A 53034-nucleotide genomic window follows, 5' to 3' on the forward strand; every position below is an offset into this window, starting at 1 on the left:
TGAGATCCGGTGACTGTGCTGGCCAGCTGACTGCTTCTTCCCTAAATAGTTATTGCATAGTTTGGAGCTGTGCTTTGGGTCATTGTCCTGTTGTAGGAGGAAACTGGCTCCAATTAAGTGCCGTCCACAGGGTGTGGCATGGCGTTGTAAAATGGAGTGATAGCCTTCCTTCTTCAAGATCCTTTTTACCCTGCACAAATCTCCCACTTTACCACCACCAAAGCACCCCCAGACCATCACATTGCCTCCACCATGCTTGACAGATGGCGTCAAGCACTCCTCCAGCATCTTTTCATTTTTTCTGCGTCTCACAAATGTTCTTCTTTGGGATCCGAACACCTCAAACTTAAATTTGTCTGTCCATAACACTTTTTCCGATCTTCCTTTGTCCAGTGTCTGTGTTCTTTTGCCATTCCTAATCTTTTCTTTTTATTGGCCAGTCTGAGATTTTGGCTTTTTCTTTGCAACTCTGCCTAGAAGGCCAGCATCCCCGAGTCGCCTCTTCACTGTTGACGTTGAGACTGGTGTTTTGCGGGTACTATTTAATGGAGCTGCCAGTTGAGTACTTGTGAGGTGTCTGTTTCTCAAACTAGACACTCTAATGTACTTGTCCTCTTGCTCAGTTGTGCACTGGGGCCTCCCATTCCTCTTTCTATTCTGGTTGGAGCCAGTTTGCGCTGTTCTGTGAAGGGAGTAGTACACAGCGTTGTACGAGATCTTCAGTTTACTGGCAATTTCTCAAATGGAATAGTCACAGTGAAGAGGGTACAGTGTGGACAGGAGCCAAGGGAGGCTGACACTTGCTGGCCATGTTGCAGCTCAAGGCAAGCGGAGCACACCAAGTGGGTGTCTTTGGCCGATATCTTGTTTCCACAGGTGCAGATTCGTGCCAGGAGCTTCCCCTCGTTTGGAGTGGGAGATGCATTTGTTGCCATAGCTGGGATGCTATGTTTTAGCTTTCACTCTGTGGCATTCGAATGGCCGGATATCGTTTCCAAAATGACAGATTAGAAAAGATAGCTTAGTGTAGCTATTAGAAAATGTTTTTAAGTAAAACCACAAAAGCTAGTTAGCGTGGTGGCTAGCTTGCTAACGACTAGTCACTGTTGGGATACAGCCAAACGTTGTCTTGAACGAGGTAGCCGTGTCACAGCTATATCCGTTCCTCCCGCTAAGAATTTTCCTCTATGGTGAAAGAAAAGGAAAATTGCCACCACTGCACAGTCCAGAGAATCGGGCCCGGCGAGCGAGTTCTAAGCTCACGTCTGTGAACAGTTTAGCTAACTCTGGAAAATGCAGCCGTGTAGAGGTAAGCTTTCTGATGAGAAGAGGAGTTTCAATGACTCAGAGACGCTGCGTCTGACCTTTTATAGTGTAGGAGGGACACCCTTCCCCGACGCACACGTCTCGACATCCAGCCAATCATGGCTGGTGTAGTTTAGCAAAGGCGTCTGAAGAATACGCTGGGGGCGTATCCCATAAGTGATACGCCCCCAGCAAAAAAACATACTTTGCCTTTGAATTGTTTAGTTGGGTCTGGGTATTTTCATATTTTCCCATAGATGTTGTTTGTGGAATGCACAGTTAAAATAAGATGTGTTTGTTTATTTCTGCAGAAAGAAATATATAGGATAGAAGGAGAGATATTCTCTATCTTATAGAACAGAAAACCATGTCCATTCTATGCTGTAGATCTTCATCTGCTGCTCTCTAAGCGTTGGGCCCACTAGCTGAGCCCCTGGTTCATCTCTCAAAAGATACACAGAAAGAAAACACGCATTCATGTATCGCTAATTAAAACTCACCAATTAAAACTTGACATTTGTCAGTCTTTTAATACAATAATGGTGGTGAAATGGAGAGATACAGGAGCTTTTGCATAGAGTGTAGTTCTGACACAGATGTCCAATCCTATTGGTAATTGATCAGCCATGGGGAGTGGTGGTGGCGGTGAGCTTTGTCCTCATTGGGTGAGGAGCAAAGTGACTTTATTCTTATTTGGACATTTGCAGCAGAAGAAAAATCCTTAGCGTGGAAAACGTATTGATTGGCAGAAATGATTTAAACCCTGTTGTGAAGGGTTACTGGGCATGCCATGAAGCTGCCCCTCTAAACTCAAGGGGATGTGTGGCCGAGGCTGGGGTCATTCCTAATTCTGTCAACCTGACAGAATTAGGGAGACATGGTTGACTATGCAAGCCCCAAACCTTTGGTACATTCGGTGCAAAATATATATTTACACACACCCAGAACAGGTGCAGACATACATGTACACAAGGATGAGACATACAGGACCAGCACACACCGTGTGGTTCTCTGTGTAGCCATGAACCATGACCTCTAACCTCTGACCTATCATCAAGACAGGTGATCTCATGAATGTAACAAAAACAATTCCCTTAATGTGTGTTGCCATAGTACTTCGGTAACACGAGTCATAACCCGTCATATAAACAAACATAATGCTTATAACATTTCACAAGTGTGAAGCCATAAACAATGTGGCACAAAACCTAAATATTTATTTGACCGCGTCCACCTCATCACGGACACATTTATAACGCATGATAGCAGCATACCCTACAGTTCTTATCTGGCTCCTCCCGCCCTTTTCTCAACATCGATAGCGATATCCTCATGCAAAAGCTATTAAGGTCAGACTTGTGTTGCACTATTTCGGCATGCAAATATCGAGATATAACACAACACCATCTAGGGGTCCCGGACTCAGTGCAGCTCACAGAGTTGCTTAGATGGACCTTGCATGCAGTTTCAAGCCAGGCTGAGATATGAAGGCTTCCTCCACAATGCATCACAGTGGGGCTTCCAGCCCGGGTTGTCTGTCTAGCTCGCACAGACCTCTGTACAGTAGTTGTAATCATGCGTACACACATAAAAAGGGTGTGTGTCTGTGTACACGTGTGTGTGTGTGTGTCTGAATGAGTCCGTTGGGTAGGGGTTATGCACTGAGAAGACCAAAACCAGGATGAACACGTGCTTTCAAAAGATCATAAGCATCGGTGTAGGTGTGTAGTGTCTGTCCCGAGCTTATAGATGCTTCTATAGCTGTGTGTACGGTACTGAAGTAATAAGTACCATATCATGTGCTGCCCTCGTGTTTATATCCTGGAACTATTTTAGAATACAATTAAGAGTTGTAGCTCTGTTTTTGTTGTGTGTAACACACCTAAAGCCATTTGAATGTTCTTTTGACCGACCAAATAAACATTACAAAGTCTCTCGTTACAACTTTTCGGCTGTGACCCAAGAGGAAGAAATGGGTGCGCCCCACTATCGGGTCCCCAACCAACCCTCCTCAAAACACTGAGTGAAAGTGTCTCTCATAACAAGGCACGTGTCCGGTGCCACTTTCAGTCTTGGCTTCCATATTCCACAAATTTTAGGTGATAAACTTCCTGGTGCGGCTCCGGTGTTTATTTTTCTTTGGCCGCAAAGGCTCCTCAGTCCTCCTGCTACTGCAAGCCAGAGGTGCTGAAGTTTCATACATTCAGTCTTTTATGTGATACATTCATCAGTTCAGTGGATGGGAGGCAATATCATTAGTGAGAAATAGAGCCGTGTTAGGCAATGTCTCAGTGTGTGTGTGTGTGGAGCTACATATGTGTATGAGAAAGTGCATCTCATTTATTTTGAAAAAGAGTGACCCTACAATTGTATTCGTTATCGTGAGTTAGTGTGTGCCAGTTTTAGAGCCTTGCTCATGTAGTCTAGCATAAGAAGAGAAGTACAATGTGTTTTGGAGTGAGTCAATGCCTTTGGTGCACCTTAGGAGCTGTGACATACAATTTAATCCCCTCAGAAAAGAATCATGAGAGTCATCTTGAAAGTGTGTGAGAGTGAATGAGTGTGTGTTTGAAGACAAGGAATTAGTCCATGATGTATTATAGTGTACATAGTCTCCAGTCCCAGAGTAGAAAGATACAGTTCCGAGGTCCAGAGCAGGGGGTCAATCCAGGAGGAAGCATAGGGTATTAGGAAGAGGTGTCTCTGGACTTGAAGGGCAGGCTGAGCCCCTGTAGGAAAAAGGAGATACAGTAACCAAGGCCAATAAACAGATAAGAGATACAGCACAAGTGTGGTTGTTGTACACAGGAATCAAATGGAGGGCATCAGTGCAGGTAATGGAACAGTAACGTGATTCCAGGAAGTGTGGGATCATGGAGGCGGGAGGTATAGCCAAGCCGGGGGGGGGGGCAAATTGGGATTGTCTTGGTGGTGAAATTGTCCCCAAAAGTTTTGTTGCTTCTCTAAAATGATCACTTCTGGTAGATGTCTATTCAGTTTCCATTGTGTACTGTGAGTACTGTCTCGCCTCAAGCTAAGGTGACAGGATTTCCTCTCCACCATTGTTCTTTCCCAATTCGACCCCTGGCTGTGGCAGCCATTTTGGAGAGTTTACTCCAGGCCAAAGGTGCTGGTTTCCTCCACGGCTGTCAGCATCTTCTCATAGAGCATGGAGAACGAAGGGTACGGCGGGAGGTCCAGACGGTTAAAGCATGTGTGAGCCCTGTAGAGAGGCAGACCGATAATGAGAGGAGCGCACTGACAGAAGCGCATAATATACAGTCGTGGCCAAAAGTTGAGAATGTTAATATTAATTTTCACAAAGCTTGCTGCTTCAGTGTCTTTAGATATTTTTTTCAGATGTTACTATGTAATATTGAAGAATAATTACAAGCATTTCATAAGTGTCAAAGGCTTTTATTGACAATTACATGAAGTTGATGCAAAGAGTCAATATTTGCAGTGTTGACCCTTCTTTTTCAAGACCTCTGCAATCCGCCCTGGCATGCTGTCAATTAACTTCTGAGCCACATCCTGACTGATGGCAGCCCATTCTTGCATAATCAATGCTTGGAGTTTGTCAGAATTTGTGGGTTTTTGTTTGTCCACCCGCCTCTTGAGGAATGACCACAAGTTCAATGGGATTAAGGTCTGAGGAGTTTCCTGGCCATGGACCCAAAATATCGATATTTTGTTCCCCCGAGCCACTTAGTTATCACTTGCTCCATCATGCTGGAAAAAACATTGTTCATCACCAAACTGTTCCTGGATGGTTGGGAGAAGTTGCTCTCGGAGGATGTGTTGGTACAATTCTTTATTCATGGCTGAGTTCTTAGGCAAAATTGTAAGTGAGCCCACTCCCTTGTCTGAGAAGCAACCCCACACATGAATGGTCTCAGGATGCATTACTGTTGACATGACACAAGACTGATGGTAGCGCTCACCTCGTCTTCTCCGGACAAGCTTTTTCCACCGGATGCCCCAAACAATCGGAAAGGGGATTCAGAGAAAATGACTTTACCCCAGTCCTCAGCAGTCCAATCCCTGTACCTTTTGCAGAATATCAGTCTGTTCCTGATGTTTTTCTTGGAGAGAAGTGGCTTCTTTGCTGCCCTTCTTGACACCAGGCCATCCTCCAAAAGTCTTTGCCTCACTGTGCATGCAAATGCACTCACACCTGCGTGCTGCCATTCCTGAGCAAGCTCTGTACTGGTGGTGCCCCGATCCCGCAGCTGAATCAACTTTAGGAGACGGTCCTGGCGCTTGCTGGACTTTCTTGGGCGCCCTGAAGCCTTCTTCACAACAATTGAACTGCTCTCCTTGAAGTTCTTGAAGATCCGACAAATGGTTGATTTAGTTGCAATCTTACTGGCAGCAATATCTTTGCCTGTGAAGCCCTTTTTGTGCAAAGCAATGATGACGGCACGTGGTTCCTTGAAGGTAACCATGATTGACAGAGGAAGAACAATGATTCCAAGCACCACCCTCTTTTTGAAGCTTCCAGTCTGTTATTCAAACTCAATCAGCATGACAGTGATCTCCAGCCTTGTCCTTCTCAATACTCACACCTGTGTTAACAAGACTGGGCTGGACCGGGCTGAAATGCAGTGGAAATGTTTTTTGGGGATTCAGTTCATTTGCATAGCAAAGACGGACTTTGCAATTAATTGCAATTCATCTGATCACTCTACATAACATTCTGGAGTATATGCAAATTGCCATCATACAAACTGAGGCAGCAGACTTTGTGAAAATTTATATTTGTGTCATTCTCAAAACTTTTGGCCACGACTGTACACGAACTGCATACACACTAATTTATGTGCACACACACACACACACAAATAGCTCATATAGACAGGTAGGCAAACATGGACAGACAGAGGGGTGTACTATACCTGGGTAAGGAGGTGATTTTGCCCCACTTCTCCACACAGAACCTTCGTGGTCCATTGCTACCTCTGAGGGAGGCAAAGCCCTCATAGGGAATACTGGAGGTGCCTGTCACAAACTAAGGAGACATATACAATCCCCGTTTAGGTAACATTTTATTTTACAGTGCCTCATGACCAGGTATTCGCTGAGAAATTACATGTTAACAGGGCAATTATGTCAATATTACTCAGAATTATTTATCGGTCACTAGGGGATTCATTGTACCAGGAAGTTCCAAATGTTACCAAATAATATCACCTTCAATACCAGATAAATACCAGTGGTAACAGGGCTGAAAAATAAAGAGTTAGCAAAGTTAAGACTGGGGAGCTCAGCCTTTCGTCAGTATCAAAGTCTATTGGAGTGTCCCTTGAAAAGTAGTACCTGCAGCAGTCGGAGTCTCTGCTCATTGTTGAACCTCTCCACTGCTGCCCAGAACCAGCGGATGACTATGTGGTTGTCATGGTAACCTGGGGAGAAAGATGAAAGGTGTACCGATCAGCCGTAGCCCAAAATAAGCCTGCTGTTCTTAGAAGCACAATCTGTAACAAAAGTGTTACCCATGAGTTGTGCGGAGCCAAGCAGTAACACCTGATCCCATCAAAGTCATGATCTAAATCTTTAAAGACTAACATTAGATGATTAATATAAATCAGGGGTGTTACTACTTGGCTGGAAAAAATGTGCCCCCACACCGTCTGACTCTCCGAGGCTAAGACTGCCCCCCACTGCTCCCCTGTCTCTACCTCCTCTGTACTCTGTGTTGTTCCTCCAGTCGGCCAGGTCGATCTCTGCAGTGCCAGCAATCACCAGCTCCAGCTCTCTGGCATCAAACACAGACACCAGCCTCACGTCCACCACCTGACCAACACATGTCACAATTCTGATACATTTTCTATTACAGAGACATTACCACCTGGCCAATACATATCACAATACTAATATACTTCTAATACATTAGGAGTAACCACATTAATTGTTATTGGCATGCATGATTATCTATTTCAGATAAATTACCACTTGCTGCATCATTGCATCATTATCTATTACACAATACCTGACGTAGCGCTGCATCATTATGCAGATACAATGCCACTTGACCAATACATATGACAATGATGGACCATTATCAATGATGTGTGTGATGTCATAGGGCCCTGTGTTATGTGCAACTATGTCACAACCTGGATTTGAACCTTTATTTAAAGCTTTTTCATCAAACTTCTTTTTATGTCAGATGTTCCAGCACCACCCTCAGACAATTGCTTAGATTTTGCTGTAATTCTCATTTCTGGCTAAGGCTTAAAATACAGGATAAAATCTTGCTATGTCACATGATTGCGCAAAACACAGGGCCCTACCTCATAGAAGCCTCGCACCAGGCTCTCAGTCTGCTGAGCCACACCCCTTTCGATGCGCCACTTAACCATACGCTCGATGTACTCCTTCTTATTCTTCTCTGACACTGGAATACCTGCACCGCCTGGCTTCAGCTCTCTCTCTGTGATCTATAGGGCCGTAAAGATAGAAACACAATATAGGGTGAATCCTACCTTACCATTGACATCAATGAATGACTAAGTAAAGTCAGGATTCACCCCCAAATACAACACATTGCAACAAGCAATTACATATCAAATGCAGGGTAGTGTATGTAGTCTAAAATGATTGAAGATACATATAATACATGAATTATTCTAAACACAAGCATACACACACACCTGCCCAAAGACCTCCTCGTTGACGGTGAAGGTGAGGTCCAGCATGTCCTCGATGTCGTTGTCCTTCATCCACTGTAAACTCTGGTGGAACTCCTCGTCCAGGAACTCCAGGTCACTCAGGTCACACGGGCTGTAGGGGTCAAAGGTCAACAGAGGTGAAAAATGTATCTCATAACTAAGTCTTATATTAAGAGATATTAGCATGATGTTTTCCAGAGTATATATCAACCACATAATGAAAGCATGGTAACTGAATAACTAAAAAGTCAAATCAATCTAACCAAATCCTATCTGTTCAGCTTCTTCCAGTTCAGTAGTTACTACCTAAAAAATAGTGAGGTGTGTATTTGTCATATAATTTATTTCATGCTAAAGCATACCTGGCAATTTTCCAGGGTGGTTGCATTGTCAAACCTATAAAAATGTGGTGTTCATGGTGATAGGATCCATATCCATTTGCTAGCTAAGTGGACCTGATTGAGACACTTACATACGCAGCAGGCCCTTGTAGAACGGGCGGGTAAAGAAGGCATCCAACAGATACTGGTGGATCAGAGCCAGGCCCAGGATACGCCCACTGAAACGAAACCTGGAAGAGAGCAACATTGCTAGGTGCAATACAGTACAGTATGTACAGTATACAATGACAAGTCAGATGTTATTATAGGTCGATCTGCGTCTTTGTTCCTTATTTTATCTACAGCATGTCTGTCTTCCTACATCCGACCACCCGCATGTCCATCCATCATGGTAGTGTAAACTTGTCACTCACCACTCGTGATGGTTGTCCACGAAGGCAGACATGGGGCTGATCTGCACAGTGTAGGTGTCGTTGGCGGAGTACTCAAACAGACCGTAGTAAGGGTTAAACAACTCCCTTGACACCAAGAAGAAGAACTCCCTCGAAGGTCCGCTGTAGTCCAGCCTATAACACACACACGTTTCATAAATCAAGTATTGAGATTATGGAAAATAAACTATGTACACAGAGACAACATAACAACCGATGCAAATGAGCAAACTTAAGGTAATGTGTAGAACATATTAAAAGACCTAAACCACAAAGGCAACACTCACCCTTCCTCTCCCACAAAGCTGACATACAGCTTACTCCTCTGCAGGTCTTTGCGGGAGTAGCACATGATCTGATTGAAGGCATCCTCCAACAGGTGATCTCTGCGAACGATCAATCTGGAACAAGGAAAAACAGCCAGACAGTCATGAACGAACGCACAGCACACGCGCACACAGTTTAGGAATGAACAAATCTAATTTTATTGGTCACATACACATATTTAACAGATGTCATTGCGGGTGTAGCAAAATGCTTGTGTTCCTGGCTCCAACAATGCAGTAGTTCCTAACAATTCACAACAATACACACAAATATAAAAGTAAAATGGAATTAAGAAATAAATCAATATTAGGATGAGCAATGTCAGAGTGGCACTGACTAAAATACAGTAGAATAGAACAGTATATACATATGAAATGAGTAAAGCAGTATGTAAACACTATTAAAGTGACTAGTGTTCCATTATTAAAGTGACCAGTGATTCCATGTCAGAATACTGCTGAAATTTAGCGGTTCTCTCAACCTGTTGAATGACGTCATCAAGTACTCACTTGACTTTCCCAGGTCCCTGGCCATAGCCCTTTGTCTGCAGCTTGCGATAGAAGTTTCTCAGTTTGGCCTCAAAGTCACGTTTGTACGGGGCAGGGGCACGTGCATTAGCTCTCTGAGTACCTGAGAGAGGGGCGGGAGGAGGAGGAAGAGGAGAATGAAAAATAGACAAAACAATACACAAGTTCCTCAGAATATCGTAATTGTATCTCACTATTACAACTTTTATTAGCATAGAATTGGTTCAGAAAAAACCCACTAAACTTCACTAATTGAGAGCGCTAAGCAACTTTTACGGCTCAAGGCTTTTTCTCATTATCTTGCCCTTCCTTGGATGGATAGTTTCGATTAGAAGCAAGACTAAGGGAAGAAGGGCATGAGGAGAAAATATATGTGTGTGTGTGTGGTCTCACCAGGGGAGCTTTGAGGGGAGGAGCAGTAGCTAGGGTGCAGTAAGGCAGCAGGTGGCACATAGGACATGACCTCCTCATCAAACAGGCTAAGGGAGAGAGCAGTACTTAAATTCTCACTCTCACACAGACAGACATACACGCAATACCTTCTCGTACACACAAACATACACCAAACACCAATCACAAACAGACATGAGCACATAAAGACACACAGAAAGGTCCTACCTGAGCAAAATGACTAGGTCAGCATCGCTAGAGAGACGAGCAAGCCCAGAAACACCCTCGCTGCGAATGAACTGTAACCTTTCCCTGCAGACAAACACGTTAACATTCGTGATACTGCTGTTTGGCATAATCTTAATACATTTAGGAGGTTAAGCTTAAGGGTTAAATATCTGATTAAAGGGTTCCCATGGTGATTGGGGTGACCTACTTGAGTGAGTGGTTCCTGACGAGTTCTGGTTGCCTCTCCTGCAGGATCTCAATGATGTTGGGTTGCCGTAGAAATGCCACAATCTTGTCATTGTAGGCTGGGGAGAGACCCGTGTAAATATCAACATTACTGTGTCTATTAGTGCATAAGTTAGCCCTGTATATAGCACGTGTGTGTGTGTGTACTAAGTTTAAATAGAGGGTGCTTATATTCTTCCTGTTTCACTGCATGTACAAGTGGGTAACCTGTAGGAGTTTGAGGCGTGAAACGGACATGTTTTTTGCATATCCCAACTCCCCTTGAGACACCCTCAGAGTGGGGTCGTGGCCAGGGACCCTTGGAGCAATTAGGGTTAAAGATGCACTATGCAGAAATCGCTCCGCCATTTCCGGGTTGCTAAAATTCTAATAAATAGCCTAATTTCAGTTTTGTGACAAAACAAGCAGTCATTGTGTGGTGAATCATTGTACCATCTAAACCGCTGTGAAATAGATTTTCCATAATCAAAATATTGTATATTCAGCTGTTTTGAAGCTGGTGTACAAAACCGAAAGTACAGCAAAAGACAAAAGAAACTACTTCAGAACGGGAAGCATAGAAATAGCACACATAGATCTACCACTTCTTGACTTGCTTTCAATGGGAATGGAAGACTATAACTCATGTTTCTATGTGAATTTGGTCATATACCAAATTCTAGTTTTAAGTGGAGCAATTAGGGTTAAGTGCCTTGCTCAAGGGCAGAATTTTCACCTTGTCTGCACAGGGATTTAAACTAGCAATCTTTTGGTTACTGGCCCAACACTAACTGCTAGGCTACCTGCCGTGCATGCGTGTGTACTCACCCACAGGCACCAGGTCCTGGTATTGATTGCGAGTGGACCCACTGAAGGTGCTGGAGGGGCGGGGCATGACAGGTGGGTTGGAGTTTCGCGTGTCATCTACCACCTGCAAGGGGACACTCCGAGTCAGGACGGATCCCTCTGCTGCTACCAATTGACACAATCAGGGAACTCCCAGCCATAAACTCAGCATTGTCATTGTTTCTATTGAAAACCATACCACTTACACCCATTTTAGGAACCATTTTAATCTTTTTGATACATTATGAATTTTTGTCCATTCTATTAACCTAGTATTAGTCTTGCTATAAGTATTATGATTGATATCGGTCTCGTTAAACCAGCTAAAGTCTTAGTGATGATCACAGGCCAGTATTCCAGTGTGTCAGTGGTGCAGTGGGTGTAATATACTAGATTTAGAGCTGATCTCAAACCTGTATTAGTGGTGCAGTAGTACAGCAGTTTGCTGCATTCACATAGTCGACTTATTACGGCAAGATGAAACCAGATGTAACATTTTCAGCAAGACAATGGCAAATTCTGATGAGACCGATGGACAATATCATCCACTGTAGCGGTATTTTCTTTTTTGGATGTTAGTTGGCATGTTCTTCAAACCAGCTATATGAATTCAAACACGCCAGGCAAACTGCCAAGCCACATGTAGGTTAGTCCACTAGTTAGCATGCCGTCATGCAGTCCGGTCAGACTTTTTTTAAGCGGCCTAAGTGAATGCAGCAGTAGTCTCTCACCTCGCCTGCACTGTGGCTGCGTTGGCGGCTGAGGTGCTGGCGGTGGGTCAACAAGCCAGTGGAGCGTGCACTCTGAAGGGGGAACCGCGGGTCGATGAAGGTTGTGGAACGACGATTGTGATCCACAAAGAAGGGCTGTGAAGACACACAGCCAGCCACGTACAGTAAGATAGATAAAGAAACTACAGTATATGCATGCAGGTGTACATACAGTACCAGTCAAAGGTTTAGCCAAACCTACTCATTCAAGTGTATTCAAGTTTATTTTTACTATTTTCTATATTGTAGAATAATAGTGAAGACATCACAACTAGGAAATAACACATATGGAATCATGTAGTAACCCAAAAAAGGGTTGATCAAAATATACTTTATATTAGAGATTCTTCAAAGTAGCCACCCTTTGCCTTGATGACAGCTTTGCACACCCTTGGCATTCTCTCAACCAGCTTCACCTGGAATGCTTTTCAAACAGTCTTTTCAACAGTCCCACATGCTGAGCACTTGTTCCTTCACTCTGCGGTCCAGCTCATCCCAAACCATCTCAATTGAGTTGAGGTTGGGTGATTGTGGAGGCCAGGTCATCTGATGCAGCACTGCAACACTCTCCTTCTTTGTCAAATAGCCCTTACACAGCCTGGAGGTGTGTTGGGTCATTGTCCTGTTGAAAAACAAATGATAGTCCCACTAAGCGCAAACCAGATGGGATGGTGTATCGCTGCAAAATACTGTGGTTACCATGCTGGTTAAATGTGCCTTGAATTCTAAATAAATCACAGACAGTGTCACCAGCAAAGCACCCCCACACCACCTCCTCCTCCATGCTTCACGGTGGGAACCACAAATGCAGAGATCATCCGTTCACCTACCCTGCGTCTCAGGAAGACAAGGCGGTTGGAACCAAACATTTCAAAATTTGGAAACATCAGACCAAAAGGACAGATTTCCACCGGTCTAATGTCCATTGCTCGTGTTTCTTGGCCCAAACAAGTCTCTTCTTATTATTGGTGTCCTGTAGTAGTGGTTTCTTTGCAGCAATTCAACCATGAAGGCCTGATTCACAGTCTCCTCTGAACAGTTGATGTTGAGATGTGTCTTACTTGAACTCTGTGAAGCAATTATTTGGGCTGCTTTCATGTGGCGGTCCTCATGAGAGTCAGTTTCATCATAGCGCTTGATGGTTTTTGCGACTGCACTTGAAGAAACTTTCAAAGTTCTTCATGTCTTAAAGTAATGATTGACTGTAATTTCTCTATGCTTATTTGAGCTGTTCTTGCCATAATATGAACTTGGTCTTTTACCAAATAGAGCCATCTTCCGTATACCACCCCTACCTTGTCACGTCACAACACAACTGATTGGCTCAAAGGCATTGAGAAGGAAAGAAATTGAAGCTGGTTGAGAGCATTGCAAGAGTGTGCAAAACTGCCATCAAGGCAAATTGTGACTACTTTGAAGAATCTCAAATATATTTAGATTTGTTTACCACATGATTCCATATGTGTTATTTCCTAGTTTTGACATCTTTACTATTATCCTACAATGTAGAACATAGTAAAAAATAAAGAAAAACCCTGAAAATGAGTATGCCCAAACTTTTGACTGGTACTGTATATATTATACAGTGCATTCGTTAAGTATTCAGACACCTTGACTTTTTCCATATTTCATTACGTTACAGCCGTATTCTAAAATTGATTAAATACACCTTTTTCCTCATCAACCTACACACAGTACCCCATAATGACAAAGCAATAACCGTTTTTTAGGAATGTTTGCTCATTTCTAAAAAAATAAATGAAATATCACATTTACATAACTATTCAGACTCTTTACTCTATACTTTCTTGAAGCACCTTTGGCAGCGATTACAGCCTCGAGTTTTCTTGGGTATGATGCTACAAGCTTGGCACACCTGTATTCGGGGAGTTTCTCCCATTCTTCTCTGCAGATCCTCAAGCTCTGTCAGGTTGGATGGGGAGAGTCGCTGAACAGGTATTTCCAGGTCTCTCCAGAGATGTTCGATCAGGTTTAAGTCCGGGCTCTGGCTGGGCCACTTAAGAAAATTCAGAGACTTGTTCCCGAAGCCACTCCTGCGTTGTCTTGGCTGTGTGCTTAGGGTCGTTGTCCTGTTGAAGGTGAACCTTAGCCCCAGTCTGAGGTCCTAAGCACTCTAGGGCCGGTTTTCATCAAGGATCTCTCTGTACTTTGCTCTGTTCATCTGTGCCTCAATCCTGACTAGTATTCCAGTCCCTGCTGCTGAATTCCATCCCCCACAGATTGATAATGCCACCACAATGCTTCACCGTAGCAATGGTGCCAGGTTTCCTCCAGACGTAACACTTGGCATTCAGGCCAAAGAGTTCAATCTTGGTTTCATCAGACCAGAGAATCTGGTTTCTCATGGTCTGAGATTCTTTAGGTGCCTTTTGGCAAACTCCAAGCAGGCTGACATGTGCCTTTTACTGAGGAGTGGCTTCCATCTGGCCACTACCATAAAGGCTTGCTTGGTGGAGTGCTGCAGAGATTTTTTGTCCTTCTGGAAGGTTCTCCCATCTCCACAGAGGAACTCTGGAGCTCTGTCAGAGTGACCATTGGGTTCTTGATCACCTCCCTGACCAAGGCCCTCCTTCCTCGAATGCTCAGTTTGGCCAGGCGGCCAGCTTTAGGAAGAGTCTTGGTGGTTCCAAACTTCTTCCATTTACTATGGACAATTGCTTCGACCTGGCTTGGTTTTTGCTCTGACCTGCACTGTCAAATGTGGGACCAGGTGTGTGCCTTTCCAAACCATGTCCAATCAATTGAATTTTCCACAGGTTGACTCCAATCAAGTTGTAGAAACATCTCAAGGAGGATCAACGGAAACATAGCAATCTCAAAGCAAACGGTCTGAATACTTATTTAAATAAGGTATATGTTTTTTTTTTTTATACATTTGTAAAAAAATTCTTATAACCTGTTTTTGCTTTGTCATCATGGGGTATTGTGTGTAAATCGATGAGGACATTTTTTTATGTAATCCATTTTAGAATAAGGTTGTAACGTAACAAAATGTGGAAAAAGTCAAGGGGTCTGAATACTTTCCAAATGCACTGTATATTCACGTCATTGCACAAACTAAAACATTCACACACACACACACACACACACACACACACACACACACACACACACACACACACACACACACACACACACACACACACACACACACACACACACACACACACACACACACACACACACACACACACAGTTTTCCAGACCTTGCCGGATTGGTCGTGCTTCATCTCCCAGCCCCTGGGTAGCTCCAGTTGTTTGTTAGTGAACATGTTGAGAAAGGCCACCAGGTCCCTGTTGTGCTGGTAGCGCTCATAGTGATGGGCGTCCCGACGCACCTTACTGATCATGTGCTTCAGGCAAGTGTTGCTCGTAAACATGCGGTAGGCACTCTGAGGAGGGAGGGAGGGAACAGATTGATGAGGTCATCAAAGAGGGACATGTGAAATTCCGGGCTCTTCTGTAAATGGGGTTGTCATTGCTTTGATAAAACACAGATTAAGGGAAGAATGATGACTCATAATGGGAAATGAAATCCCAGGTAGCATACCTCATTGTTCTACTTCAATTAACCTGATCAACGCAACATTTCAATCCAAAAAGCTGTTCCCTTACCACACACTTTTGCAAATTGTTAACTACTGAGAGATATGACGTGATAAGTGAGAGCTGGGGGTGATCCATAAGAATGTGAAAGGTGAGGGTTGAGGGCCTGTGCAGCCAGACTCACAGGGGTAGAATGCAGCATGGTGAAGAAGTCTGGGCTGCACAGGAACTTCGCGCTGGGGGACTGGAGCAGCAGAGAGAGACGCGACCGGGAGCTGGAGTGACCCACCGCACTCTCTCTCCTGTACTCTACAACAGACAAAACACACATTGTATGAGTAGAATAAACTCAGCAAAAAAACTAATGTCCCTTTTTCAGGACCCTGTCTTTCAAAGATAATTAGTAAAAATCCAAATAACTTCACAGATCTTCATTGTAAAGTGTTGAAACACTGTTTCCCATGCCTTTCGATGAACCATAAACAATTAATGAACATGCACCTGTGGAACGGTCGTTAAGACACTAACAGCTTACAGATGGTAGGCAATTAAGGTCAAAGTTATGAAAACTTCGGACACTAAAGAGGCCTTTCTACTGACTCTGAAAAACACCAAAAGAAAGATGCCCAGGGTCCCTGCTCATCTGCATGAACGTGCCTTAGGCATGCTGCAAGGAGGCATGAGGACTGCAGATGTGACCATGGCAATACATGGCAATGTCCGTACTGTGAGACGCCTAAGACAGCGCTACAGGGAGACAGGACGGACAGCTGATCATCCTTGCTGTGGCAGACCACATGTAACAACACCTGCCCAGGATCAGTACATCCAAACATCACACCTGCGGGACAGGTACAGGATGGCAACAACTGTTATGCAGATGAATGAGGACCCAAAGGCGACTTAACAAAAACAGAGTCTTTATTCCAAACTTAAACAAAACGGTACCCCTGGATATATCTTAGATGACACCTGCTCACACGCAGCATCTGATGAAGGCAAAAACACGACAGGGCGGAACCAGGACGCCTGCTCACACGCAGCATCTGATGAAGGCAAAAACACGACAGGGCGGAACCAGGACACGGAACAGCAAACATCAAACAAAGATCCGACAAGGACAGAAGCGGAAAACAGAGGGAGAAATAGGAACTCTAATCAGAGGGCAAAATAGGGGACAGGTGTGAAAGATTAAATGAGGTAGTTAGGAGAATGAGGAACAGCTGGGAGCAGGAACGGAACGATAGAGAGAGAGCGAGAGAGGAAGAGAGGGAGGGGAAGAGAGAGGGAAAGAACCTACTAAGACCAGCAGAGGGAGACAAATGGAAGGGAAGCACAGGGACAAGACATGATAATCAAAAGACAAAACATGACAGTACCCCCCCACTCACCGAGCGCCTCCTGGCGCACTCGAGGAGGAACCCTGGCGGCAACGAAGGAAATCATTAATCAACGAACGGTCCAGCACGTCCCGAGATGGAACCCAACTCCTCTCCTCAGGACCGTAACCCTCCCAATCCACTAAGTACTGGTGACCACGTCCCCGAGAACGCATGTCCATGATCTTCCGTACCCTGTAAATAGGAGCGCCCTCGACAAGGACGGGGGGGGGGGAGGGAAGACGAATGGGGGCGCGAAGAAAAGGCTTGACACAAGAGACATGGAAGACAGGGTGGACGCGACGAAGATGTCGCGGAAGAAGCAGTCGCACAGCGACAGGATTGACGACCTGAGAGACACGGAACGGACCAATGAACCGCGGAGTCAACTTGCGAGAAGCTGTCGTAAGGGGAAGGTTACGAGTGGAAAGCCACACTCTCTGACCGCGACAATACCTAGGACTCTTAATCCTACGTTTATTGGCGGCTCTCACAGTCTGCGCCCTGTAACGGCAAAGTGCAGACCTGACCCTCCTCCAAGTGCGCTCACAACGTTGGACAAAAGCCTGAGCGGAGGGAACGCTGGACTCGGCGAGCTGGGACGAGAACAGAGGAGGCTGGTAACCAAGACTACTCTGAAACGGAGATAGCCCTGTAGCAGACGAAGGAAGCGAGTTGTGAGCGTACTCAGCCCAGGGGAGCTGTTCTGCCCAAGACGCAGGGTTTCGAAACGAAAGGCTGCGTAAAATGCGACCAATCGACTGATTGGCCCTTTCTGCTTGACCGTTAGACTGGGGATGAAACCCGGAAGAGAGACTGACGGAAGCACCGATCAAACGACAGAACTCCCTCCAAAACTGTGACGTGAATTGCGGACCTCTGTCTGAAACGGCGTCTAACGGGAGGCCATGAATTCTGAACACATTCTCAATGATGATTTGTGCCGTCTCCTTAGCGGAAGGAAGCTTAGCGAGGGGAATGAAATGTGCCGCCTTAGAGAACCTATCGATAACCGTAAGAATCACAGTCTTCCCCGCAGACGAAGGCAGACCGGTAATAAAGTCTAAGGCGATGTGAGACCATGGTCGAGAAGGAATGGGAAGCGGTCTGAGACGACCGGCAGGAGGAGAGTTACCTGACTTAGTCTGCGCGCAGTCCGAACAAGCAGCCACGAAACGGCGCGTGTCCCGCTCCTGAGTAGGCCACCAAAACCGCTGGCGAATAGAAGCAAGCGTACCCCGAACACCGGGGTGGCCAGCTAACTTGGCAGAATGAGCCCACTGAAGAACAGCCAGACGAGTAGGGACAGGAACAAACAGAAGGTTACTAGGACAAGCGCGCGGCGACGCAGTGTGAGTGAGCGCTTGCTTTACCTGTCTCTCAATTCCCCAGACAGTCAACCCGACAACACGCCCTTCAGGGAGAATCCCCTCGGGGTCGGTAGAAACCACAGAAGAACTAAAGAGACGGGATAAGGCATCAGGCTTGGTGTTCTTATTCCCCGGGCGATAGGAAATCACGAACTCGAAACGAGCGAAAAACAACGCCCAACGAGCTTGACGTGCATTAAGTCGTTTGGCAGAACGGATGTACTCAAGGTTCTTATGGTCAGTCCAAACGACAAAAGGAACGGTCGCCCCCTCCAACCACTGTCGCCATTCGCCTATGGCTAAGCGGATAGCGAGCAGTTCGCGGTTACCCACATCATAGTTGCGTTCCGATGGCGACAGGCGATGAGAAAAGTAAGCGCAAGGATGAACCTTATCGTCAGACTGGAAGCGCTGGGACAGAATGGCTCCCACGCCCACCTCTGAAGCGTCAACCTCGACAATAAATTGTTTAGTGACGTCAGGAGTAACAAGGATAGGAGCGGATGTAAAACGCTTCTTGAGGAGATCAAAAGCTCCCTGGGCGGAACCGGACCACTTAAAGCAAGTCTTGACAGAAGTCAGAGCTGTGAGAGGGGCAGCCACTTGACCGAAATTACGAATGAAACGCCGATAGAAATTAGCGAAACCGAGAAAGCGCTGCAACTCGACACGTGACTTAGGGACGGGCCAATCGCTGACAGCCTGGACCTTAGCGGGATCCATCTGAATGCCTTCAGCGGAAATAACAGAACCAAGAAAAGTGACAGAGGAGACATGAAAGGCGCACTTCTCAGCCTTCACGTAGAGACAATTCTCTAAAAGGCGCTGGAGTACACGTCGAACGTGCTGAACATGAATCTCGAGTGACGGTGAAAAAATCAGGATATCGTCAAGGTAAACGAAAACAAAGATGTTCAGCATGTCTCTCAGTACATCATTGACTAATGCCTGAAAGACCGCTGGAGCATTAGAGAGACCGAACGGCAGAACCCGGTATTCAAAATGCCCTAACGGAGTGTTAAACGCCGTTTTCCACTCGTCCCCCTCTCTGATGCGTACGAGATGGTAAGCGTTACGAAGGTCCAACTTAGTAAAGAACCTGGCTCCCTGCAGCATCTCGAAGGCTGACGACATAAGGGGAAGCGGATAACGATTCTTAACCGTTATGTCATTCAGCCCTCGATAATCCACACAGGGGCGCAGAGTACCGTCCTTCTTCTTAACAAAGAAAAACCCCGCTCCGGCGGGAGAGGAAGAAGGCACCACGGTACCGGCGTTGAGAGAAACAGACAGATAATCCTCGAGAGCCTTACGTTCGGGAGCCGACAGAGAGTAAAGTCTACCCCGAGGGGGAGTGGTCCCCGGAAGGAGATCAATACAACAATCATACGACCGGTGAGGAGGAAGGGAGCTGGCTCTGGACCGACTGAAGACCGTGCGCAGATCATGATATTCCTCCGGCACTCCTGTCAAGTCACCAGGTTCCTCCTGAGTAGAGGGGACAGAAGACACAGGAGGGATAGCAGACATTAAACACTTCACATGACAAGAAACGTTCCAGGATAGGATAGAATTACTAGACCAATTAATAGAAGGATTATGACATACTAGCCAGGGATGACCCAAAACAACAGGTGTAAAAGGTGAACGAAAAATCAAAAAGGAAATGGTCTCACTGTGGTTACCAGATACTGTGAGGGTTAAAGGTAGTGTCTCACATCTGATACTGGGGAGAAGACTACCATCTAAGGCGAACATGGGCGTGGGCTCCCCTAACTGTCTGAGAGGAATGTCATGTTTCCGAGCCCATGCTTCGTCCATAAAACAACCCTCAGCCCCAGAGTCTATCAAGGCACTGCAGGAAGCAGCCGAACCGGTCCAGCGTAGATGGACCGACAAGGTAGTACAGGATCTTGATGGAGAGACCTGAGTAGTAGCGCTCACCAGTAGCCCTCCGCTTACTGATGAGCTCTGGCCTTTTACTGGACATGACATGACAAAATGTCCAGCAGAACCGCAATAGAGACAAAGGCGGTTGGTGATTCTCCGTTCCCTCTCCTTAGTCGAGATGCGAATACCTCCCAGCTGCATGGGCTCAGTCTCTGAACTGATGGGAGAAGATGGTTGAGATGCGGAGAGGGGAAACACCGTTAACGCGAGCTCTCTTCCACGAGCTCGGTGACGAAGATCTACCCGTCGTTCTATGCGGATGGCGAGTGCAATTAAAGAGTCCACGCTGGAAGGAACCTCCCGGGAGAGAATCTCATCCTTAACCTCAGCGTGAAGTCCCTCCAGAAAACGAGCGAGCAACGCCGGCTCGTTCCAGTCACTGGATGCAGCAAGAGTGCGAAACTCTATAGAGTAATCCGTTATGGATCGATCACCTTGACATAGGGAAGCCAGGACCCTGGAAGCCTCCTTCCCAAAAACTGAACGATCAAAAACCCGTATCATCTCCTCTTTAAAGCTCTGATAATCGTTAGTACACTCAGCCCTTGCCTCCCAGATAGCTGTGCCCCACTCCCGAGCCCGACCAGTAAGGAGTGATATGACGTAGGCGATCCGAGCTCTCTCTCGTGAGTATGTGTTGGGCTGGAGAGAAAACACAATATCACACTGGGTCAGAAAGGAGCGGCACTCAGTGGGTTGCCCAGAGTAACATGGTGGGTTATTAACCCTAGGTTCCGAAGACTCGGAAGACCAGGAAGTAACAGGTGGCACGAGACGAAGACTCTGAAACTGTCCTGAGAGGTTGGAAACCTGAGCGGCCAGGGTCTCAACGGCATGACGAGCAGCAGACAATTCCTGCTCGTGTCTGCCGAGCATCGCTCCCTGGATCTCGATGGCAGTGTTGCGAGAATCCGTAGTCGCTGGGTCCATACTGGTCGGATCTTTCTGTTATGCAGATGAATGAGGACCCAAAGGCGACTTAACAAAAACAGAGTCTTTATTCCAAACTTAAACAAAACGGTACCCCTGGATATATCTTAGATGACACCTGCTCACACGCAGCATCTGATGAAGGCAAAAACACGACAGGGCGGAACCAGGACGCCTGCTCACACGCAGCATCTGATGAAGGCAAAAACACGACAGGGCGGAACCAGGACACGGAACAGCAAACATCAAACAAAGATCCGACAAGGACAGAAGCGGAAAACAGAGGGAGAAATAGGAACTCTAATCAGAGGGCAAAATAGGGGACAGGTGTGAAAGATTAAATGAGGTAGTTAGGAGAATGAGGAACAGCTGGGAGCAGGAACGGAACGATAGAGAGAGAGCGAGAGAGGAAGAGAGGGAGGGGAAGAGAGAGGGAAAGAACCTACTAAGACCAGCAGAGGGAGACAAATGGAAGGGAAGCACAGGGACAAGACATGATAATCAAAAGACAAAACATGACAACAACAACTGCCCGAGTTACACCAGGAACTCACAATCCCTCCATCAGTGCTCAGACTGTCCGCAATAGGCTGAGAGAGGCTGGACTGAGGGCTTGTAGGCCTGTTGTAAGGCAGGTCCTCACCAGAAACAACGTTGCCTACGGGTACAAACCCACCGTCACTGGACCAGACAAGACTGTCAAAAAGTGCTCTTAACTGATGAGTCGCGGTTTCGTCTCACCAGGGGTGATAGTCGGATTCGTGTTTATCGTCAAAGGAATGAGCGTTACACCGAGGCCTGTAATCTGGAGCAGGATCGATTTGGAGGTGGAGGGTCCGTCATGGTCTGGGGCGGTGTGTCACAGTATCATCGGACTGAGCTTGCTGTCATTGCAGGCAATCTCAACACTGTGCGTTACAGGGAAGACATCCTCCTCCCTCATGTGGTAATCTTTCTGCAGGCTCATCCTGACATGACCCTCCAGCATGACAATGCCACCAGCCATACTTCTCGTTCTGTGCGTGATTTCCTGCAAGACAGGAATGTCAGTGTTCTGCCATGACAGGCGAAGAGCCCGGATCTCAATCCCATTGAGCACATCTGGGACCTGTTGGATCGGAGGGTGAGGGCTAGGGCCATTCCCCCTAGAAATGTCTGGGAACTTGCAGTAACATCTCACAGCAAGAACTGGCAAATCTGGTGCAGTCCATGAGGAGGAGATGCACTGCAGTACTTAATGCAGCTGGTGGCCACATTTTGACCCCCCCTTTGTTCAGGGACACATTATTCCATTTCTGTTAGTCACATGTCTGTGGAACTTGTTCAGTTTATGTCTCAGTTGTTGAATCTTATGTTAATACAAATATTTACACGTTAAGTTTGCTGAAAATAAACGCAGTTTACAGTGAGAGGACATTTCTTTTAGATGTTGGGAAGGGTGCGTGTGTAAAATAGTAGATTACATAATTTGTTTTACCAATTGTGGGGCATTTTGTTAGTCCCCCACAAGGTCAAATGCTACTTCTAGGGAGGTTAGGGTTAAGGATAGAATTTGTGTTAGGGTTAGGCGCTAGGGGTTGTTTTAGGGTTAGGAGCTAGGATTAGGGTTAAGTTTTGGGGTTAAGATTAGTGTTAGGGAAAATAGGATTTGGAATTGGACTGAAATGTGTCCCCACAAGGTTAGTTATACGAGACTGTGTGTGTGAGTGAGTGAGTGAGTGAGAGAGTGTGCGCACGCGCTAGGGCTATAAATAAAAAGAGATATAGCCTATATGAATTCTAGCTACTTCTGAAGCACATGTTGTGGCCTAAAAATGTATATGTAACCCTGTAAATACATATGTTTATTATAAAAAGCTAAAATGTTGATACAAATACCTGTCATTGAAATTAAAAAGTCATTTGTAGAATATATGTTATTTTTACATTATGTAAATAAGCTGTTTTCCTATTGAGATGCATTACATTGGAAATTGTACACTGTCTTTTTAAAGGGATAGTTAACCCAAATTACAAAATGACACTGGTTTCCTTACCCTGTAAGCAGTCAATCGACAAGGTATGACAGCAATTTATGCTTTGGTTTAGTTTCCCTGGCACTGTTTCCACATGCTAACGTATGAGCATTTGTGGCACAAATCCCATTCAAGCCATTGGACCGATATCAGCATTTTTAGCGCATCATGTCCAAATCATCCAAAAGAATCTAAAATTAACTGTGAAGCTCAACAGTCACTAATAGATGATTTGAACATGCGTGAAAAATGCTAATATTGATCCCATGACTTGAATGAGATTTGTGCCACAAATGCTAAAACATTACCATGTAGAAACTGTGCCAACTAAACCAACGCATGTATTGCTGTCATACCTTATCCATAGACTGCTTACAGGGTAAGGAAACCAATATGTTATTTGGCTGAACTATCCTTTTTACACTATAACTGCTGAAGCTTCTCCCAACAGATGAAAGTGCCATACCCAGTTAATAATCACCCTGATAATTGTCTCGAAACTGAACCTAAACTATAAAGAAACTAATTTCACACATATAACAGGTTAAATAAATGTGATCAAGTCACAGAAGCACAAATAGCATACCCTCCAAGACATGATAACCTCTCACCGTTACTATAACAGTCAGTGAAGGTTAGCATCTTTTGGGGGGTATGATACTTGTATGTCTAACTTTCTCAGTCATCATTATTGATGATTCATTCAGGACTATCCGTAATCATAGTAGCGTCCACATGAATTCTTATTTACAATAAAAGTGACTCCAAAATGACAACACATTATTTACCATTAATTTCTATTGGACAAAAGAATTATCTGAAACACATCCAAAACAAATAGCAAATGCAGCCAACAAGTTTATAGAGTCACAAGCTGGATGTAATCAGAAATTTGATTGACTGAAGTGAATTTGTCCTAATACTTAGTCCCCTAAAATGGAGGGACTATGTACAAACAGTGCTGTAATTTCAAAACAGTTCACCCGATATGGATGACAATACCCTCACATTAAAGCTGACAGTCTGCACTACTTTAATCTCAGTCATTGTATAATTTCACATCCAAAGTGCTGGAGTACAGAGCCATAAGTAGAAACAATGCTTCACTGTCCCAGTAATTACGTAGGTGACTATAATGGCATTATTGTTTTTGTGCCGATTTTCACCCTTTATCAAGCACACTTGGCACTTATAAATGATGTTTAGGCTACTGATGTCATAATTTTACCGCGCATCTTGCTGACCATGCGTCTTGGTGGTTGGGGTAATTTATAAAAATAAGCCGTTTCATAGTTGTAACAAAGGCACTCCACAAAACACTAGAATTTTAGTTTCTTTGTTTTTACATATAGCCTACAGTATCAAACTAATGAAAATCCTATTGTGTTATTTTATTTGTTTTTCTTCATATTCTTATGTTATATAAGAAAAACACTACCAAATTATAATTTTTGCGATAGCATATATGAAATATATTAATTACACTGTTAGAATGTTGCAATCAGAATCAGTTATTTTTTTAAATCTAACACAGTGGTTGCATTAAGAACCAGTGTATCTTTCATTTGCTGTACAACATGTATTTTTTAGTAAAGTTTATGATGAGTTTTTTGGTTAGATTACGTGACTGTCCAAAATTTCTCCGGACAATTTGGTGCATTATGGTGCCGTATTCACAATGTAAAACCAGGATTTGTAGCTATAAATATGCACATTTTCGAACAAAACATAAATGTATTGTATAACATGATGTTATAAGACTGTCATCTGATGAAGTTGTTCAAAGGTTAGTGATTCATTTTATCTCTATTTGTGGGTTTTGTGAAAGCTACCTTTGCGGTGGAAAAATGGCGTTGTGTTTTTGGATATTGTGGTGAGCTAACATAAATATATGTTGTGTTTTCGCTGTAAAACACTTTTAAAAAAATCGGAAATATTGGCTGGATTCACAAGATGTTTATCTTTCATTTGCTGTACAACATGTATTTTTCATAAATGTTTTATGATGAGTATTTATGTATTTCACGTTGCTCTCTGTAATTATTCTGGCTGTTTTGGTGCTATTTGTGACGGTGGCTGCAATGTAAAACTACGATTTATACCTATAAATATGCACATTTTCGAACAAAACCTAAATGTATTGTATAACATGATGTTATAAGACTGTCATCTGATGAAGTTGTTCAAGGTTAGTGATTAATTTTATCTCTATTTGTGGGTTTTGTGAAAGCTACCTATGCGGTGGAAACATGGTGGAAACATGGCGTTGTGTGTTTGGCTATTGTGGAGAGCTAACATAAATATATATTGTGTTTTCGCTGTAAAACATTTTAAAAATCAGAAATGTTGGCTGGATTCACAAGATGTTTATCTTTCATTTGCTGTATTGGACTTGTGATTTCATGAAATTATATTATATGATATCCATGTGGCGCTAGGCTAGGCTATGCTAGTCAGCTTTTTTGATGAGGATGATCCCGGATCCGGGATGGGTAGTCCAGAAAGGTTAAAGGGGGGGTCCCTCGAGGCCCACCAGTTTTATGAGTTACGTTTTTGAAGACGACATGCAAGATATTTCCTTCATTCATTACTATGTTCATTGATGTACACATTGAAGCTATCCCTTTTCTTTCTTTCTGTGCCCCCAAATGTTTGGATACATTGGTAAAGTTACCAGGTTGTTAGCTAGCTACATGACTGAACAAGGTGTAAAATAAATGCGGACAGCAATATGTTTTAGAACTGCCAGCGACATGGTTAATGAATGTAAAATGCTCCCACCCAATCTATGACAGGAAAAAAAAGATGTCGCACAGGTAATATGGGTCAGACCTTTTGAACAGTTTCGAATAGAAACAAGCAGTGTTCGCTATAGTAATTTTGCAAACATGACGCTCCCAAATTAAAACTCCAGATTGCACAGCAAAATATTTTGTTGCATTTGGGACGAAACTGGTAGCACTTTATAGCCCTGTGTTTGTGTGTGTGTGTGTGTGTGTGTGTGTGTGTGTGTGTGTGTGTGTGTGTGTGTGTGTGTGTGTGTGTGTGTGTGTGTGTGTGTGTGTGTGTGTGTGACTATACTAGCGCACCAGGGATGGTCTGGGGTAGAAGGTCACTCTCTGTGAGCTCTGGCGGGAGGTCAACTGTGTTCTCCTCGGACCTCTCACTGGTCATCGTCCTTCTTATGCTCTGATACCTGACGGAGAAAAATACAGAGACACAGAAAGGGGTGTGAAGGGGAAATACAGAGTACTAAAGTTACAAAAGTATGTGTGCACGTGAGTGTGTGTGAGCGTATGAGAGAGAGGGTGTGTGTGTATGTACATATACTGAATGTGTGCGAGTGTGTGTATATATATATATATATATATATATATATATATATATATATATATATATATCTCTACATGACACAGACCTGCGGTTGAGCTGCTCCATCTGTTGGATGGAGTTGGAGCGGGTCAGGCCCTGGGGGGCGGGTGGTCCGGTGGGGCGCTGCCACGTGGTGGTCCGGTTCACATGATCCACAAAGAAAATACGACCGTGACTATCGATCCTCGCCTCCCAGTCTGTAAGGAGAACAAACACATTGCTTTACATTTAAGACACAGGCTACATCCCAAATGGCACCCCATTTCCTTTTTACTGCATTACTTTTAACCAGGGCCCATAGGGAATAGGGTGCTACTTGGGATGCACACACAGTCGCAGTCAAACTGAATTCACACATGGCTGACATGCACGGATGCATTCTAACATCCAACCATGGCACCTTGAAATAACAAACAAACAGTATACCATTGTGCACATACTGTAGGACTTAGTCTATGATTTGGCCCACATTTCTAAGATAGACAGCTCTAGTGCCCCAAAGCGTGTTTTAACATGGGCAGCGCCATTGAGGAATTCCACCAATTTGAAGTAGTGAGCTTGGTGGAAGTTCCTACAGTATGGGTTAAGGAAAGATCCCATAATTCCATCCGGGTCATAAGGAGAGATCAGCCAATTAACTATACTCCTGAGCAAACATTTTATAACTGTAGGTGGCAGTAAATCACAAACCCTGGCTTTATACCAGTTCAAACAACACACTTAGGTGGAAGTATGCACCCTTTCAGTTTACCGAATCATAGAAGTAGTAGAAGAAATTAACAACTTTAACTTTTAACAGTTATTGCGCATGTTGTCACAGAAGCCAGTATGGCACAGGTACAAACAAACCCTCTCTATCGAGACAAATACACATACTATATCAAGCAGCTTTCTTTCGTTCTCTTTTGTCATCTTCCTTCACCTCAAATACCTACAGAGGTAGTATGTACAGAGACACTTACTAGGAGGTAAGGGTTCGTCCACTCGTTGGTATCGGTGGATGTCATGGCGCACTGTGGGGAGCGAGTGCACGGGGTGACCGTTCACTTGAGCACCTGAGCATACGCAACATTCAGGAAAGGGAACACACATTAGCCTTATACAGTTTTATTGTAATTCACTATTCGTTTCTACTGGATGAATGAGGGAATAATATTAAATGATTGTTCCAGGTAGGGGAGTATGTGGATGTCTTAATGAATCCCAAGGAAGAAAAATAGATTATCATTTCAGAATGTCATTTAAAAGTAAATACCAGGTAAACATCAGAGTGTAAAATAATGCGTAACAATTTTTTTAATTTTTATAAAGGCGGTAAATACATACCGTCCTCTCCATCCGTCTCCGTGGCAACTACATCTGACTCCACAGATCCTGCATCCCCCGCTGGCCTTGGCTCCTCCCCCACCTCATCCTGGGACACCGCCCCAGATGCCTGCAAGCTCCGCCTAAGCTCACTTATCTCCTCTCCTGGCTCCAGCTCATTGGCTGACGGAGCATCTCCTTCAACCTCATTGGCTGGCGTCTGCCCGTCTCCCTCATCGTCTACATGCTGACTGGTGGGTGGGTTGTCGGTGATGGTATCTCCTCCTGGGTCAATGGCAGCTTCTGCCCCTGCATCCGCCTCCTACAAAGCCCAAAGACATCCAACAGCATGAAGGGCGATGAGGTCAGAGCATGCTTTCCCAAATGGTGGGTTAGGACCAGGGATGTAGTGGAGCGTTAATAAATGCTGTTAATGCACCTTATTTGCTTTGGTGAATAATATTTGCACACCTACAACACTAAACTGACATTGTTAGCATTTGTGTTAACCCGCCAGCATTATCTCAAAAGGCGTTCTGTGTTTACCCAACTTTTTTTTTTTACCAATACTACAGTCCACACCAGATGTACAGTACCTTCAGAAATAATTCATATTTCTTGACTTATTCCACATTTTGTTGTGTTAAAGTCTGAATTCAAGATGGATTACATTGCGTTTTTCTCACCCATCTACACACAATATCCCATAATGACAAAGTGAAAACATGTTTTTAGAAATACAAAAATATCTAATTTGCATACGTATTCATGACCGTGAGTCAATACATGTTAGAAACACCTTTGGCAGCGATCACAGCTGTGAGTCTTTCTGGGTAAGTATATAGGAGCTTTGTACAACTGGATTGTACAATATTTGCACATTATTCTTTTAAAAAATTATTCAATCTCTGTCAAGTTGGTTGTTGATCATTGCTAAACATCCATTTAAATCCTGCCATAGATTTTCAACTTGATTTAAGTCAAAACTGCAACTAGGACACTCAGGAACATTCAACGTCGTCTTGGTAAGCAACTACATTGTATATTTGGCCTTGTGTTTTAGGTTATTGTCCTGCTGAAAGGTGAATTTGTCTCTCAGTGTCTGTTGGAAAGCAGACTGAGCCAGGTTTCCCGCTAGGATTTTGCCTGTGCTTAGCTCTAAGCCGTTTCTTTTTACCCCCCCCCAAAAAACTCCCTAATAATTCCACTTTGACATTATGAAATACTGTGTGTATTCCAGTGACACAACATTTAATTCAGGCTATAATTCAACAAAATGTGGAAAAAGTCAAGCGGTGTGAATACTTTCTGAAGGCACTGTATTTGGACAGTGAAGCAATTTTGGATTTGAGATATATTTTCGGTTTATCTTACTGTTTAGAAGTGAAAGCACTTTATGTATCTAGTCCCCTATTTGAAAAGTCATAAGCATTTTGAAATATTCACTTAGTGTTTTAAAGTAGTCAAATGTTTAGTATTTGGTCCCATATTGCTTGCACACAATGACTACAGCATGCTTGTGACTCCACAAACTTGTTGGATGCATTTGCAGTTTATTTTTGTTGTTTTCTTTGGATTACGTTGTGCCCAATAGGAACTGAATGGTAAATAATGTTGTGTCATTTTGGAGTCACTTTTATTGTAAGTAAGAAAAGCATCCACATTCATGGACATTCCCATAGACTTGCCTGTAAAGAGAGGAGGGTGGAGCTACCACCCTGCTTTCACACCTTGTTGTAGTATATTTTAACACGTTTGTCCCCAGAACTTAATTGAGAATCTGACGCAATTACGCAAGACTTTAGTTCTGGATTTCCAAGATTATTATTTTACTTACTACTAGAGATATACTATAGGCTATTTAAGGTGGAATTATTGCAGAGAGAACTTTTAACCACAGGTTAAAAGCTCAGTGCAGTCAACATTCAGTTTTTCCTGTGTTTTGTATCATATTGTCACGCCTACTCCCGCTCGACGTCACCGGTCTACTAACCACCGGTCCTGGCAACCATCCTTACGCACACCTGGATCTCATCACCTTGATTAAGCTCCCTTTATTTAGCCCTCAGTAGCCTAAGTCATCAGGCAGTATTGGTTTTGGCCATGTTCAGTACGCTTCTGTTTTCTGCCTTATTCTTATCATTAAACTCACCTTCTGCACCTGCTTCCTGACTCCCAGCGTATATGTTACACATATTGTACAACAGCTGATGAAACTAACACTGTAAAAGTGTGAAAACATTGGATCAGTGTTATTTCCTCATAGTTGCTTCTTGAAAATACAATCTACACAGGACCTTCTAATCAGCAGGTTTGCATGAGCGGGAGTTCTGGCTTTCCATGGTGACATCACTATATGGTCAATTGGTTAATAGACCAATAACAAAGAGAGCTCCAAACCTCTCTGCCAATAACAGCTAGTTTTCAGTTTTCCCCTCCCCATTCAGACCACTCCCAGATAGTCCTATCAAAAATTTTGCTTGAGAAATAGTTTTCTGCCACACATTTTTTGGGGCCCATTTTAACAGAATACTATTACATTAAGGTATTAAATTATTATTCAGAAATTATTTGAGATTTATAGAAAAACGACTGCAATGGGCCTTTAAGATCTACTTACTGCACCACCAGTCACACTCACCTGAGCTGTGGACATCGTGATTGGGCAACTCTCTGAGGAAGAGATGAATGTCTGTGGGGCTGTTGCCATGGAGCATGTGTCAATCTCCGACGAGGGGTCGTCAGCGGGCCCCTGGCCCTCTTCTGGCCCCTCCAGGACCTCAGCCAAAAGACTCTGGGACAGCACCTCTGAGAAGAAAGGAACTTCCTCCACCTCTGAGAAAACATCAGGCTCGGAGGCGTCTTCCAAGTCGAGGGCCAGGTCTAACTCAGGGGCCACATAAGATTCACCACCAGTGGCGCATTCTTCCCCCTTTACCCCCTCCTGTTCATCACCCTCCACCCTGGGCTGCGGCTGCTCAGTGTCAGAGTCCTGTTGTAGCTCTGGGAAGAGATCTTCTTCATGGCCCCCGTTGAGCAGCAGGGGGGACCCGGGCACCGGGTAGATGTCGGTGGACCCGGAGCGCTCCTCTTCTTCGTCCGAGTCAATGTGCAGCATGGCGCTGAGACGTGTGTGAGTAGGAAAGCTAGACCGCAGCTTCGGGGAGGCAGCGCCTAGGGGCCTGTCTCCGGGACCCTTGGGGGCCTCGATGGCATCCAGGCCTTCACTTAGGGACCTCTGCAGCCGTTGAGGGCCAGAGTAGGATTCGCCCTCTGTGGTTCCGCCCTCTGTACCGCTGAAGTCCCTGTAGTCTGGGACTGGATAAGCTGTGGCCCCGCCTTCCCAGGACCTCTGTGAGCCCAGAGAGCCAGTAGGGGAGGGGCCTCCAGTGACCACCCCCGGGAGTGGGTGGGGCATATCCTCGTCATCTGACGGAGTCCCCGGGGTCCCGTTATTGGGCACACCGATGATAAAGTCTAGTGAGGCCCCTGAGCATGAAACAGAGAAAATTTTATAATTTTATAATACCTTGATTTTTATTACATTACAATTCATCAGTGTGTACAGTCGTGGCCAAAAGTTTTGAGAATGAAACAAATATTAATTTTCATAAAGTCTGCTGCCTCAGTTTGTATGATGGCAACTTTGTGGAAATTAATATGTGTCATTCTCAAAAAGTACAGTCGTGGCCAAAAGTTAATTAAATATTGTTGTTAACAAACACAAGAAATGAAAAGGTAATGGTCCTCACCGTCAGGCCCAGTGGATGTAAGCTCCACTTTGAACTGCATCTGGCCACTCACATGCTCAGTGGGCAACCGTCGACACAGAGAGAAGCTCAGAGGCTGGACACTGAAAACAGACAGATGGACGGACATACAAAACAACCAAATGCAATCACTCAACTGTAGTGAACACACAATGATAAAGTACAGTGAACAATCAACAATTATGAGCATGGGTATACTTGAGTGTCAGTAAGAACACGTACACTACCAGTCAAAAGTTTTAGAACACCTACTCATTCAATGGTTTTTCTTTATTTTTACTATTTTCTACATTGTAGAATAATAGTGAAGACATCAAAACCATGATATAAAACATATTGAATCATGTAGTAGCCAAAAAAGTGTTAAAGAAATTCAAAATATATTTGAGATTTGAGATTCTTCAAATAGAGTGAAGAAAAAGCAGCCAACACGTGCTCAGCATATGTGGGAGCTCCTTCAAGTCTGTTGGACTGTTGAATGCCAAGAGTGTGCAAAGCTGTCATCAAGGCAAAGGACGTCAATTTGAAGAATCTCAAATATATTTTGATTTGTTTAACACTCTTTTGGTTATTACATGATTCCATATGTGTTATTTCATAGTTTTGATGTCTTCTACAATGTAGAAAATAGTAAAAATAAAGAAAAACCTTTGAATGAGGAGGTGTTCTAAAACTTTGACCGGTAGTGTGTCTTCGTGCATGCATGGGTGCGTCCGTTTGCCATGTTACCTACCCAGGTATCTTCTCAATCAGCCTCTGGACAGGAATGGTCAGCTGACCAAGGAAGCGCTTGATGATTGGTCGACTTTTGGCAAACTTGTCCTTCACCTCGATGTTCAGAATGTCTGTCATCAGTGCTACGAAAGTGTATTTCTACAGAGGGAGGGAGACACAGACTGTTAGAACACGTTTCTATGAGCTGGCTTTTTCACAAAAGAAAAAAATGTTCGATGGTAAACAACAAGTGAATTGCGGCAATCAGAGGTTCAGGTCCAATTTAAAGTGGACAGCAACTTAAATCGGAATTCTGAAGTTCCGCGTGACAGTGGACGGCGACCATCTGAAATGCCAAGCGAGACACCTAAAGGGAAAGCCTTGCTCGGCTCCCCATTAACTCTTTATTTGGAAAACCAGGGATGGGCAACCCCAAAAGGCTAGGGGGGATGTATGTGTGGGTATGGATGTGGATACGCAGACCAGCAAGCCACAGCGGCACCTCATGAGGAGTTCAGATTTTTTGTGTCCCCCACCCCTGTCAAAGTTACCAATCCCTGACCTAATCTCTTCAGCCATATTGATTTCAAATGTCTAACCTTCACAATTTTGTAAATAATAGGGAATACATTTGTGTATAATTGAAATACACTTAATACTCAAGTGATTCTTTGAAACTACATCTATAGTGAGTGAGTGACCGAGTGATCTAAGAGTGGAGTGAGAGTGTGCATAAATGTGTAAGTGTGTGTACGTGTGTGCACACATGCATGCATATAGATCACCTCTCCGTGCCACTTAGGGTTGGTGGTGTTGGCGATGATGGCGGAGCGTCTCTCCTGTCCATGGTGGCTGAAGGTGGGGAAGCCGCTCCTCTTCCCAGGGTGGATGGACATCTTCAGGTAGGGATCCGGGTTGAAGAACATTCCCTTCTTCAGCCCCACCGCACGCATATCTACACAGAGGAAGATTATCATCACATCAGGGGATGTATGTATCAACAGTATCAGAGTAGGAGTGCTGAATCAGGATTGGTTTAGCCTTTTAGAGCACAATAAATAAGACTACATGGACAGGGGGACCTGATCATAGATCCAAACTCCTACTCTGAGACTCTTACGCCCCAGGTCCTTCACTGAGCATTGTCTGAGGCTTTGACAAAACAAAATTGGAGGCTAAACTGCCAACCAGAGGGGGCTAGTGGGTGGAGATATAAGAGGACGGGCTTTGATGCCATTCCATTTATTCCATTCTAGCCATTACAACGAGCCCATCTTGTAATATCTCCACCAAACATATCCTCTCTGCAAATGCAGTGATGAAGGTCATGTGAAACCGCATCACATTGGCAGTAGACATTATGTTGACTTTTTTTTTTTTTTTCCAAAATGAAGATGCCAAGCCGTTTCAATGATGGCTTTTATCTGCAACTATATCATACACGTGTAGCCAAGTCCCATTTCTTGTCAATGTCACAAGCCAGGGAAACCAAAGAGCACCTTACTATATGAACTAGTATTGCAATTGGAGCGTGAACAGAACCTTCTGCGTTTTCACAAATTTTCGGAGGTTTATTGCAAAGGAAGGATGATATACATATATGCAAAGTTAAGAGGTTCTATTTTCAAGTGGGAATAACACATGTGAGGAGGAATAAAAGGTCAAATAAAGTGGTAGATTAATATGATTATTCTTATTGATAAGATTTATCAATAAGTGAAACCCTGACGAAAGCAGTTTGCTGCCAAAACGTTGACAATCTTCAACTAAATCATTTGAATTGGAACAATAGAGTGTGCACCTTTTCCAAGACAGAGTCAATGAGGACATTTACTTGGTTTTAGCCAAACCACACCTCACCTGTTAAAGTAAAGCTGATTAGTTTGCGAGGATGATCTGTGGATGACTGCCCCTCACTTTGACCTTCTCCCTGAGAGACAGAGAAGTTGTATAAACATGTTAACAGTCGTAAAACAACACACACACACACACACACACACACACACACACACACACACACACACACACACACACACACACACACACCAGGACTCCAGGGTTCTTCACAGTGATGCAGGGGGTGGTTGCTCTCAGGGCTCCACTGACACCGTGGTAGTACTTGAAGCAGATCTTGGTCTCAGCTAGAGGGAAATAGAAAGATTCATGATATGAACACAACTTCTCTTTTCCTCTCCTCACCAACTCTTTTGCTGGCTGAATCTCAATTGTGAGACATGACTTCTAATCTTGCTTGTTAAGAGGGTAGTATGTACAGAGTAATGCAAACATCTTGCTCACAGTTACTTGTATTACAGAACTAACAACTCAATTAAATGTAGCGTCCTATGTAATTGCAGTGTAATTACCTTTCCAGTAGTTAACCATGAAATAAATGGCCCTATGTGCCTTGCTCAAAGTAGTGCACTACATAGGGAATAGGGTGCTATTTGGAACCAAAACCTGTTAATTAAGCGATGCCTCTCCCCCTTTGTTAATCTCATCCCATTGGACCGCACTTTTTGCTCAAAGACATTTTGAAACTTCAATTCCACATCATACTTGATCATATTGAAGCTTTTTTTCCTTCACTCCCTCTCCTCTCGTCTTCTCTCCTCCCACTCACCGTCCATGAAGTAAGGACCAGGCTCCAGTCTCCAGACAATCTGGCCCCTCTGTGTCCCATTCACCCCGCGATTCTTACAGTCCCACACATTAGACGGGCTGGTCTCATCTGAGCCGGCCAGGGAACAAAAAAGCTTTGTCAGACCACTCAGTTTGTGTGTTTGGTTCTAAATGAGTATGCACATGCATGTTTTGTGGTCTACAAAGACGTGACAGTGACAGACAAAATGTTTGATTATTGAAAAACTCGAAAATGGTGGACCCCAATGAACACTATAATGTTACGGTCAGATATTTATTGAACAGCACATATCTACACTCCACATTGCAGCCTTATCACAACTCTTGTTCCATGTAAACTCAGCAAAAAAATAAGTGTCCTCTCACTGTCAACCGCGTTTATTTTCAGCAAACTTAACATGTTATGTTCATACAAATATTTACACAAGTTTCAACAACAGACAAACTGAACAAGTTCCACAGACATGTGACTAACAGATATTGAATAATGTGTGAGATGTTACCCCACTCTTCCACCAAGGCACCTAGCCCTCACCCTCCAATCCAACAGGTCCCAGACGTGCCCAATGGGATTGAGATCCGGGCTCTACGATGGCCATGGCAGAACACTGACATTCCTGTCTTGCAGGAAATCACGCACAGAACGAGCAGTATGGCAGGTGGCATTGTCATGCTGGAGGGTCATGTCAGGATGAGCCTGCAGGAAGGGTACCACATGAGGGAGGAGGATGTCTTCCCTGTAACGCACAGCGTTTAAATTGCCGGGAATGACAACAAGCTCAGTCCGATGATGCTTTGACACACCGCCCCATTCCATGACGGACCCTCCACCTCCAAATTGATCCCGCTCCAGATTACAAGCCTCGGTGTAACGCTCATTCCTTCGACGATAAACACGAATCCGACCATCACCCCTGGTGAGACAAAACCGCGATTCGTCAGAGAAGAGCACTTTTTGCCAGTCCTGTCTGGTCCAGCGACGGTGGGTTTGTGCCCATAGGCGACGTTGTTGCTGGTGATGTCTGGTGAGGACCTGCCTTACAACAGGCCTCTCTCAGTCTATTTCGGATAGTCTGAGCACTGATGGAGGGATTGTGCGTTCCTGGTGTAACTCGGGTAGTTGTTGCCATACTGTAAATTGCCATACTGTCCCACAGGTGTGATGTTCGAATGTACAGATCCTGTGCAGGTGTTGTTACATGTGGTCTGCCACTGCGAGGACGATCAGCTGTCCGTCCTGTCTCCCTGTAGCGCCGTCTTAGATGTCTCACAGTACGGACATTGCAATGTATTGCCCTGGCCACATCTGCAGTCCTTTTGCAACATGCCTAAGGCATGGTCACACAGATGAGCTGGGACCCTGGGCATCTTTCTTTTGGTGTTTTTCAGAGTCAGTAGAAAGGCCTCTTTAGTGTCCTAAGGTTTCATAACTGACCTTAATTGCCTACCGTCTGTAAGCTGCTAGTGTCTTAATGACCGTTCCACAGGTGCATGTTCATTAATTGTTTATTGAACAAGCATACGAAACGGTGTTTAAACCCTTTACAATTAAGATGTTTGGATTTTTACGATTTATCTTTGACAGGGTCCTGAAAAATGGGACGTTTCTTTTTTCCCCTGAGTTTATAATGTCCGTTTTGCACTATACCATAACCTTAGATACGTCAAACTTCAGACAATTATCCTTTAATTCGTAAATATAGTTCCTAAAATACATTCTCTACAACCTCTAACATAAAAGGACAAGAAATTGCAACATCCCACAGTGTTAAAACCGAGGGAATTCCGCTGTACGTAGCACTTTCACCCCCTTAAAATGAACGACCACGTCAGGCTGAACTGAACAAGCACGAAGCAGCATGATGTGGGGGAAAAGATGTGGAGGAGAGAGAGGAGGGGGGGGGGGATATCATTGAATGTCTGCTTAGTTGTGGAAAGTGGGAAAGCACGCAGCACCCTGGGGGGATTAATACCCTGACGCTAGTAATGAAGTGCATGATGGCTTCGTGATCGATAGCTGGAGGGATCCCTGCATGGATTGCCTTCTCTGCTTTCTCCCTCCCTCTCATATTTTCACCTGACAGGGATGATTGGGATCCCTCTTCCTTAAAGGAGGAAATCCAGACAGGTCAAGGGGCAGGTGGATAGAGGATTCAGAAGCTTCTGGAGGTTGACTGACTCGTCCCACAGCCAATTATTATATTGGTAAACTGGTAAATTAGTATTAGAGGAGTCTTAGACAAGCCTAATGCGGTTGCTTATAGTTTGTGTTAGATAAATACTATTTAGTTTGTTGCCTGAATGTATTTAGTGGGTATGTATGCTCGCATAGAACCGAATTGGTTATACTGTAGGTTCAAAACAATATGTGGTTCATTATATGAATAAATATGAAAAAGTTGGAGAAGTTGTTTTTTCACTGCAATATTTAACAAGTAGCCTTATACAGTGTGCCGCTTAATATATAACGAACAAAAATATTAACGCAACAACTTCAAAGATCTTACTGAGTTACAGTTCATATGAGGACATCAGTCAAATTAAATGAATTCATTAGACCCTAATCTATGGATTTAACATGACTGGGAATACAGATATGCATCCTCACAAGCAGCCTCACAATGGGCCTCAGGATCTTTTGAAGGTATTTCTGTGCATTCAAACTGCAACTGTGTTTGTGGTCCGTAGCTTATGCCTGCCCATACCATAACCCCACCACCACCACCACGAGGCACTCATGTTCACAAACGTTGACATCAGCAAACCGTTTGCCCACACGATGCCATACAAGTGGTCTGCGGTTGTGAGGCCGGTTGGACGTACTGCCAAATTCTCTAATAAAACGGAGGAGGCTTATGATAGAGAAATTAACATTCAATCCTCTGGCAAGAGCTCTGGTGGACATTCCTGCAATCAGCATGCCAATTGCAAGCTCCCTCAAAACTGTGAGATAACTGTGGCATTGTGTTGTGTGATAAAACTTACATTTTAGAGTGGCCTTTAATTGTCCCCAGCATAAGGTGTAATGATCATGCTGTTTAATCAGCTTATTGATATGCCAAACCTGTCAGGTGGATGGAATATATTGGCAAGGGAGACTAACAAGGCAAGGCTCACTAACAGGGATGTTAACAAATTTGTCCACAAAATTTGAGCTAAATAAGCTTTTACTGCATATGGAAAAATTCTGGGATCTTTATTTTCAGCTCATGAAACATGGGACCAACACTTTACATGTTGCGTTTATATTTTTGTCAGGTGTAGTTTACAATCAAAATCCTGACTCTAAGCAGGGCTATTAAACAGTGCATTCGGAAAGTATTTTAAACCCCTAGTTTTTTTCTATTTAATCTATTTAATCTATTTAAAATAGATTAAATAGATTTTTCCCCCTCAATCTACACGCAACACCCCATAATGACAAAGCAAAAACAGTTTTTGAAAATGTATAAACTTAAAAACCTTATTTACATAAATATTCAGACCCTTTGCTATGACACTCGAAATTGAGCTCAGGTGCATCTTGTTTCCATTGATCATCCTTGAGATGTTTCTAAAACTTGACTGGAGTCCACCTGTGGTAAATTCAATTGATTGGATATGATTTGGAAAGGGACACACCTGTCTATATCAGGTCCCACAGTTGACAGTGAATGTCAGAGCAAAAACCAAGCCAGGAGGTCGAAATAATTGTCCGTAGAGCTCCGAGACAGGACTGTGTCGAGGCACAGATCTGGGGAAGAGTACCAAAAAATGTCTGCAGCATTGAAGGTCCCGAAGAACACAGTGGCTTCCATCATTATTAAACGAAAGCAGTCTGGAACCAGTGTAATGTACTTAAGTCGTTTTTGGGGGTATCTGTACTTTACCATTTACATTTTTGACAACTTTTACTTCACTACATTCCTAAAGAATATTATGTACTTTTTACTCTATACATCTTCCCTAACACCCAAAGTTGTGTTTACATTTTGAATGCTTAGCAGGACAGAACATGGTATAATTCACACACGTATCAAGAGAACATCCCTGGTCATCCCTACTGCATCTGATCTGGCAGACTCACTAAACACATGCTGCATTTGAAAATTATGTCAGAGTGGAGTTTGCCCCTGGCTATCCATAATTTAAAAAAGACCTGTCTGGTTTGCTTAATATAAGGAATTTGAAATTATTTATACTTTTACTTTTGATACTTAAGTATATTTTAGCAATTACACTTACTTTTGAAAGGTAAGTATATTTAAAACCAAATACTTTGACTTTGACTTTTAACTTGAGTCATTTTCTAATAATACGGTATCTATAATTTTACTCAAAACCTGCTCCAAAGTGCTCAGGACCTCAGAGTGGGGTGAAGGTTCACCTTCCAACAGGACAACGGCCCTAAGCACACAGCCAAGACAACGCAGAAGTTGCTTCAGGACAAGTCTCTGAATGTCCTCGAGTGGTCCAGCCAGAGCCCGGACTTGAACCCGATCAAACATCTCTGGAAATAGCTGTGCAGCGACGCTCCCTATGCAACCTGACAGAGCTTGAGAGGATCTGCAGAGAAGAATGGGAGAAACTGCAAAATACAGGTGTACCAAGCTTGTAGCGTCGTACCCAAGACGAGGAGACTGTAAACACTACCAAAGGTGCTTCAACAAAGTATTGAGTCGGGTCTCAATACTTATGTAAATGTGATATTTTATTTGATACATTTGTAAAAATGTCTAAAAACCTGTTTTTGCTTTGTCATTATGGGGTATTGTGTGTAGATTGATGAGGTGGAAAAAACAATTTAATCCATTTTAGACTAAGGCTGTAACGTAACAAAATGTGGAAAAAGTAAAGAGGTCTGAAAACTTTCCGAATGCACTGTATTGGTGACCACCCAGGATAGTCTAGGTGTATATGATATGTGATGGTCCAAGTCAGATGTGTGTGTTGACTCAGGCTTCCCTTCCGTGGAACTTCAACAGCTCCAATTTCATTATTTACTCTGTAGTCTCCTGCACCAGAGACTTGCATTTCTCAACTCTACAAAACTAGCTAGAATCAGCAAGTCCTACACAACAGCTTGGATCAGTTCAGTCAGATCAGTAGTATTAGTTAAAAAGTTTGCCTTATCAGTCCAAATCAAAGGAACATTATTACAATAAAAAAATCTGAGCATTTATTTTAACCTTTGATTCAATGCTCCACCAGTAGCTGGATAAGGTAAACTAGTGTTTAACTTATTCTGGCAGGGTACCCCTGGGGTTGACCATTTTTGTTTACACCTGTAGATAACACAACTGATTCATTTAATCAAGGGCTATATCATTAGTTGAATAAGATCGTTGTACTGGACTACAACATAACTATGTATCCCTGGGGGCAACCAGTTCATTTGTTCTACTTTAAACGTTCCTAGTTACTAACTACCATTGTGAAACGAGCATGCTGAGTGTCTCACCGATGTGGTAGAGGCCAATCCAGTCGGTGGCATCCACCTCCTCCTTGATGTCCCAGGAGATGACCAGGTTCTCGCCCCTCCCCAGCGTGAACTCCAGTGTGGACGCCGTCAGCGACGAGCGGCTCTGCGACGTCACCAGGTCCGTGTCACTGTTGGCCCTCGGGAGGCCCATGGGGCTACTCACCACGGAAGCCATGTCCCCGGCGGCGCCACCACGCTCTACCAGGCTCCGAAGGTTCTCCGGGCTGAGTGTGTGTCGCAGGTGCGGGCTGCGCCTCCGAGGCGCTGACAGGTTCTCCCGTCCCAAGTGTCCGGGCAATCCGTGTGCATTGTGGGGGTGGGCCGTGTGGGGATGGTTACGGGTCCTTGGAAGGACCGCTGTGGCAAGTGAGGGACGCATGGTGGCTGCGGGGGAAAGGCCAAAGCAGGAAGTTTGGAGTTGTAGTTACAGGAGCTGGCAAAAGGTTGGTGGAGGTTAGATAACCGGAAACCCTTGATCTTAGTGGTTGGGTTACGCTTCAAAGATGCGGTCTACCTCGGACACTTAACTATGGTAGATTGCTACAGCTTTAGCTTTCAGATGGTGGTGTCAATAATGTTTCATGTGGAGGCTGCAGAAGTTATCCTTCCATAAAAGCTCTGTGGTGTGTTGTACCTAAAGTTCTGACCAAGCTCTCTCTGGCCAATGTAAAAAATTATTCCTGGAGTGCAGTGAACAATCCAGGAGCAAAGACAGATAGAAGACAGCCAGCGTTGTCCACTCTGCTACTTTACGCTGTCCAACAAGCAACGATCGAGACAGAGAGCTCAAGACTAGGAAAGAGATGACAAAATGGAGAGGAAAATGAGGGACAGAGGCAGACAGACGAAGTGAAACAAAGGACAAAATGTCAGTACTCTTAACCGATGCACTGCATGCACAGCAAAAACAGTGAACGGACAACTCTCAGTGAAATGCAATCACGAGATCCCTGAACAAGCATTTGTCACCACCAGACTGATGTGGTGTCACAGAACCAGTCACCAATGCATTTATAGTACATTGGCCTAGCCATTCTAATTTACACACCGAGTGATTCTCTCTTTCCTAATCAACATTACAAATTAATGACGAAAATACATCAGGAAAGCTGGGTTAAAGTGAAACTGCTGATTGTTTCATCTCTCCTACTCAATTAAATGCATGCAAATGGAACAAAACAAATCTAAAACAGGATTGATTGTATTAGAGACACGTTTGCATAACAATAACAACGTCCCAATGTACTGTTTTGAGGACTGAAAGTCCTCCTCTCTCTCTTACTATGACTCTTTCCCTCTCTCCCTCCGTGCTTTGTGGAGTCTGTCAGATTGACTGCCCCAGAAAAAGGAAGTGGAGATCCATCAGAGAAAGGGAGCTGTAACTGTCTCCCTGGAAGATCTTAAATCAGCAAAGGTGTCTGGGGGATATCAGGGGGACGACGGTCTGATTGGCTGTCCGATTCTGAACCACAACTGTTTAGTAAGAAAAAGGAGACATGTGACTTTATGATTCAACAGGAGCTTATTTTAGATGTGCTGAGCAACAACCAAGGCATTTTGGAAGATTAGCTATAATTTGAGCCAATGCTAGCACCAGTCATTTCTGATTTGGGATGATCTATGCTGGGCTCATCTCATCGTCTGTTCAGCACTACTATAACCAAATAAGTTGTTGTGGGTGCGGACCATTACACAGTACTGTAGTTCCGTGGTAAATTGAAATGATGATCTCTGTTGAACTAATTTAAAGTACATGACCAAAAGTATGTGGACACATGCTTGTCGAAACATCTCATTCAAAAATCATGGGCATTGACATGGAGTTGGTCCCACCTTTGCTGCTATAACAGCCTTCACTCTTCTAGGAAGGCTTTCCACTAGATGTTGAAGCATTGCTGCGGGGACTTGCTTCCATTCAGCCACAAGAGCATTAGTGAGGTTTTACACTGTGTGCTTTGTGCCGGGGGCATTGTCCTGCTGAAACATGAAAGGGTCTTCCCCAAACTGTTGCCACAAAGTTGGAAGCACAGAATCGTCTAGAATGTAATTGTATGCTGTAGCGTTAAGACTTCCCTTCACTGGAACTAAGGGGCCTAGCCCGAACAATGAAAAACAGCCCCAGACCAGTAGTCCTCCTCCACCAAACTTTACATTTGACACTATGCAATGGCGCAGGTAGCATTTTCCTGGCAAACCCAGGTTCGTCCGTCGAACTGCCAGATGGTGAAACGTGACTCACCCTCTAGAGAACGCGTTTCCACTGCTCCAGATTCCAATGGCAGCGAGCTTTACACCACTTCAGCCGATACTTGGCATTGCGCATGGTGATCTTAGGCTTGTGTGCGGCTGCTTGGCCATGGAAACCAATTTCATGAAGCTCCCGATGAACAGTTTTTGTGCTGACGTTGCTTCCAGAGGCAGTTTGGAGTGTTGCAACCAAGGACAGATGATTTTTTACGCGCAACACGCTTCAGCACTCGGCCGGTCCTGTTCTGTGAGCTTGTGTGACCTACCACGTGAATTTGACGAACTATGACGGTGCCACGTTGAAAGTCACTGAGCTCTTCAGTAAGGCCATTCTACTGCCAGTTTGTCTATGGAGATACCATGGCTGTGTGCTCAATTTTATACACCGTCAACAACGGGTGTGGCTGAAATAGCCCGGATCCAGTAAATTGAAGGGGTGTCCACATACTTTTGTATATATAGTGCACTGTTGCAGATGGTTTGACTCTGGTTTTATATGCATGAACTGACTGGAGATACTTAAGGGGTGCGAGCTTAATCAAGCACCTAAACTATCTGAAAGAAAACAAGGAGCCAGGTCTACTGTTAGGAGCCAGGTCTACAGCCTGATAAGTGCTTCTATATTAAAAAAGTAGACTCAGCGCTGTACTAAGTAAACAGCAGTGTCAGGCCATGGTCCACAACAACTAAGCGCTTGAAGCACAAGGTTTAACTTTTCTTCTGTTCTTGTCCCAGAGCTATGTTGTGATGCGAGTTAATGGTCACTAGGCTTTATGCTGAATGTTATGGATTGCTCTCATATTTGTTAATAGAGATTGACGCCAGATCAAGTTACTAAGGTCCAAGTACAAGGACTGAGGACACGGATTATTTACTGTTGTATTGATGACAGTCTGTGGACACCGTTTGATGATCTGATTACTTTATGACTTTATACTCGGCCTTGTCTCAGGGTAGTAGGTTGATGGTTGAAGATATCCCTCCTAGTGGTTTGGGGGCTGTGCCTTGGAAAAGTGGGTGGGGTTATATCCTGCCTGTTTGGCCCTGTCTGGGGGTAATGTCAGACAGGGCCACAGTGTCTCTCCTGACCCCTCCTGTCTCAGCCTCCAGTATTTATGCTGCAATAGTTCATGTCGGGGGGCTAGGGTCAGTCTTATATCTACAGTATTTCTCATGTCTTGTCCGGTGTCCTGTGTGAATTTAAGTATGCTCCCTCTAATTCTCGCTCTCTCTCAGGACCTGAGCCCTAGGACCATGCCTCAGGACAACCTGGCCTGATGACTCCTTGCTGTCCCCAGTCCACCTGGTCATGCTGTTGCTCCAGTTTCAACTGTTCTGCCTGCGGCTATGGAACCCTGACCTGTTCACTGGATGTGCTACCTTGTCCCGGACCTGCTGTTTTGGACTCCCTCTCTCTACCGCACCTGCTGTCTCTAACTCTGAATGATCGGCTATGAAAAGCCAACTGATTTACTCCTGAGGTGCTGACCTGTTGCACACTCTACAACCACTATGATGATTATTATTACTATTATCATCATCATCATCATCATCTGACCCTGCTGGTCATCTATGAACGTTTGAACAACTTGGCCATGTTCTGTTATAATCTCCACCCGGCACAGCCAGAAGAGGACTGGCCACCCCTCAGAGCCTGGTTCCCCTCTAGGTATCTAGGTTCTGGCCTTTCTAGGGAGTTTTTCCTAGCCACCGTGCTTCTACATCTGCATTGCTTGCTGTTTTAGGCTGGGATTCTGTTTTCTGACATCGGCTGATGTAAAAAGGGCTTTATAAATACATTTGATTGATTGATAACTCTGCAGCAGGAGACAAAGGTCACTACCTTATTTGGGTTTCCTATAAGCCCCTAGTGCTAATGTTGACATATCTGAATCAGACCGGAAACGGTTCTAAGGGCCAGTTCAGAGAATGCCACCTAGACTTTTCCTCTGCTTCTGTGCTGGGTGGTGTCTCCCTGCTGCAACTTGTAATATACCGGATAGGTTTTTGATTAACAAAAAGGAGAGCATTGAAGTCAATCTGGAAACTCCTGTAACAGAAGTGTAATGTCTTACATTGTGCACATCTGCAATATCATCAGTTCATCCTGCTGCCCGAGGCAACAGATCACGGAATCTCAGTTTAATAGTGATTTATAACAATCTATGTTGCTCAGTGCGACAGTACATGAGAAGAGAGGTCATGCATGTGTGAGATGATTGCCTGTGCGTCCGGACTGATACTGGAGAAAGGAATGCTTGCATGGATGTCCCTGAGTCAACAAGACTATACAACTGGGGAACACGCATGCATGCAAATACAAATAGATATGTTCACAGCTACATGTGCGCACACACACAGAGAGAGAAGGAGCATTTTGAGAAATTGTACAGTCGAGAGAGAGAAAAGTCTGTACACTTGAATGGTAGTTATGCAACTGTTCTTGAGGTCAGTCCTCAAATTCCTTCCATGTCTGTATGCTATTGTTTTCTCTAATTTGAGTGGGAGAGGTCTGGGTTATGTCTGTCTCACTGAGCCAATGGGATGGGATAAGGAGCCTGTTCACTGCCTCTATACACAGTACAGGGGCCTTGACCTGAAAATTCAGCCTTCCTTTCCTTGAAATAAATAATGTCTCTTACATGACTGGATAGGTGAACGCTAGGCTTCTGCTACACAGCTTTAATCCATTATGTCATGTGAGATTTGTGATTGATTTGCATCCAGGAAGGAAAGAAGGAAGCAAGTATTCATTTTAAGGACGCAAAACAAGGCCATGGTAACCATTTATGCTTAGGACAAAAAATTGCAGATTCCAAAGGTTGGTAAAAAAATTATAAAAATAAACAATGCTCTTCTGTATTGGGACCCACAGAATCCATCTGGTGCTTTGAGATTCTGGTTATTATAACTGTGTGAAAGAGTATTATTAGGCCTATAAATAAATAATCAGTTCCATTTTGAACTTGTTGGGCACCAGGTTTATGGTAAAGCCATAGAATCCTATTGTTGGGCAAGAAAACCAGAGAGCCATTCTGTTAGGCACAAATACTGGTTGAATAAACGTTGCTTCCACGTCATTAAAATGTAAAAAAATGCAACAATTAACGATTCTACTGAGTTACAGTTCATATAAAGGAAATCAGTCCATTGAAAAAAAATAATTAGGCCCTAATCTATGGATTTCACGTGACTGGGCAGGGGCGCAGCCATGGGTGGGACCCAGGCCCACCCACTGGGAAACCAGGCCCAGACAATCAGATTACATTTTTCCCCAACAAAGGGCTTTATTACAGACAGAAATAATTCTCAGTTTCATCAGCTGTCCGTGTGGCTAGTCTCAGACGATCCGACAGGTGAAGGGATCGGATGTGGAGGTCCTGGGTTTGCGTGGTTACACGTGGTCTGCGGTTGGGAGATCGGTTGGATGGACTGCCAAATTCTCTAAAACAACATTGGAGGTGGCTTATGGTAGAGAAATAAACATTACATTCTCTGGCAACAGCTCTGGTGGACATTCCTGCAGTCAGCATGCCAATTGCATGCTCCCTCAAAACATCTGAGGCATTGTGTTCTGTGACAAAACTGCAAGAGAATGGATTATCTTGGCAAATTACAAATTCTCACTAAACAGGGATGTAAACAAATTTATGCACAACGTTTTAGAGAAATAAGCTTTTCAGTTAATGAAACCAACACTTTACATGGTGTGTTATCTATATATCTATATATTTTTGCTTCTGATAGAGGTGAATCAGCGTGGAAAAAGGAATTTGGGTATTCTTTTTTTACTCCGACCCTCCCGTGCGGTAGTCCGCATTTTGAGAACACCCAGGCAGTGTATCTATGACGCACTACACGTACAGTACTCTCAGAGCCACACATAAAAACACATGCAGAATGCACTCACAGTCCACACAGCTATAATACGATATGCTGTAAATCAAGCATGCTAACGTTACTATGGATATAGGCTAATCATTCATGGACCTGTTCACTATGGGTAATGCAGCTCATATGAACGCGTAAGCTTTATTGATGCACTGAGGCCTCATACTAATGAATGCCGTTCTGACTCACTATGAGAGCAGTAACTGTATACTGTGCCAGGGTTCGTCATGGCTACTTCGCTGGCTGCTTCCCCATGGGAATACATGCCTGGAATGAGTCACACGCTGAGAGGTATCCCACAATGACCTGCAATGCGAGTGAGCACCCCGGAAGTGGTTCCATTCACGCTCACTTCCTTATTTCATGCAGTACCACTTTAGAACGCCGATATTTTTATAAACACAATGGAAGAAGGCTACTCACATATGCACATTCATCTGCACCTTAATTTGACACTTATGGATGTGCATACACACACAATACAAACAGACAGAAAGACACGCAGGGTCAAGAAAAAACATATGAAACAAGCATATAAACTGTACAGCCAAACCAGACACGTCCATTTAACCTGTTCTCACTCTCCCTACTGTACATCACTTTGACCAACTACACCTGCACTGCATGACCCCACAAAACAGATGGCGACAAAGACAGCCTGAGACAACCAGGGACAATACGATGGAAAATGTACCATTCTGGGTCAACGTTGCCCATTGGCACAGACCTAGGATCAGCTCATCTTCCCTGAATCCTCACCTTAGCGACACTTGTTTTTAACCATTTCATTTTGAGTTTGATTCATTTCATGAACTGAGTTCAAATGGAAATGATCTCAACCCCGTCTGTGACTGCATCCATCCAAGTGAAGCTTGGCAGGACTATTTGGAATTCAATATAAGATGCTACTGTTTGCTTTGATATCAACTAACGTAGCAGCCGTGAAAGAAAACGCCTAAGTGGAGTTCCCACATCTGGTTTTCTGCGAAAAAAAGAAGCTAGGTTGAATTAGCTGTATCCCTGAGAACGGGATGCATCCGGTTGTTGGCAACTCCGCTAAGCCTAGCTTTGACACATCCTGGGTGTATCGCTTTGATCACTTGATTTGAGGTGACTATACTGTATGCAAAGGCCAGGGGGGCACAGTTCTTGTCCTCGGTGGCTGCAGTCCGGCTTCTTTTCATCTCTCCCTGCACTGGCACTGAATTGATCAATTGAATGCACTGATTTCCCAACGAATGCACACACATGAGGGCTTTTGGTTTTGACATTGAGCCAAAATCATGTCGTATTGAGCACGCCTGGTTACACCATCCACCATAGTTGCTGCGATGTTCTGAGCCAGCACAGTATGGTCTGAGTCTGCATGATATTGTGAAAGGGTAATAGTTTCCTCTTCCCTGGTCTTAAACGAGAACCAGCAGACACGTCGGCCTTTGAAGACTGTAGCTGTGACACCCTGGCTGTAGGCATAACATAAACTCACTCATACCATCTGAAATAATGGCATGATGTCAATGCTCAGCTGCATAGCGCATCCCCAGGGTATTACGCAGCCACAAAGTGATGTTTACAATGGGTAGCCTATACCACCTACAGAGAAGTATCATGTTTTATAGCCTACTCTCAATATTGACAGGTGAATTGAACACATCTTACTATATTACCTACTGTAGTCTACAAGGCAAACTAGCCTACATCAATTAATTAGCATGTCAACACGCTACGCTTCTCTCGTGCTGTCGATGCCACAGGCGCATTGCTTTGCGCACATTACTGAATAGGGACCGCACTGAACAGTCTGCGATCATTGCTCGCTATTGGGTTAGGCTACTCTGGGAATTCCCAGCGTCAATTCTTAATGCAAATCTCCTTGACAAGACGCAGGCTATAAATCAACCAATTTCACTTAATTAAAAGTGATGACATGCACAACATGACACTGTATTCACATGTAACGGTTTGGCTATACTAACATATTTTAATTCCTTCGGTCACCATCCTAAACGATGATAAAATGCCACATGAAATATTGACCACGGGTGTATCCATGGGTAGTATACCTTTTGCGCAGAGGTGCGATAAAACAGACGCACACAAATTAAACGCGATCACAGCTTTTATCCGCAGTTATGGTGTGGATATCACGATGGTTTTGTTACCTCTCTGTGCAGTCTCGGATTTATGGACAGGCGGGATACCGCTTTAGGGGACCCAAGTCCAGGCCAAATATGTAGAGGCAGCCTGGGTGTGAGTCATGTATAGCGTCGGTATCTCTCCTCCGGTTGACAGTAATGTTGGCGTGAAATGTTTAGGCTGCGGAGGCTGGACGGCCTTCTTGTAGCAGGCTGTCAGTGTCTAAAGGTGCGCGCTAGAAACACAATTTCCCCTTATTATTATGACCACAACGTTCGTTTTGTCGTCTTTTCAATGTATAGCCTTCTATGGTTTTGCATCGCAATGCGTATTCCACACACTCAGCCATACTGTCCGAATCATCTTCCCTGCCAGCAGATGCTCAAATCCCGAACGCCCTATCCCACAAGCAATACAGGTTTGAAGCCGAACCTACAGAGTAAGATGGCAAACGTAGCCTACCTAATTATTGCAGTTAGCCTATGAGTCGTTTGTCTAACAGGGGTCATTATGGAATTATTCATAATATACCTGATGCTAAACCGTGCCTCCTCTGTTGAAATGGGCGGTGACTTAAAGGAGATAGATCCAGCCTGCAGAGCTGTGTATGGCGGCTGGCTGTGCAACCTGGTCTCAGAGTATTTTGTTGTATTCTGTACGTAAATCAGAGACCCGCATGCAAATTTTTATGGGTCAAGGATTTACGTTTACTATGTTACATCTAGTATATGCGACCAGGCTGGTGTGTTGGAATATAGGCAGTGGCGATTTTCGCATGTAAATCTTGGTGGGGCAAACAAAAAAATATATTTTTAGATGCATGCCAGCAAACTCACTGCACAACACTAAACAATACATGAATTGCAAAAACGGTGCCCACACAGTCCCAACACCTTACCACTGCTATACCTGTTAATTATAACAGTTAATTCAGCCTAATTTACTGCCTTTAAAAAAAACATAGCTGATATGGCTGACTTGCTTAAACAAATTTGGTTCCTACTGATAATTGAGATGTACAAACTATGACATAAGCGGACGATGAGCAGATAATAGACAATCTGTAATTTCGTTTAAGACATTAATGAACGAGCTAGGACGGGCTTAGTCAATATAACTATTTGATCAGATCTTTTGAAATGTACAGCAACATAATTCAGAACACGGGCCTTTCTTACAGTATTCTCCCTGTACACCAAGTCAGAACCATATGATAAATAAAGGGGGCATACAAGCAGACAATTTATGCAGTGGCATACAATACATTTTTGGACTCACCTTGTTGTGCTGTGCTCACTTGAAGCTGGTGCGGCAGTCCTTCGTGGGCAATTTTTTTCAGAAAACTTTGTCATCAAAGTCTGGCATTCTCTAGATTTATGGTGCTTTCAAAATAACTGAGAACACTGAGAAAAAACAAGGTCGTCAGTGATCTTCAGGTCAGAGCTCTAGAAAGAGGCCCGAGTTCCCGACTTGCAATTCCGAGTTGGATGACCGTTCAAAATGTATTTTCCCAGTCGGAGCTTGTGAAATCACAAAAATCAGATTTCCCAGTTCTGAGTTTCCAGTTGTTTTGAGAGCGTCAGAAGTCATGCTTAATTGACACCATGGCTAATGTTGAATGTTTATACGTTTAAGCTTGGAAAAGAGACCCTTAAACATAGACTTGGGACCACACACCCACTCCACTGAATAGCAGGCAAGTGATTGCTTTCCAATGCTTGCAGTTAGCCACTGACTTCTTCCAAACCACTCATTGATGAATTAGCCATTTCCAACTTGTTGTGTAATGTTAATGTCCAATGGCCAATGAGCACCGATATGTTTTATCTGTAATTTCTCTTCGAAATTTCTAATGTGACAAGGATTTAAAAGGATTTGCCAGTAGATTGTAGACTTGATTCATGATGATGACTGATACCTTGCTAGCTGAGATTTTGAAAGTATGGTGTTGACATGATCAGTCCAATCAAAGCTGATATAAGACATAACATGATTTGAAGTAATTTTATATGTGACCAATGACCTTGAGCTTTCTTGGATGGGCACTTCTAATGCACAGTTCCAGTCAAAAGTGTGGACACACCTTCTCATTCCAGGCTTTTTCTTAATTTTACTATTTTCTACATTGTAGAATAATAGTGAAGACATCAAAACTATGAGGTGGCGATAATGGGACTGGCTTCCTCTCTCACATCAAAACATACCTGCAGACGAGTGACAGATGGATGGATAGAGAGAGAGCATGATTTTGCCTTTTTTTTTTTTATTGTAACACGGTCAGTCATCTTAAAATCAGGAGGTGAAATGCAAAACTGACCTTGGGACTGCTACATCTCTGCCTGTATTTCAATGTAAAGTATCTCTTTAATAATACTTCCTGTTGACCCGACCGAGTGATATCTCACCTATGATCATGCTGTGTCCTCTGTGTCAGCCAGTTCAGATGCGGGAGGGGTTCACCAAAACAGCTGATATAACCTACAGGACTTAGGGAGAAGGGGGAGAGGGATAAAGTGAAGAAGAGAGACTGTTATTGTGTGTGTGTGGTCTCACCTGGTGTCCACACTGAGTGGCTACAGAGTACTTTATGCTGAAAAACAGACACATGAGGACAAACAATAGAAGATAATGTCAATAGAAGATACTGTATGTGACTCAGACACCTATCGGAGTGTACCTGAAACATTTAAATATAGAGGGCTATGTGTCTCACCACTTGGTTATTGCAAAGCTAACCCCCAGGGAAATCATGACTTTGTAGCAACAGATAATCCAGTGAAAATGGCTATGTTTATGTGGCGTAAATCTGAAAATTAGCAGATGACATATTAAGGGTTTTTTAATTAATGCATGTGAGACTGGTTCCATGTACAACAAGACAGGCAGAGATGGATAAAATGAACACAGAACAGTTTAATTAACTCTGGTTATGGAAACTTTTGCCAGCAATAAATCTTCCGCGGCCTGTTCCTTGGACAGTGAACATCTGGCATTGTCTACATTTTGACCCCTTGGTCAGCTCGCTCTCTGAAAGTAAAGAAAACAGCTTATTTTTTATAGATATGGAAACAATAACTGAGATATGACCGTTCAATCTAAAGCAGCAGATGTCATTTTTAGGATACGTCAATACAGCCCATTGCTGCTTACCTGAGATGCCATCTTCGTAGGTGAATGCTTTGACTTCCTTTGTGTCGGAAAAAAGTTGCTTTCAGAACAATTATTTTTGATCGAAAATTAAAAAGGTTTTTCTCTCAACAAAAAGACACAAATGTACCTCCATAGCGTATAACAATTTACCTGTGAATAACCACACCTTCATACAAACGTGCAACTGTATGCAGAATTCTTGACGCACAACCGAAGATGCTGCCATATCCTGCCAGCACGCCCACAAGCGAGCCACTCAGGAGCAGAATGATGCCGCGTGGAAGAGGGAAAGGAATGAGATGGGAACAGCAATTTGTTGCAAGTTGGGGAGGAGGGCTAATAGCTGAACAATAGACTATTCAACCTTTACTAAAGAATAGTCTAATAGCCGAGCTAGGTGTGAAAATCCCCCCTCCTATCACAGACCAGATTTGCCCTAACGAACCAAAGGGGTAGCTTGCTACTCAACGTAATAAAGTAATGACTTTTCAAATAAGTTACCTTACACGTTATGTTGGCTGACAATTTGTTAGCTACGCTGTCCTTACAAACCACATAGCATATCATTACAGCAGTATGTACTGGTATGTTAACTAGCTACCTAACGTTAGTAGTTATACTTGACTTGATTATTCTCGTCATTCTTAGCTTAGCTAAATGGTATAGTCGTTGTGCTTTCTCAATGGACATTCGGGTGCTTTCATAAATTCGCTCTGGTTATCTATAGGCTGGACAATAGAACAAGTCAAAATTCACCCAAGGCTAAAAAACGGCTTCAGAGCGTTGGCTAAACTGGAACACTAGCGTGAGCCAATAGCAAATTAATGGAATCGAACGTTCGCAGAGCCTGTTTTGACTGGAGTGATGCTTAGAATTCCATTAAATATGTATCCCTTTTTATTTTACCGCCACAATCTGTTCGTCGTACGAAACTGGAAAAAAAACAACTTGTGTAGAAAGTAAACGTCCGCACCTCGATGGTGTCAACTGTGCTTATGTCTGCGTAATGAAAAAGTAGGGAAAAAATAAGAACTTCTGACTATTTCTGGTCTAGCGATCGATGACAAATG

The 53034-nt window shown here is 43.9% G+C and overlaps 1 protein-coding gene across 1 annotated transcript; it reads right to left on the bottom strand.

Annotated features, from left to right (window-relative positions):
• Positions 1-4416: 4416 nt before the first annotated feature.
• On the bottom strand, positions 4417-40919 carry LOC120064033 (E3 ubiquitin-protein ligase HECW2-like). The gene is made up of 29 exons (XM_039014342.1): positions 40520-40919; positions 35060-35167; positions 34477-34577; positions 34297-34366; positions 33222-33391; positions 32456-32595; positions 31705-31805; positions 30594-31441; positions 27974-28274; positions 27610-27702; positions 26694-26844; positions 26365-26471; positions 15816-15940; positions 15292-15477; positions 12026-12160; positions 11277-11379; positions 10432-10528; positions 10224-10307; positions 9999-10084; positions 9588-9708; positions 9039-9152; positions 8734-8886; positions 8452-8550; positions 7962-8091; positions 7602-7748; positions 6987-7101; positions 6625-6710; positions 6204-6316; positions 4417-4528 (listed from the first exon to the last, which is right to left on the bottom strand). Exons 1-29 carry the CDS (start codon positions 40917-40919, stop codon positions 4417-4419), a joined length of 4596 nt encoding a protein of 1531 aa, XP_038870270.1.
• Between the last annotated feature and the right edge of the window lie 12115 nt (positions 40920-53034).

Source organism: Salvelinus namaycush, chromosome 19 (assembly GCF_016432855.1).
Source record: "Salvelinus namaycush isolate Seneca chromosome 19, SaNama_1.0, whole genome shotgun sequence".
In the NCBI taxonomy this organism is placed as follows: Eukaryota; Metazoa; Chordata; class Actinopteri; order Salmoniformes; family Salmonidae; genus Salvelinus; species Salvelinus namaycush.

Excerpts from the sequence above, each read along its gene's own strand:
- LOC120064033 (XM_039014342.1), bottom strand. The coding sequence starts at position 40,919 with ATGCGTCCCTCACTTGCCACAGCGGTCCTTCCAAGGACCCGTAACCAT. Across the intron at positions 35,168-40,519 it reads GATTGGCCTCTACCACATCG|ATGAGACCAGCCCGTCTAAT; the intron begins GTGAGACACTCA and ends TGGCCGGCTCAG. Across the intron at positions 10,085-10,223 it reads GACCTAGTCATTTTGCTCAG|CCTGTTTGATGAGGAGGTCA; the intron begins GTAGGACCTTTC and ends TCTCTCCCTTAG.